The sequence below is a fragment of the Homo sapiens genome, chromosome 15 (genome assembly GCF_000001405.40).
Source record: "Homo sapiens chromosome 15, GRCh38.p14 Primary Assembly".
Lineage (NCBI taxonomy): Eukaryota > Metazoa > Chordata > Mammalia > Primates > Hominidae > Homo > Homo sapiens.
This window is the reverse complement of record NC_000015.10, coordinates 23,286,473-23,356,249: the sequence shown is the minus strand read 5'-3', so window position 1 is coordinate 23,356,249 and position 69,777 is coordinate 23,286,473. Positions and strand designations below refer to the sequence as shown.

Sequence of the window (69,777 nt, the reverse complement as noted above, 5' to 3'; positions counted from 1 at the left end):
AGTCATACATCCTCACACGTCTGTTAGTGTGAAGAAGTGCACCTGTACCTCTCAAACTCTTATATCAATGTGTCCTCATGGCAGAAGGCAGCCTTTCTGTTAAATCTGGGAATTTATCAGAAAGAGGACAACCCAAGCCTCATTTCAGAGAGAAGTCTGGTATACTGTTAGAAACCTATGTGACTGTCATCCCTAAGTACATTAATGTTTTTTCTCTTGATCTCAAGAGAATCAATGGAAACTGATGCTTCAGAAAGATGTCCCATATGTATCCTGTGGCACTCAAAGTACCCCAGGTTTACATAATATGAGGAAGATTCAAGCTGTCAAGTTCAGTTTCCCAAGATCTATTCCACAGAAGATGAGCAAATCTCACTTCACAGACCACTGACTGAAGGGCAGTCTGGTCCCAGAACCATGGAGAATTAGAATGTGAGGTGGAGAACTCACAAAAAATTTGTTAAAATCTCTCTGGAAAGTAGAAGCCTGGGAGAAAACCAAACCAAGTCAAACCCATTCTCCAGTTGCCATCCAGAGGTACTGTCAATGTTTTGAGCTCACAGGGGAAGTGTAGGCTTTTCCCGCTGTCAATGTTTGTGTTAAGGGAGTGAGGCAGCCTGAAACCTCTTGCTCCTAGGTCCCAATCTCCATTCCCCTTCCAGCTGGAAATTTGTGCTGTGACAAGAGGAACCAGAAATGGGGTGGCAATGCTTAGGGGACTGGGTCATAAGATCAAAGGCCAGTCTCGCAGTAATGACAGTTACTGGATGGACCGTGACATCACTACATTCCACTCTTCCTGGTGAGGGGGAGGGACCACATCAGCATGATGTCCGAGTCACCGCTCCATGATAGGGGAGGGAAAAACAGAGCTGGGACCCAGGTCCTTGGAGACGCCAGTGCACACAGCCTAGGGAGGTCCACCTTGAGGCAGCAGGAGGGAAGGGAAGAGTCAGCAGCAGGGAGCCCCAGGATTCACCAGCCTAAAGTCACCCAGGGATGACTGGTGAGGGTGGGGTCTGGGGCTGTGGGACCCAGGTCCTTGGAGATGTGAGCCCAAAAAGCCCTGGGAGGTCAAGCTTGGGGTGGCAGGAGATGAGGGCCCAGTAAAGGAGCGGGGAGCCCCAGGATTCACCTGCCCAAAGTCACCCTGGGGTGATTGGTGAGGGCAGAGACTGGGCTGCTTGCTGAAGGGGTGGGGCTGACTGGCAAAACTTTGGTGGGGGTAGCCCAGAGGCACTGGTGTGGGGGCCCCAGTCCGGTGAACCTCGGGAGTGGTATGGACTCTGGCAGCAGTCTTGTCGTTGGAGAGGATCTATGGCTGGGTTGGGGGTCCGTGACCTGGTGTGTTTTTACCTTTCTCTTGGCTGCTGCCAATTTACTTTGTCGAGTTTCTTCTGCCATCGCAGGGTGGGGAGGGAGGCGGGCTTGGGGCCACATCAGCAAAATCCCACCAAGCACTGATCAACACCTCCAGTCACCTACCAGGTAGCTGTGCGACTGAGCCAGAGGAGGCGTAACCAGGGATGCAGTAGAAGGCAGAATAGGGGCGTGGCCTTAATGCTCCAAGCCCATTGGTTAATGAGAAAGATGAAAGGGAAAGGGGGCGTGGCCAGGCATCATGTGTCCAGAGGGACCTTTGGCTCACAAGGAAAGCTGCCCATGCAACCACTGTCCCCACCCACTCTAAGAGAGGGGAGAGGCCGCCAACTCTGGGAGAGGGGCAGGGCCGGCTTTTGCTTTAAAAGCTTTTAAAAAATATATATGTGTATACTTTATATATATGTGTGTCTGTGTGTGTGTACCTGTGTGTTCCTCCAGAGCTGTCTTCATGATCCAGCTTCTATGCAAGGTCTATGATTTTGGCCTATATTTTTCATAGAGTACAAAAATTACCAGTATTACCTTAACCGAGATACAGATCCTATGAAAATGGAAAATCCATAGCATGCTTGATGATTACTGAAGCAGACTGTATTATCCAACATTCCAATAAGATAAAATAATCACAATGACTTCTCTTTTTTGGAAAAATGTTTCTCTTATTCTCCTACGTTATTGTGAAGACTTTTTTTCTTAAACAAGAAACATGTGTAATATTTGTAAAAACACAAAGCTTTTGGGCCGGGTGCAGTGGCTTATGCGTATAATTCCAGCACTTTAGGAGCCTGAGGCTGGTGGATCATGAGGTCAGGAGATTGAGACCATCCTGACTAAAAAGGTGAAACCACATCTCTACTAAAAATACAAAAAACTAGCCAGGCGTGGTGGTGGGTGCCTGTAGTCCCAGCTACTTGGGAAGCTGAGGCAGGAGAATGGCGTGAACCCAGGAGGTGGAGCTTGCAGTGAGCTCAGATCGTGCCACTGCACTCGAGCCTGGGCTACAGAGCGAGACTCCTTCTCAAAATAAATAAATAAATAAATAAATAAAACTTCTATTTCTTTCACTTTCTAATATAATTTTAATATCTCCTCCTGGGATTTCACTAAGACACATTTTGGACCTCATTCTGATCTTCCTCTCCCCTCCAAGCCCACCAACTTCTGCCCTATCATCTATCCTCATGTCTCTCTGTGTGACATGCTGACTTACTTTTTGGAGAGAATCGCCTAAACAATTAATTCTTTCTTCTCGTGTCTAATCCATCCACTAGTTTCTTATTTCAACAATTACATTTTTATTTCCTTATTTCATTTTATTCTGCGACTGAGTCTCATTCTGTCACACAGGCTGAATTGCAGTGGTACGAACCTGCAGACTCGGCCTCCTGGGCTCAAGTGATCCTCCCACCTCAGCCTCTTGAGTAGCTGGGACTATAGGCAGGTGCCCCATACCCAGCTAATACCATACCCACACAGCAGAGACATAAAAGATTTCCATCCTCAAAGAAGGTTCCATTGAACAGCACTGCTCTAATTCAATAAAAAATACCACTGAGCACAACATAGTAATAGAAAAGATTGAAGAGGCAGTGCTGATACTTAAAAACCTGGTATTTTCAGCCAGGCATGGTGGCTCATGCCTGTAATCCTGGCACTTTGGGAGGCTGAGGTGGGAAGATCGCTTAAGCCCAGGAGTTCTAGACCAGCCTGGGCAACATGGTGAAACCCTGTCTCTACAAAAAATACAAAAAATTAGCTGGGCATGGTGGCATGTGCCTGTAGTCCCAGCTACTTGGGAGGCTGAGGTGGGAGATCACCCGAGCCTGGGAGGTCAAGGCTGCAATGAGGTGAGATGGCACCATCACACTCCAGCCTGGGTGACAGAGTGAGACCCTGTCTCAAAAACAAAAAACAAAAAACAAAACAAAAACACCTGATATTTATTTTTAAGTACACTATTTTCAAACATTCAGAAGTTATTTCATCCTACCTTCATGGTTTCCATTCTATGCCTGGTTTAGAATTGGGATCTGATAAAATAAACGTGTTCAACAGAACCACTTCTCATGGCTGTATAACAGATGATCAATATGTATTTGCTGAGGAAATCATACAATTTTCTTAAATTTTTTTAACAAAAATTGTGCTTTCAAGGGACCAAACTTGAATACTACACCTTCATGTTCTAAGAATCAGGGGACTTATATAAAACCTCAGTTGCCTGATAAGGACTACATCAAAGTGAAAAGCCATGGGAAAGAACTAGAAAGTATACTTTTGACCCTAGTTCTGTAAAGTTTCCTTATGCCACAGGTAATACACATCGCAATTCCTGCCAAATTCTTTCCCTCACTTCTGTTTATGGTCTCGATTCCATAAATAGGAGAAGGGCATGAATTTGCTTTAGTTAGATAGACAGATAGATGGATAGATAGATAGATGGATGGATGGATGGATGGATGGATAGATAGATAGACAGAGATAAAGATAGAGACAAAGATGGAGACAGAGATGGACATAGAGACAGATTTGCAGAAGATAAGTTCTAGGTGAACTAGTGTCAACATTAAAGTGGTATGCCTACATCTAACTATTCTGGAGAGAAAAACATACCTCAAAGAAATTGACTTAAATATATACAGAGAAAAAGTTTAAGCTGAAAGCTACTGCCTTTTTATATGAGACACTTTAGGAAATTACTTGGGGGGCAAGAGAGAAAATGGGTGGACATAGCTCAGAGGTTACACAGTAGCAGATATGTAGGATGAACAAGCCTAGAAATATAATGTACAACGCGAGAAATATAGGTAATAAAATTGTGCTGTATTGGGATTCACGCTAAATGAGATTTTAAGCTCCTCTTGCCACCAAACAAAAAGAAAACGGGTAACTATCTGAGTTGAAGGATACGTTAATTTGCTTCACTGTAGTAATTTTTTTAACCATCTATATGCATCCCACAAAATCATGTTGTATACCTTAAATACACAGAATACAATTTATTTAACATAAAAAACTACTCCAATATTTTCTGCATTTTTAATATGCTCACCCAAAGAAAGCATTAATTTGCATCTTTGATGTTAAACAGATAGCCTAATCAAGTCACTATCAAGATCAAGACTAAAAGTTACAGCTTTTTTCTTTTGATGCCTTTCAGATATATCTATTTATATATAAAAATATATATACACACACACATACATACACACACACATCTATATGTAGTTATGTGTGTGTGTATATATAGTTACAGTTTTGGCCAGGTGCAATGGCTGACACCTGTAATCTCAGCACTTTGGGAGACCAAGGCTGAAGGCTTGCTTGAGGCCAGGAGTTTGAGACCAGCCTGGGCAACGAAGCAAGACCCTATCTCTACAATTTTTTTTTTTAAACAAAATTAGCCAGGGATGATGGCATGCACTTGTAGTCCCAGATACTTGGGAGGCTGAGGCGGAGGATCCCTTGAGCCCAGGAGTTCAAAGCTGCAATGGGCTGTTACTGTGCCACTGGATCCCAGTCTGAGCAACAGAGCAAGACTTTGTCTCAAAAACAAAATTTATAGTTATAGTTTTATGAACCTTGACTGCAACTGAGGGAAAATCCCGTAATTGGCAAAATGAATTCTGCCTGCTTGCAAAACTTCTGACTAATACGGAATGAATAATAGGAAGCCCATATTAGAGGATCCACATCAGTTAAAAAGTTTCCAAATAAGAGTGACTCTGAGTTCTGCAGAGTGAAAAGATTGGGTTCAAACCAAACACTTGCAAGATCTTGAGTAAGATACTTAATCCCTCTGTGACTCACTGTTCTCAAATGTAAGTGAAGATAATTTGTAACTCAAAAAAAATGAAAAAGTTTTCTCTAAGATTGCAAATCCTAAGGATAATTTCATTTTAATATCAGTTATTTAGTCTGGATACACCATAATGCAGACTAATTTTCCCTCTGCTTAAAGACCACACAAAAACATTACCAATAAAATTTACTTGTGTATCAACTTTTACTCCTGAGACTTCATCGTTTGTTTGGTTAAAAAAAAAAAAAAAAAAGCGCACTAGACCGGGCACAGTGGCCCATGTCTGTGATCTCACTTGCGGAGGCCAAGGCAGGTGGATGAGTTTGAGAACAACCTGGGCAACATGGAAAAACCCCGTCTCTACAAAAAAAATATATAAAAATTAGTCAGGTGTGGTGGCACATAACTGTGGTCCCAGCTACTCCAGAGAGTGAGGCGGGAGGATTGCTTGAGCCCACGCAGAGGTTGCAGTGAACCAAGATGGCACCACTGCACTCCAGCCTGGGTGACAGAGCAAGACCCTGTCTCAAAAAAAAAAAAATCACTATAAAATTGAAATTCACAACAAAATGTGCATACTTAACCTTCTTTTTATTTATTTATTTATTTATTTTTAATATTTTGAGACAACATCTTGCTATGTTGCCTAGGCTGGTCTTGAACTCCTGGGTTCAAACCATCCTCCAGTCTTGACTTCCCAAAGTACTGGGACTACAGGTGTGAGCCACCAGCCCCGCCAGCCCTGTTACACTATTCTTGGCCCCTCAAGTGACTGTATGAATTTTAGGATCAGCCTCTCGAGTTCCACAAAAAAATTCTATTGGGATTTGTGTAGGAATTTCTTGAATTTATAGATTAATTTGTTGAGAAGTAGTATGTTTATAGCATTGAGTCCTACGATTCATAATATATATGGCATATATTTCAGTTTAGTCAGTTCTCCCTTTAAGTCCCTGGGTAATTTTTATATTTGTCTTAGTCCCTTCATAGTGCCATAACAAAACACCTGAGACTGGGTAATTTACACAGAGCAGAAGTTTATTTTCTCAGTTCTGGAGGTTGGGAAGAACAAGATCAAGACTCCAGCAGACACAGTGTCTAGTGAGGGCCTGGTCTCTGCTTCCAAGATGGTACGTTGAATGCTGCTTCCTCTGGAGCAGGCAAATGCTATGTTCTCATGAGGCAGAAGGGACAGATTTACCACCACCCACAAGCCCTTTTATAAGGAAGGCACTAATCTCATGCATGAGGGCTCACCCTTATGTCTTAATCACTTCTTAAAGGCCCCACTTCTTAGTACTATCATCTTGGGAATTAAGTTTTAATACATGAATTTTGGGAGACACATTCAGGCTATGGCAATACTCTTCATGAAAGGCCTGTGTATACTTTGCTAGATATATTCTCAGGGTTTTGTTGCTATTGTCAATAGAATCTCTTTTTTTTTTTTTTTTTTGCCACGGAGTCTGGCTCCTTTGCCCAGGCTGGAGTGCAGTGGCGTGATCTCGGCTCACTGCAAGCTCTGCCCCTCCAGGTTTAAGCAGCCTGTTGCCCAGGCTGGAATGCAGTAGCATAGTCATAGTTCAATACAGCCTCAAACTCCTGGGCCCAAATGATTCTCTAAGCTAATATTTTTAATTTTTTAGAGATGGAGTTTCATTCAAGGATCACTAAAGGCCAGTGATCCTCCCGCCTCAGCTTCTGAAATTGCTGGGATTACAGGTGTGATTGAGCCATGGAGCCTGGCCAGACATGGGCTATTGATTCTCGCTGTTACTCTTTTCCCTTTCCTTCTAATCCTTGTATTGGGAAGAAAACAGTATGGAAATTTTATTTCTTCATTTTATTGATACGTAGATCTCTGCTTAGAAGACAATTTTAGTTTTAAATTATAAATGTTTCGTTCATTATTCATAGAAAACTAGATTTGCCATGGGATATTTATAAGTGTTGCACGAATGAAGGGTTTTCTAGTCAAATAAGTTGAAACACATTACGTTAAACAAACTTGGACAGTTTTGTTTCCGGTCATTTTTAGAGTTCTAAATTATGATTCTACTCAAGAGGATATTGTATGCGGTATTTTCAAACCAACTCATCCTGCGTCAGGTTGTGGTTACGCTTTGGGAGAGGAAGCTATAATCTTATACTGAGACTGTAATGAATGTATTAAGGTAATTTTCGTAGCTTTCTCTTTTTGGAGTTACCTGAGAAATTATGACACCCTTTTCCAAACAGGCCAACCTGCTTTGCAAACACGATTTCCATAATTTTAACAATGGTGAGGCCAGGCACGGTGGCTCATACCTGTAATTCCTTCCAGCACTTTGGGAAGCCTAGGCAGGAGGATCACTTAAGCCAGGAGTTCAATACCAGCCTGGGCAACATGGCAAAAACTCATCTCTACAAAAAATACACATATTAGCCAGGCGTGGTGGCACACACCTATAGTCTCAGCTACTCAGAGGTTGAGGTGGGAAAATTGCTTCAGCTCAGGAGCTCGAGGCTGCAGTGAACGGTGATCACGCCACTGCACTCCAGCCTGGGTGACAGAGCAAGACCCTGTCTCAAAAACAAACAAAACAAAACACAAACCAAGGGTGAGAGAGATGTTAGATGTTTTTGTCCTTGTTACAGATGTAAATGCTCAGTTGGAAAGAGGGAAGTATTTAGAGTGAAAAACTTTCGGTGGAACACACACAAAAATAGGAAGATCAGGTATAACTGTTCCAAAAAAAAGAGTATGGCAGTATAGAAGAAAAGGTCTCCATGAAAATGCAGAAGAACAATTTCACAGCTGGTGCTGGCATTTCAGAGACCTTGAGCTGGGAATCAAAAGATGGGAATTTCAGTCTCGGATGTGCCACTCCTTAGAGGTTTAATATCTACTAAACCCGGCGGGCTCCACTTGGTGGTGTTTGCTATTTAAAAAAACAAAAACATGTGGCAATGATCTTCCACGTGATTCTGACTTGAGCCCCACCCGAGTCTGCAGACTTACCCTTCCACTGCTTTGCCCTTCAAGTTTGTGCCCATTAGCAAAGAGAAATTTTCTCTTTGGGATCACTGCTGTGTTGATCTCAGGAATATTTGGCGTTGAATTTAACATATTTTTCATATGTGTGTGCAATAGGGAGGCTGAGAAACTTGTCTTTTTTTTAAGGTGTTCATTTTTGGGGTACAGGTAGCAGCCTGCTCTACAATCCACACAGAAGCTGGAAATAGCCTCTAGAGAATTTCCACGTTTAGAGAAGATAAATTTATACATTTGTATCTAATCAACATTTTTTAGCTAACATAGTAGTCTAATTATACTATGTATAATTATACTATGTATAATTATGGGTACTGAAATGACACCTGGCATATGCTGTATGCTGTGTTATATATACATATATATTTACACATATACATATATATTACACATATACATATATATTTACACATATATATTTACACATATACATATATATTTACACATATACATATATTTACATATTTTACATTTACATTTTACATTTATTTTACATTTTACATTTACATTTGACATTCTACATTTATTTTACATTTACATATTTTACATTTACAAATATTTACATATTTTACATTTATATATACATATATTTACATACATATATTTACGTACATATTTTTACATACATATTTACATGTGTATATATTTACATACATTCACATACATATTTACATATATATTTACATACATACATATTTACATAATATTTACATACACATATTACATACATATATGTACACATATACATATATTTACACATATACATATACTATGTATAATTATGGGTACTGAAATGACACCTGGCATATGCTGTATTTAAAAATGTGAGGTTCAGTGAGAACACATGGACACAGGAAGGGAAACAACACATACTGGGGCCTGTCAGGGCGGGTGGGGGAGGAGCATCAGGAAAAATAGCTAATGCGTGCTGGGCTTAACACTGAGGTGATGAGTTGATAGGTGGACCAAACCACCATGGCACACGTTTCCCTACGTAACACTCCTGCACATGTACCCTAGAACTTAAAACAAAATTTTAAAAATAATAAAAAATAAAAATGTGAAATTCAGCACATAAACTGTTGGTTTTATTATTCATATTTTCTTAATTCAGAAATTATTTTCTGAACTATGGTTTATTAGATAATTTTGACGTAACAATTTTTTAAGAGGAAATTTAAGTTTTACTTTTTAATTGGGGCTCTTGGTTCTTTTTAAGAAAGACAGAGATAAATCATTTATACATTTAATTAGAAGAGACTGGGCTTGAATTTTTAAAAAGTACTAGAAATCATAGCCACTATATATGTTATCTTTGAAATGTTTTAGACACTAATTACCTAAACAAGGAGCAAATAAGTTAAACCTCTTGGATTTTAATAAGAACTAAAATGTACAGTTGTATTTTCTGGTTTTTTAAATTGTTACAGTCTAAATTTATTCTTCCTAATGAAGAAATGTATGTGCCGTCAATATCAGGTTCTTTGTGGGTACTCACAGTTCCCTTTGCCTTTTACGCAGTGAATGTGGGCAACATGCGTGGAACAGAAATGATGTCGTTTTCTTTCTTTTGAATATCACTATGAATCTAATAATTCAAAGATTCCTAACTTTCTGAATGCCATTATTAATTGGATTCACAATGACTTACCAGGTACAGAGTTGTCCCGTGTGTCTTGGGGTGAACTACTGAGAGTGGTATGAGGGAAGCGATTCTCAGCTAGCGCTGAGTGGGGCCACTTCCAAAGAGGTGATGGGGTAAGAAGCACACACAATGTGGCATTTTCACTGCAAAGGGAGGTTTGTGCTGCCTCTCCTCCTGTGGCAGGTCTGCTCGCAGGGGAGGCTCCAAAGTTTGGCTTTGCTGGGTTTGGCATGTGAGAACTGATGAAATATCTGTATGTAGTATCTTTCAAGGATTTATATCAGTTGGATTTCTGTGTAAATTTGCATATCCCTTTGACTGCTTTACCCCATAGAAGCTTTGTATGCTTAACAAAATCTGTAACTTTTCTGTCACTTTCTCATTTAGCATCTGCCTTTCTGGCTTTTTACTTTATCTTTTTATTATTGTTTTTAGTTTAATGAGATTATGGTTAGAGAGAAAGATGGGTGCATGATTCCGCTTCTTTGGAATTTGTTGAGATTTTCCTTATGGCTCAGTACATATGTACTTGGGGGGGTGAATGCTGTCACTTTGGAGAGATATGTTTTTTCTGTACATTAAGTCAAGCTTGTTAATTTTCTAGAGAGATGTAAATCTTCTATGTCTATGCTGATTGTTTTTTGTCTCTTTTATCAGACACTGAGATATGTATTTAAATTGCCCTCTGAGGGTTGCAATTTTGTCATATTTTGCTTTCATGTATTTTGAGTGCTAGTTATTAGATACATTAACATTTTAGATTACCTTCTCCCTTGGTTTATTAGAATTTTTATCATTATATTGTGGCCTTAAAAAATCTCCCATATTGCTTTTTGCCCAAAGCCTATTTTATCTGATAATAATATAGCTTCCAACCCTTCTTTGGGTTAGGTACATATGACAGGTGTATCTTTTTTCAATCTCTCTCAGTCTTTCTGTGACTTTATGTTTTAGATGTCTTTTCATACTGTTTATTTTCTGTTTTTTGTGTTTTTTTGTGTGTTTTTTTTTTTTGATACGGAGTCTTGCTCTGTTGCCCAGGCTGGAGTGTAATGGTGTGATCTCGGCACTGCAACCTCTGCCTCCTGGATTCAAGCGATTCTCCTGCCTCAGCCTCCTGAGTAACTGGGATTACAGATGTTCACCACCACGCCGGCTAATTTTTGTATTAGCAGAGATGGGGTTTCACCATGTTGGTCAGGCTGCTCTCGAACTCCTGACCTTGTGATCCCTCCGCCTGCCTCATCCTCCCAAAGTGCTGGGATTACAGGCATGAGCCACCACGCGTGCCCTAATTCTGTTTTATAGTCATTTTCTCTTAATTATTCAGTCTATTTACATTTATTGTGATTGTTGGCATAGTTTCTTTTATAACTTTCATCGTATTTTGTGCTATTTGTTCCATCTGTTTTTATTTCTTCATGTCTTTTTTGTTTCGTTTTTGCTAATTCCTTTTATATTCATGGTTATTCTGCTCTTGAAATGTATGCTATGTGAATATATTTGTGAGTTGACAATACTTTATTAGCAATTAAATATACTATTTCTCTTTTTTTTTAGAACTTGCTCAAATGTTACATAACCTCAATATCCTTAGTATCTAAATTAAACTGACTTTCTGAACAATCATCATTTTAAGGCAGTTACCACGATCTACTAAAAAATAAAAAAAAATTAGCCGGGAGTGGTGGTGGGCGCCTGTAATCCCAGCTACTCAGGAGGCTGAGGCAGGAGAATCCCTTGACCCTGGGAGGCAGAGGCTGCAGTGAGCCGAGATAGCGCCACTGCACTCCAGCCTGGGCGACAGAGAGACTCCGTCTCAAAAAAATAATAATAATAATAATAATAAAGGAATTTAAAAAAAGACTGGGTTTAACCATGTTGCCCAGGCCGGTCTGGAACTCCTAGGCTCAAGCAATCCCCCACGCTTGGCCAGTCCAAAGTCCTGGAATCAAAAGCGTGAACCACCACGCCAGGCCGATCACGCCTGTCATCCCAGCACTTGGGGAGGCGGAGGTGGGTGGATCACCGGAGGTCAGGAATTTGAGACCAGCCTGGCCAACATGATGAAAACCCGTCTCTACTAAAAATACAAAAAAAAAAATTAGCCGGGTGTGGCGGCAGGCGCCTGTAATCCCAGCTACTCAGGAGGCTGAGGCAGGAGAACCACCAAAACCCGGGATGCAGAATTTGCCGCGAGCGGAGACCCAGCCACTGCACTCCAGCCTGGGCAACAAGAAGGAAACTCCGCCTCAAAAAAAAAAAAAATAATAATAATAAGAGACAGATTTTCACCATGTTGCCCAGGCAGGTCTGGAACTCTTAGGCTCAAGCAATTCCCCACGCTCGGTTGTCCAAAGTCCTGGGATCGAAAGCGTGAGCCACCACGCCAGGCTGATCTATTTCTTTCTGATTAATAAATTGGGCCGGGAGCGGTGGCTCACGCCTGCAGTCCCAGCACCCCGGGAGGCCGTGGCGGGCGGATCACCTGAGGTCGGGAGTTTGAGACCAGCCTGACCAACATGGAGAGACCTGTCTCTACCAGAAAAAAAAAAAAAAAAAAAAAAGAGCCGGGCATGGTGGCTCCCGCCTGCAATCCCAGTCACTCGGAGGCTGAGGCAGGAGAACCACCCAAACCCAGAGGCAGAGGCCGCGGGGAGCCGACACCGCACCACTGCACTCCAGCCCTGCAACAAGAGGGAAACTACGCCTCAAAAAAAAAAAAAGAGAGAGAGAGACCGGTTTTCACCATGTTGCCCAGGCTGGTCTAGAACTCCTAGGATCAAGGGATCCGCCACGCTCGGCCGGTCCAAACTCCTGGGATCAAAAGCGTGAGCCACCACGCCAGGCCGATCCTTCCTGTCATCCCAGCACTTTGGGAGGCCGAGGTGGGTTTACCTGAGGTCCGGAGTTCGAGACCAGCCTGGCCAACATGATGAAAACCCATCTCTACTAAAAATACAAAAAAAAAAAAAAAAAAATTAGATGGGTGTGCTAGCGGGTGCCTGTAATCTCAGCTACTCAGGCGGCTGAGGCAGGAGAATCGCTTGAACCTGGGAGGCAGAGGTTGCAGTGAGCCGAGACAGCGCACCACTGCACTCCAGCCTGGGTGACAAAGTGAGACTCCGTCTCAAAAGTATATATATATAAAAATAAAAAATGAAATAAAAATAAATTGGGTGTGTGCGCTGGCTCACGCCTGCAATTCCAGCATCCCCGGAGGCCGAGGTGGGCGGATAACCTGAGGTCTGGAGTTTGAGATCAGCTTGCCCAGCATGGAGAAACCCCGTCTCTACCAAAAACAAATAAAAAAAAATTAGCAGAGCAATGTTGGTCAGGCCTGCAATCCCAGCCACTCCGGAGACTGAGGCAGGAGAACTACTAAAACCCTGGAGGCAGAAGTCGCTGCGAGCGGAGACCCAGCCACTGCACTCCACCCTGGGCAACAAGAGCGAAACTCCGCCTCAAAAAAAAAAAGAGAGAGAGAGAGAGAGAGAGACCGGGTTTCACCATGTTGCCCAGGCAGGTCTGGAACTCCTAGGCTCAAGGGATACCCCGCGCTGGGCCATCCGAAGTACTGGGATCACAAGCGTGAGCCACCACACCAGGACGATCTATTCCTTTCTGATTAATAAGTTGGGCCGGGAGCGGTGGCTCAAGCCTGCAATCCTAGCACCTCGGGAGGCCTAGGCAGGTGGATCACCTGAGGTCGGGAGTTTGAGACCAGCCTGACCAACAGGGAGAAACCCCATCTGTACCAAAATAAAAATAAAAAAAAAATACAAAATTAGCCGGGCTTGGTGGCTTATGCCTGCAATCCCAGCCACTCTGGAGGCTGATGCAGGACAACGACCGAAACCCGGGAGGCGGAAGTCGCGGCAAGCAGAGACCCAGCCACTGCATTCCAGCCTGGGCAACAAGAGCGAAACTCCGTCTCAAAACAACACAAAACAAAAAGACCAGGTTTCACCATGTTGCCCAGGCCTGTCTGGAACTCCAAGGCACAAGCGATCCACCCTACTTGGCCGTCCAAAGTCCTGGGATCACAAGAGTGAGCCACCACGCCAGGCAGATCAAAGCGTTGAGCTGAATAAAGAGTTATCTTTTAGCATTTTGTGGAGCCCGGGTAGATCTGTGCAGGGGGAAGCATATTACAGAAGCGAGAAACAGAGAGTTATTTAATTGAAGCACGCATTATGTTTTTTTTTTTTTTACGTTTTTAGGAAAAATATGTTTTGTGACTTGCATTTGTTTGTTTAGTGACCTTGCAGTTGCACAGTTAGGGAATTAGGGTTTTGATAATGCCTGGGAAGGGAGCGATAAGGCTCACTAGCCATAGGAAAACAGGTAGTTTTTTTAAAGGACTAAGGCTCTTTCTCATTCTCAGGGGGAATTGGGTTTTTTTTACATACAGCTGAGTTTTTGCTTACACATTTTTTCATTTCTTTTAATTCCTGTTCCAATCCCAGCATCCTTGCGGTGCGGTTTCCCAGCGGCTCTCTTGCCTTGCAGCTTGTGTCGGGAGTTGCAGACAGCCATGGCCCATGGGCCTGGCGCTGACGGACCCTGGAGCGGTGTCTGAGGGAGGTGGGCAAAGCCACTGGCTGGCCCGAGTGCATCCTCACGTAAGTGCACAGATCCCGGGCTCGGGTGCGACTGCGGTCGCACGTGGACACGGGTTGCAGACCCCTGGCAAATTGTGGAGCTGGGGGAAGGTAAGGGGAAATGTAAATCACTTTTCCCCACATTTCAGAGGACCTAGGCTATCAAAATTTTAAAAATTGTTAAAACTTTTACAGTATGGATCTCTCAGTTGAATGTTATTGAAATCAACCTAACCTCAGTTATTCACGCCTATAAGCTCCCCTTGAGGCTTATTACGGCCCCCATCCCCCTACACACAACTGTGTTGGTTTCTCCTTCCGCCTGTGCTCCTAAAGCACTCAGTGTTTACCTGCCATCATACTTTATTGAAAGCACAAACTTGTCACTTGTCTGTCTACCCCACTAAGCTTCTTGAGAATTAGAACTTTCATGTCTCTTCCCAACACAAACGTTTTATGTGTATTTTGTTGAAGAACTTCAAATATGACCTATAAAATTATGACTCATTTATGTTTCAAACTCCAACCTCTCCCTTGAGTTCCTTGCTCACAAGCAACTCCAGACTGAGCTTAGTTGGAATTCAGTAGCGCACAACTGGGATATCCGCACCGTACGGCTTTTAACAATTTTTTAAATTTTGGTCCTCTCAGCATCACAAATTCACCGTGTCCAAAATACAGTAGAATGTTGTTTCTACCCACCTACACTCTGCCATCCGCTGAAGTCCTTTCCCCTTGCTCCACCACTCAAGCCTTGCCTATCGCAGTAAATGGCAGTTCTGTCTCTCCAGTTGCTCGCACATAAAACTAGGCTGCTATTTTGATGTCTTCACTTTTCTCTATTCTGTATCTAATTCCTTAGCAATCCTGTCAGTTCTACCTCCAAACTGTACTCAGCATATTCACTGCTCTAACTCCAGCTTAAATCACCATCATCCTTTGCCTGGAATGCTGCATCAACCTTCTAATCACTCTACTTTCCTCCTCCTCCTTCCTCCCTTTCTTCTTCCTTCGTATAAATCATCATTTCATCCTTCTGCTTAAAATCTTCTCACATTTTCTTATTACACTTAAAACGGCAAACTCTTACCCTTGAGCCCTGCAGAATTTGGCTCCCATCAGTCTCTCCGACTTCACCTTCTGCCTCCTTCACGCTATAGCCATGCTCACTTTTTTATTCCTCAGGCTTACCAAGCTCAATTGCATCTTAGAGAATTTGTTCTTGCTGTTTCTTCTGCCTGGAATACATGTTTCCCAATCTTTATAAGACTATACTTGTCTGTAAGTTTCACCTCAGATGTCACATCTAGGAGAGGTTTTCCTTGACCACTGTAAGCCAAAGCAAATGTTGATCATTGAGTGAATAAGGGAATGAATGAATGGAGTGGTATATAATGTAGCAGAGTAGAAAATTTAAGGCTAATTCTCTATACATCTCCAAGCAAATAGATTTGTAATGCTTTTCCTGCCAACAATCTATACAGCTGATTCACAAATACTTGGTTGACAGGTTTTATATATCACTGTGGCTCATCAGCTTATATATTGTTGGGGCCAGAATCTATACTTACACTTTATTCAAATTTGATTTTACAGAAGAGTTGAGGTTTTTATTTTTCTTTTAATTAAGAGGGCTGTGAAATTATTATCTATAATTCTAAATCTCATTTAATTCCTCCCAATAGGTTTCAAGCTGGATTGGAACCAAAGTTCACTTCTTTAACGAAAGTGCTTTATGACTTTAATAAAACAGTAGAGAATGGTAGAATCCATGGCAGCTCTTTACAAAAACTTGTGATAGAAAGTTTTGATGATGAGCAGACTTTGCAACAACTGGAATTGCAAAATGAAGCAATTTTACAGTGCTTCCAGAATGCGGTTAGTGAAAGAAAGATGAAGATATCAGTCTTCTCCCAGAGAGTGAAGAACAGGAGCATGAAGAGGCTGGTTCAGAAACAGAGGCTGATGGCCAGGAGGACCTAGAAGATTTAGAGGAGGAGGAGGACGTGTCAGATATGGGTGGTGACAATCCTGAAATGGGTGAGAGAGCTAAAAACTCAAGCAAATTCAGGGCCAGGCGCGGTGGCTCACGCCTGTAATCCCAGCACTTTGGGAGGCCGAGGCAGGCGGATCACGAGGTCAGGAGATCGAGACCATCCTGGCTAACAAGGTGAAACCCCATCTCCACTAAACATACAAAAAATTAGCCAGGCGTGGTGGCAGGTGCCTGTAGTCCCAGCTACTCGGGAGGCTGAGGCAGGAGAATGCCATGAACCCGGGAGGTGGAGCTTGCAGTGAGCCTAGATCACGCCACTGCAGTCCAGCTGGGCGGCAGAGTGAGAGACTGCATCTCAAAAACAAAAACAACAATTACTTAACTTTAGGATGCTCCAATAATCAAAATTGATAGTGGCTTGTGAACAGATAGATTACTTGAATAGAATAGAGCCCAGAAATAAACCCAAATGCTTCTGGGGGAGTTTGGTACATTATAAACATGACATTTTAAATCAATGAGGAAAAGAAATCATTTGCAGCTCACCCCACCATACACAGCAGGAATAGGAAGTCATTGGCAGAATAAAAAGATGGTAAGAACAGAACAGAATTGTAGAACAGTACATTTCTTGCTTCCCCACTTTTCAAAGTATTTTTTGCTTTTTCACAAATGTAAGTGTAATTTTATTTTCTAAATGTATACTAATTCTTTTCTTCTCTTTCTTAGATGAATGACAAAAATTACATCTTTAGAAAAAGAGTTGTTAGAAAAAAGCCTTGGCTGCATGTGGGGGAAGTGACAGCACAGAAGAGACCAGAGAAGAGCCTCCTGGAGGAGAGCCTGCACTTTGACCATGCTGTCCGGATGGGTGCAGTGCTCTTTTCTGCAAAGTGTTCACTTCTCTGCTTTTTCTGTGGTCCCATTTCATAGAAAGATTTGGGGTGATGTTTCTTTCCCTCAACTTTTATTTTGAAAACTTGCAAACACAGAAAAGTTGATAAAATCATACAGTGAACATCTGTATGCTATTCAACTGGATTCACTAGTTAATGTTTTGTCACACTTGTTTTCTGTCTTCTGCGTATGGAAGATTGTATATGTGCCCTTTTTCCCCCTGAATCATTTCAAAGTAAGTTGGCAGTATCAGAGCATTTCACTGTTAAGTACTTTCGCAGATATCTTCTAGGAACCAGGACTTCTCCTATATAATCACAATACCATTAATCCACCCCCAAAATTTAACATCAATACACTAATGATACCTACTGTATAGATTATAATCAGCTTCCTTGCAGCAATCTGTTTAGAAGGCTTGCATCCTGTCACTGTCCACTGATTAAATTTTGAACTCTAACTTGAAACCCTGGTCATCTCATTGCCTTCTTGCTTATACCCATTAAGTCAAAAGGAGCTCTCATTTTATTTCAACAGAAAAGAGAATGGAAAAGAGGGGAAGAGTCCCTAGTACCTTGGATAAAGTATGAGCACTTACTACCATATGTATTCTAGTTCTGTAGTTTTCAAACTTCAGGGAGCATCTCAAGGCTTATTAAAGCACAGATAGCTGTCCTTCCCCACTTTCTGATTCAGGAGGTGTGGGGCTGGCCCAGGAATTTGCATGTCTAACAAGTTCCCACGTGTTTCTGATGCTGAGGGTGTAAGGACTACAATGCGTGAATCCGTGGTTTAGTGGATCCACCTAATGAATACATGTTGTATTTCCTTTGGCACCCGTGATTACAGAGGAAACACCTTTCAACTGGAAGGTATCATTAAACAGAGGATAAGAGATCAGGTCAGTAAGAATTAAATTTCACTTAATTGAAATGTCACTCAAATGTTTAGAAATAATATGACAGGCCAGGCACAGTGGCTCATGCCTGTAATCCCAGCACTTTGGGAGGCCAAGGCAGACGGATCACTTGAGGTCAGGAGTTCGAGACCAGCCTGTCCAAGATGGTAAAACTTCCTCTCTACTAAAAATACAAAAATTAGCTGGGCATGGTGGTGCATGCCTATAGTCCCAGGTACTCGGGAGGCTGAGGCAGGGGAATCGCTTGATCTCGGGATATGGAGGTTGCAGTGAGCTGAGATGCGCCACCGCACTCCAGCCTGGGCAACAGAGTGAGACTCCATCTCAACATAAATAAATAAATAAATAAATAAATAAATAAATAAATAAATAAATAAATAAGATAAAAATAAAAATAAAGGGAAGATGGGGCAGCTTTGTGTATTGCATGTCCTGAAAATGGGCTGATTTCTCTCAAGAGGCAGGGATTTAAGCTCTGTAGCCTATGTGGGATACATACAGGAGAAAAAAGAAGAAAAAGAAAAGAAATGTAAATATAAATAAATGAAAATAACACTTTTCCATGATTATAAAGGAAATCACATTGTTTTTGTAATAATTTGGATGACAAAATGTAAAGAAAAATCTTTAATTTTGCCACTCAAAACATTCCGGTTTGTTGCTTTTCACACTTTTTATGCTGTAAACATTTTAAAAAGTAGAATCACAATACATGGTCTTTTGTCACTTACTATATTTTAAGCATGTTTCTATGGAGAAATATACCCTGGCATCATCACTGGATGTATGTTAAGTGAGTCATTGCCACCCCAGAGGTGGATTTCCTTCTATATATATTTTAATGGACTCGAGTCAGGATTTTTGCACTGAATTCATAGAAGTAGAATTTCTAGAGGAAAGTAATATAAAACAGTTTTAGGATTTTTAAAAGAAATGTTCAAATCATCCTACAGGAAAATTGGTTGAGTTTATGCTCCCACCAACAGGGACAGAGCTCCAGGTTCCCCCTTCCATTTGTCATCTTCGCTGGTCTTTAAGCAGAAAATCTCATTGTTTTCATTACCTTTCTTTGATTTCTAGTGCTTTTGAATCTTTTTCATTTGCTCATTGGCCATTTTTATTCTTGTGGGAAGTGCTGGTTTCTCCATTGCCCATTTTCTGCTGCAAATCATTCATTTTTTTTTCTGAGTAATTTTAAAGATTTCTTTATAGGCTAAGGCTACAAACCTTTAATCTGTCATTGAGGTTACAAAGATCTTCTCCCAGTAAGTAATTTGTCACTTCACTTTATTTATTTATTTTTTGCTAGCAAAGCACCAAAGTCAAATTTCACTTAATTTTTATCCTGCTGAATGAACACATTTTAAGTTAGTGATTTTAGTGGAAACAGGAGCAGGACAGAATGTAATAATTAGATCTCGCTCTGTCACCCCAACTGGAGTGCAGTGGCATGATCATAGCTACTGCAGCCTCAAACTTCTGGGCTCAAGTGATTTTCCCACCTCAGCCTCCCAAGTAGCTCTAGGACTACAGGTGTGTGCCGCCAAGCCCAGCTAATTTTTAAATTTTCTTTGTAGAGATATGAATTCGCTATGCTGCCCAGGCTGGTCTTTAACTCCTGACTTACCCCACCTTAGCTTGCCAATATGCTGGGAGTACGGGCGTGAACTACTGCTCCCGGCCAAGAGCTTACTTTGGTTTGCTAGCAAGGTTCTTGGTATCTTTTTATATTTGAGGCTTTCGTGCTAGTGCTGAAGTATTACACTCACCATCTGAGGTTTACAGGACTTTTGTTTTAATATTGAACCGAGGGAACTGTTTAGTTTTGCATCTTTGCAGGTATACAAAATGTGCCTACCAGGACTCTGCTTTATATCCATTGAAAAGCAAGAAGTAATACAGTAAAAGTTTGCCTGGCTACAGGCTTTGGAAGAATGGAGTATTCTGGTTTAATTCTATTAACTTGGAAGGATGAAGGTGGAAAAAATTCAAAACTTTAATTTCCTGTTGAATGCAATTTGAAAATATAGCCAATGAGTCCACTTTTCTTCTCTAGTAAGTTTGGACATTCAGATCTACTTGGTCTTTTATCATAGAACTCCTAGTGCGCCTGAGTCTTACGTTGTGAAAATCCTTTTCTAAAACTTTAGATGTAAGAGGATAGAAATGATATTGGATGAGATCAGGCTGGATGAGAACTGATACCTGTAGATATATTTTTTAGATGAAATCTCTGATTGCCACACGTTTTCTTATTGAACTCATAAAAATAAAACACACTGGCTGGAGGGTGGAAGTAGGAAGGAGATTTATGTCTTTTAATTGCATGTCATTGTTTCATATTGAGACAGAACATATAGTATCCCTGGCTTTGGACCTACAGAAGGAAACACATTTTTCTACCTGCTGTATGGCAGAGGTTCCTGAGCACCTGGAGGGATTATTGCAGCACGGATTGCTGGGCCCTACTGCAGAGTTTCTGATTCATTCGTGTCTAGGGTGGGGCCTGAGAATTTACATTTATAAGAAGTTCCCAGGTGCTCCTGGTCCGGAGACTACATGTTTGAGAGCCACCCTTACATACTAACTGTAAATTGTAGAACTCTAGAAAAAAGCGTAGTTTGGACTGGGAGAAGAAGCACACAGGTAATGGAGCAAATCATGAAAAAGTCAACCCTTGATCCCAGGTAACAAGCAATACACAGTGACATAACACAATTCTTGGTTTTCATGATTGCAAGTCATAGCCAAGTATCGAGTGAGAAATTCAGTTTCATTTTCAGGGCTTAGAGGCCAGGTGATTCTAGAAAAATCGGATTTAGTGATTAACTCATGAGAGTAGGAGTTATTTATGTCCTTTTTCTCTCCCCCATCACTTAGCATTTAGCCTTACTTTAGAAGGGTCCTGTATTTGCTTTAACCTTGTAAAGAACTTTGAGTGCTTATTAAATGGAAAGCCTTGTGTGTGTGTGTGTGTGTGTGTGTGTGTGTGTGTGTGTCTGTGCGTGTGTGTGTGTGTGTGTGTGTATTTAGAGACAGAGTCACATTCTGTAGCAGCCCAGGCTGAAGTGCAGTGGCATGATTTTGGCTCACTGCAACCTCTGCCTCACAGGTTCAAGGGATTCTCCTGCCTCAGCCTCCCAAGTAGCTAGGATTACAGGCACCTGCCACCATGCCCAGCTACTTTTGTATTTTTAGTAGAGACAGGATTTCATCATGTTGGCCAGGCTGGTCTTGAACTCCTGAATTCGGGTGATCCACCCGCCCCAGCCTCCCAAAGTGCTGGGATTACAGGCATGAGCCATCACGCCTGGCTCAAAGCTTTGTATTTTTAAAGATATTAGACATGTTTCTTGTTTGTTTGTTTTTTTAAAAAAAACTAAACGCTAATGTAGGAGAATAAGAGAAAGTTTTTCCAAAAAAGAGAAAACATTGTGATTATCTTATTGGAATGTTGGATAATAAAGTCTGCTTTATCAATCATCAAGCACACTATAAAATTTCCATTTTAATAGGACTTGTACCTCAATTGAGGTAATAAAGTTTTAAAGTTTTTAAAGTGAAAGCCAGCCCCGCCCCTCTCCTGGAGTGGGCGGGGACAGCGGTTGCATAGGCAGCTTTCCTTGTGACAACACAGGTCCTTGATGACACGCTGCTGTCTGGCCACACCTCCTTTTCCTTTCATCTTTCTCATTGACCAATGGGCTTCAAGCATGAAGGCCACACCCCTATTCTGCATTCTAGTGCAGCCCTGGTTACGCCTCCTCTGGCTCAGTCACACAGCGACGTAGAGGTGACTGGAGGTATATACTTGTCCTCACCTGGATCATGCTGATGTGGCCCCAACCCCACCTCCCTACCCATCCCCACCTCCCTACCCATCCCCACCTCCCTACCCATCCTATGATGTCCAAAGAAACCAGACAGAGCAAATTGGCCGAGGCCAAGGAACAGGTAAACGCACCAACACCCCAACCCAACCCGAGGCCCCCTCTGACAGCCGAACTGCTGCCAGAGTCTGTGCCACTCCTGAGGGACACCAGGCTGGGCCCCCCACCCCAGTGCCTCTGGGCTCCCCACACCAAAATCTTGTCAGCCAGCCCAACCCCCTCATAAGTCCTGCCCCTGCTCTGCCCGGCACACCAGGGTGACTTTGAGCAGGTGACTCCTGGGGCTTCCAACTCCATACTCCGCCCTTACCTCCTGCTACCCCAAACCCGACCTCCCTGGGCTCCTTGAGCTCACATCTCCAAGGACCTGGGTGCCCCAGAACCTGCCCTCACCAGTTGCCACAGGGTGACTTTGGGGATGTGACTCCTGGAGCTCCTTGCTCCTTAATTGGCCCTCACCTCCTGCCGCCCCAAGCCTGACCTCCCGGGGCTCTTTGGGGTCACGTCTCCAAGGACCTGGCTCCCAATTTTGTGACCCCCTCCCCAGTCTCAAAGCGGCAACTTGGGCATTGCACTCATGTGTCCCCCCCAACCACTCCACCGAGGAGTAGAATGTAGTGATGTCACAGTCCCGCTACAAACTGTCATTACTACCACAAGACCGGCCTTTGGTCTTAGGACCCAGTCCCCTAAGTGTTCTTGCCCACTTCTGTTTCCTCTGGTTGCAGCACAGGTTTCCAGCTGGAAGGGGAATGGGGACTGTGGGACCTAGAAGAGAGAGGTTTCAGGCTGCCTGACTTCCTTACCACAGACCTTGACAGTGTGAAAAGCCTACACCTCCCCCATGAGCTCGACACGTTGACAGTGTCTCTGGGTGGCAATGGGAGAACGGGTTTGGTTTGGTTTTCTCCCAGGCTTCTACTCTCCAGAGAGATTTTAACATTTTTTCTCAGTTCTGCACCTCAGATTTGAATTCTCCATTGTTCTGGGACCAGAGTGCCCCTCAGTCACTGGTTCTGGAGTGAGATCTGCTTATCTTCTGTGGAACAGATCTTGGGAAACTGAACTTAGCTTGAGTCTTCCTCATCTCATCTCAACCTGGGGTACTTTGAGTGCCACAGGATAAATATGGGGCATCTTTCTGAAGCATCAGTTTCCCTTGATTCTATTGAGAGGCAAAACATTAATGTACTTAGGGATGAAAGTCACGTAGATTTATAAGCGTATACAAGACTTCTCTCTGAAATGAGGCTTGGGTTGTCCTCTTTCTGTTAAATTCCCAGATTTAGCAGAAAGGCTGCCTTCTGCCATGAGGAGACATTGATGTAAAGGTTTGAGAGGTACTGGTGTACTTTTTAACACTAACAGACGTGTGAGGGTGAATAACCCTAAACCACATAGTGCACAGTTCCTGCCTACTTAATATTTGCTTTTCTACCTCTGCCTCTGGTTTTGGTCCCTGGCAGCTGCTGATTTAGGGCAAAATCCCAGAGCTCAGAGTCAGAAGACTGAGTTTAAGTTCCATTACTGCCTTTTTTTTCAGCCATGGTATCAATCTCTCTCAGTCACTAAGTGATTGTGACAACATTTCCTACAGTTGGTGGCATTAAATCAGATGGTCTATAAGGGTATTTAGTATAAACTGTAAAGCAGGATGTGACTGTAGGAGCTTGTAGTTCTCATGAGTATCACTGCTCTTCCTTTCCACAGTTGACAGACCATCATCCCCAGACCAACCCTAGTGTTGGTACAGCAGCAAGCGACACCAAAAAGAAGAAAATAAATAATGGCACTAACCCTGAGACAACCACTTCTGGTGGTTGCCACTCGCCTGAGGATGTGAGTCTTGGCTGGCCGGGCTCCTGGGGACAGAGGGCCCAAGGGGTGGTGGAGGGTAATTGTTAAGATTGTGGAAGAACTGCCAGGTACTGGCTAAGAATTCTGGGTTTGAATCCTACCCCTCCATCTGCTAGGGACATGATTTAGCGCAAATTGCTTGAGCTCTTTGGGCCTCTCTTTTCACATCCGTAAAATACGAGTGGTATTGTTTTCCTTACGTTTGTGAAGTTTAAATGAGATTTGTCATTGTGTTTTTATGTTAATCCCTCGTCCAGGACCTGCTGTAAACTCTCCTTCTTGGGCTTGCGTTTCCTGAGGTAGAGTTAGAGAGTATCAGAGGTTTCTGTTAGCTCTGAGAGCCCGAGAGTTAAAGGCCCACTAGAATGGAAACCTCGGGGCCAAGGGCTCCTGTCTGCCTTTTCTGACCTCTATTCCCGCTGTGAAGAACCGTCCCTGGCCCGTATGTGCTCAACGTTTGCTGAGTGAATGCACCTTTCTAAATCACAAGCTGGCGGAAGGGTGGGCTTTTCTCGCACTCCACCTCTGAAGGTTTCTGTTACTGTCTTTTCAAGAGAATCTAGTTTCAGACTTTGAGTTCTGTGGCTGTGGGCAAAAACCAAAAAGACCCAAATCCTTCTTCTTTGGGAGTTGAGGAGAGGTGACCAGTTCATGTTCCCATTGGGTCTGAGAACTGTGCCTTTTAAATCCATTCCTGGCCCCTGCCTATCGCTTCCTGGCCTGGGGAATAGAGTCAAGGGGGCCACCCTCAGTCACCTTCCTTTGACTCTCCCCACAGAAACAATAGAACCGAGCTCAGCTGGAAGAAGTAGTGTGATTTCTTTGCTCACGACATGACCGCTGGGTTTGGGGGCACTCAGATGTAGAGGCCCCAGGCTCATCTCACCCACTCCCAGCCTGGGGAAGAAGGCTCACCCCCAAGATTCCACCCCATCCCCACAGGGTCCCTGATAAACTGGTCCCATGGGTGGGCCTGTTCTGGGGCAGTGGTGCCATTCTGGGGGCATGTCTCTTGCTGTGGATCTCTGCCTCCCCCTAGTAAGAGCTCTGTTTTCCTCTTTCTATAGGAACAGAAGGCAAGCCACCAACATCAGGAAGCCCTAAGGAGGGAGCTAGAGGTGAGTGGAGGGTGTGAAGTTCCCTCCTGCCCTCTGGAGAATGTTTCTTTGCTTCTCTTTCAGCATTTGCTTGTCTTTTCTCCCAAAGGCCCAGGTTCATACCATACGAATCCTTACATGTCAGAAAACTGAGCTTCAGATGGCACTCTACTACAGCCAGCATGCTGTCAAGCAGTTGGAAGGTGGGAATCTGGCACCCCATCATCCTTCAACCTGGCACTTTGACAGGCCTTTAGGGGGAGTCCTTTGGGCCACATCTGAATGTCTCTCATTCCAGGAGAGGCCAGGGATCTGATCAGCCGCCTGCATGATTCATGGAAGTTTGCAGGAGAGTTAGAGCAGGCTCTCTCTGCTGTCGCTACACAGAAGAAGAAGGCGGATAGGGTGAGTCCAAACACGGCCCCGTCCCTTGGGAGCCCAGCTTCGCAGATGGAGGAGTGAGCCTAAAGGTCCCTTCTGTAGGATGGAGTGTCCTGCCCAGAAGGCAGCATGGCCATTTCTTGCTGCTTTTGTGTGTGGTTGTTAGAGGCAGACTGGGGCTGAGTCGGCTGTTGTGGGTGAGTTGGGGAGCACTGTGAGGAGCGAGCACTGGACATAGAGCTCAGAGGCCAAGTGCCCGCCCTGCCCATACTTGGCTGTGGCCTTGGCCAAGTCCTAAGTGGCGGTTAGGGTACTTGTACCATAAAGGTACAGAAGAGTATCTTGAGTATGTTATTATTTGTGTGGAGAGAGGGGGCAGGTGTATATGTGTGTGTGTGTACGTATTATGGTAACATACATAAAACACGTTTGTAAGGATTCATTAAAAAACTCAGGATAGAGGCACAGTGTTGGGGGGAGATATTTCCCTTCTGGACTTTCTGAGTTTTGGACTATGCGAACGTATCATCCTTTCAAAAATTCAACAAAGGATTAATTTCCTCCTTCTTAACTGTGCCCCTACCTCCAGCGGAAGAATGGGCTTAGAGAATCAGATATAGCTGGGTGTTGAAATCCCAGCTCCAAGTGATCTTAGGCAGCACTTAACCTTTAATACCGCATGTTTTTCATCTACACAATAGAGGTAATAATGGTAACCATCTCCTATGGAGGTTGTGAGGATTAAATGGGATTGTTAGCATAGTGCCTGGTGAAGCACTCAAGAAAGGTTCGAACAATGGTAGTACTAACAGTAATAACAATAACAATATTATCTGATCGCTCTGGGCCCCTGTTAGCCAGCTCTAAATTCAATCTCTTTCCCTGTCCCTTCCACATCCACTGAGTTCTTTGAAAAACAAATGAGGGCCAGGTGCTCTCGCTCACGCCTGTAATGCCAGCACTTTGGGAGGCTGAGGTGGGCGGATCACCTGCGGTCAGGAGTTCAAGACTAGACTGACCAACACGAAGAAACCCCGTCTCTACTAAAAATACAAAATTAGCCCGGTGTGGTGGCACATGCCTGTAATCCCAACTACTCGGGAAGCTGAGGCAGGAGAATTGCTTGAACCCAGGAGGTGTAGGTTGTGGTGAGCTGAGATTGTGCCATTGCACTCCAGTGAGGGCAACAAGAATGAAACTCTGCCAAAAAAAAAAAAAAAAAGAAAGAAAGAAAGAAAGAAAAACAAATGAGACCATGGGCTTGGAAATGCCTTGAGAACACGTCAGGTGTGATTGAGAGTGAGGAAGTGTTACTGTGGAGTAGTCACTGTAGCAGTTGTTCCTGGTCGTCCAGCTACTGCTGTGCCTGCTCTATCCTGACTTAACCTTTCTCTATTTGCAGTACATTGAGGAGTTAACAAAGGAGAGGGACGCCCTGAGTCTGGAACTGTACAGGAACACGTAGGATGGGGGAAGGTGGAATGGGAGGTCTGGGGGCCCTTAGCATGGGTGGTGTGCTGGGAGGTGGGGGGTCCAGGTGAGTGTGGGGAGTGGCTCATACATGTTTTCATGTGTGCACACGGAAGCTCTAGTGCTGGCTGTGCCACTGACTCATGGGGTAGCCTCAGGCAACTCATGTCTTCTCTCTGGCCTGCCACCTGGGACTTTTAATTCCTGGGGTCCCTTCCAGCGCCACGGTTCTGTGGTTGTGGGGCGAGGGTAGGGGGTCAATCACCAAAGTGGTCTTTTATGTTCTTCATTCATTCCTTTCTCTACTGCCTCTGGCCATAGCATAACTGATGAGGAGCTGAAGGAGAAAAATGCCAAACTACAAGAAAAACTTCAACTTGTAGAATCTGAAAAGTCTGAGATCCAGCTCAACGTAAAGGAGCTAAAAAGGAAACTGGAGAGGGCCAAGCTCCTGCTGCCACAGGTGAGCAGCTGCAGCCCCGGGGGTTGTGGGAGACCCATCCAGCTGGGACCATGGTCTAGGGATCATGCAGGGTATGGGGAGGCTCCAGCCAAGAGCTGGAAAATTTGGGTCCTTGTTCTGGTCCCGCCATAGAATCCTCTAGAGTGTACTAAAAATGTACAAATTGGGGCCCTGCCTGGGGAATCAGAATCTCAAGAGTTAGGGCTTAAAAATATTTTTTTAAAGGATCATGGATGAAAACCATTATTTTATAGATTACATTTATTTATTTATTTATTTATTTATTTATTTATTTGAGAAGTAGTCTCACTCTGTCACCCAGGCCAGAGTGCAGTGGCGCAATCTCGGCTCACTGCAAGCTCCACCCCCCGGCTTCACGCCATTCTCCTGCCTCAGCCTCCCAAGTAGCTGGGACTACAGGTGCCCACCACCACACCCGGCTAATTTTTTTGTATTTTTAGTAGAGACGGGGTTTCACTGTGTTAACCAGGATGGTCTCGATCTCCTGACCTCGTGATCCGCCCACCTCGGCCTCCCAAAGTGCTGGGATTACAGGCGTGAGCCACCGCTCCCAGCCTATAGATTACATTTATGTGGCTAGCTCATGATTCTGCTTCCTTCTGAGGTTCAAAAAAACACTTTCACTATTCCAGCAGCAGCTGCAGGCGGAGGCTGACCACCTGGGTAAGGAGCTGCAGAGTGTGTCAGCAAAGCTCCAAGCCCAGGTGGAAGAGAACGAGTTGTGGAACCGCCTGAACCAGCAACAGGAGGAGAAGATGTGGAGGCAGGAGGAGAAGATACAGGAGTGGGAGGAGAAGATACAGGAGCAGGAGGAGAAGATACGGGAGCAGGAGGAGAAGATACGGGAGCAGGAGGAGAAGATGCGGAGGCAGGAGGAGATGATGTGGGAGAAGGAGGAGAAGATGCGGAGGCAGGAGGAGATGATGTGGGAGAAGGAGGAGAAGATGCGGAGGCTGGAGGAGATGATGTGGGAGAAGGAGGAGAAGATACGGGAGCTGGAAGAGAAGATGCACGAGCAGGAGAAGATACGGGAGCAGGAAGAGAAGAGGCAGGAGGAGGAGAAGATACGCGAGCAGGAGAAGAGGCAGGAGCAGGAGGCGAAGATGTGGAGGCAGGAGGAGAAGATACGGGAGCAGGAAGAGAAGATACGGGAGCAGGAGAAAAAGATGTGGAGGCAGGAGGAGAAGATTCACGAGCAGGAGAAGATACGGGAGGAGGAGAAGAGGCAGGAGCAGGAGGAGATGTGGAGGCAGGAGGAGAAGATAAGGGAGCAGGAGGAGATATGGAGGCAAAAGGAGAAGATGCACGAGCAGGAGAAGATACGGAAGCAGGAGGAGAAGGTGTGGAGGCAGGAGGAGAAGATGCACGACCAGGAGGAGAAGATACGGGAGCAGGAGGAGAAGATGTGGAGGCAGGAGGAGAAGATAAGGGAGCAGGAGGAGAAGATACGGGAGCAGGAGGAGAAGATACGGGAGCAGGAGGAGAAGATACGAGAGCAGGAGGAGATGATGCAGGAACAGGAAGAGAAGATGGGGGAGCAGGAAGAGAAGATGCAAGAACAGGAGAAGATGCGGAGGCAGGAGGAGAAGATAAGGGAGCAGGAGGAGAAGATACGGGAGCAGAAGGAGAAGATACGAGAGCAGGAGGAGAAGATATGGGAGCAGGAGGAGAAGATACGAGAGCAGGAGGAGATGATGCAGGAACAGGAAGAGAAGATGTGGGAGCAGGAGGAGAAGATGTGTGAGCAGGAAGAGAAGATGCAAGAACAGGAGGAGAAGATGCGGAGGCAGGAGGAGAAGATGTGGGAGCAGGAAGTGAGGCTGCGGCAGCAGGAGGAGAAGATGCAGGAACACCAGGTGAGGCTGCAGGAGCTGGAGGAGAGGCTGGGGAAGCTGGGGCAGAAGGCCGAGCTCTTGGGGGGAGCAGGCGGAGGTGTGTGCAAACCCTGGAGATCATACAGAATGACCTCACCACAACTTAGCAGATGGTGGTTGGCTCCCTCTGCTTTTCCACCAGTCTGTGGCCTACAGTTTAAATGGTGGGAAGAAGGGTGTGAGATTTGAGGCTGGGGAGGGAGGCATGGGCCTCTAGGCAAGGGAGGCAGTCATTTAGGCCTGGAGGAAGGGGCCAGGGCCAGGGGCCTGGGTAGGCGACAGAGCCCCGCAGTGCCCTCACTACCCTGTTTATGGGCCCAGAATCTGGAAGCCAGCCACTACCTACCCTGACGCCTATCCTGCAGGTGGAGCTGAAGAGCCAAGAGGCTGAGTCTGCAGCAGCAGCGAGACCATTACCTGGGTCACCTGCAGCAGTACGTGGCCGCCTATCAGCAGCTGGCCTCTGAGAAGGAGGCACTGCCCAGCTGCAGCAGCAGGAAGCTCAGGGCGAAGCGGTGGCCGAGATGGCCCACCAATAGTTGCAGGAGACCCGGTTGAGGGAGTTGATGAGGGCGGGGCCCCAAGGGGGATGATCTGGCAACCTCCGTGCCTTCTCACTCTCTTTCCTGGCCCCTTAGGAGCACCTGGAAGCTGCCATCTAATGAGCACATGACAAGAAGGCAAAGACAATAAACATGTAAAAGCCGGCAGCAAGGCCTGGAGAAGAGTAAGCCGCCATGTGACTGTTTAGAATATAGTCTGAGCACAAACCTGAAAAAAAAATTTTATTTATTTTAAATTGTGGCAAAATACTGGCCAGGCATGGTAGCTCACGCCTGTAATCCTAGCAATTTGGGAGGCCGAGGTAAATGGATGACCTGAGGTCAAGAGTTCAAGACCAGCCTGGCCAATACAAAAATTAGCCGGGCATGGTGGCGCATGCCTGTAATCCCAGCTACTTGGGAGGCTGAGGCAGGAGAATCGCTTGAACCTGGGAGGCAGAGGTTGCAGTGAGCTGAGATCGTGCCACTGCACTCAAGCCTGGGTGACAGAGCGAAACTCCGTCTCAAAAAAAAAAGTTTCTTCCTTACATGTATGTTTCTATTAGTTTTCTTCTTGGTCTTTCTCATTTAGTCTTGTGTTGTCTTTTGACATTCATAGTAAACTTTTATCTGCCTCCAGAGAGTATTGACTTTGAGTTTATGGCACACAATTGGAGTAAGGGCAGATCGCCTTCATCTACTTTGGGACTAAGCTGGTTCAAAGCAGGTTTTAGGTTTTCTGATGGCTGGTCTATGTTTTATTCATTTGGACTCCCAGGGGTGGCCCTTCCAGGGTCCCCACCAAGGTCCCATCTCCTTCCTGGGACCCAAATTCTCATTAGGTCATTTCAGCCCTGTGAGAGTGCCAAACATTCAGCTAGGCTCTCCAGCCTCTTAACTACCACTTCATACTCAGTTTCTTAGCCTCTTAGCCCTCTACTGTTGACCAATCACCAAATGTGGGAAAGCACTACAGACTGTCAGGATCACCTCCTAGGCCTGGTCACTCAAGTCCTGACTGAGGTCTCCAATTACCTTCCAACAATTGTTTTTGATTGGGGGCGGGGCACATTTTTATCCAGTTTTTCTAACTGCTCTTGTGGGGAGGCGAATCTGTAACAAGCTCCTCTGCCTTTACTGAAAGTTGAAAACCTTCATCTGTCCTTTTTTTGTTGTTGTTGAGATGGAGTCTTGCGCTGTTGCCCAGGCTCTAGTGCAATGGCACGATCTCTGCTCACTGTAACCTCTGCCTCCTGGGTTCAAGCAATTCTCCTGCCTCAGCTTCCCGAGTAGCGTGTGCCACCATGCCTGGCTAATTTTTTTTTATACCTTTAATAGAGGCAGGATGTCACCATGTTTTCCAGGCTGGTCTCGAGCTCCTGACTCAGGTGATCTACCTGCCTCAGCCTCCCAAAGTGCTGGGATTACAAGTATGAGCCACTGCATCCGGCCCATCTGTCTTTTAAAACATGTTTTTAATTGGAGGTATAATTTCTATTAGTGAAATGCACAGGTCTGGTTTACATTTTGATGAGTTTTAACTCATTTAACATTACTATGGAACCCACCTCCTTTGAAGATACAGAGTATTTCTATCATCCAGAAAGTTCTCCTGTGCTTTCATGCTGTCCCGCACTCCCCCAGCAGCTGATGAACATGCTGAGGACATTGGTACTGGATTCTGGCCGCCCCAAAAGAGCCGCTTTGACCAGGCTTACCCAGCACTAAATCCCTGCCTGCTCTCTCAAAATTTCCATCTTTAAACTGGTTGTACCTATAACCCTCCCTCATCAAGTCAATAGATAAACAAACCCTGAAAAATAAACAACTCTTCCTGGCCCAGCAGCCCACAGCCTAATATTTACTGTATTCCCAGGCTTTCAGAAATGTAACTCGCCTGCCGGTTCACCCTCACTAGGGCGGCAGCTGCACGGGAGCAGCTGGGCTCACCCATTAAGCAAGAAGCCAATAGCTGGACAGTGACACTCAGACCCCAGCCTGGGCGAGCCTGGCTGAAAGCCCCCTTCTTTCCATCCGACTGTGGAGAAAGGGGGCGGAGCACACACAACTCTACTGCCCTCCACATCCTTCACCTGTGCTTCCTCCTGGGAGAGGGAGCCGCTCCTTAATTTGGCCAAAGCCTTCTTGAGGGCTGTAGGTTTCACAGGCTGGGTGTGTGGGGGCCACCGTGCTAGAGACAGAGGCTGGTGTGTCAGAAGGCAGCCACCTGGCCAGAGGGGGGTCAACCCCCTTGGTGACCTCCTTCCCCCGGCTGGACACAGTGCCCTGCACTCTCTACATGTGACTGTTCCCCTCAGAGCTGCTTCCAGGGGAGGGGTTCTAATCCTGTGGGTGGGGACATTGTGTTACTTTACAGTGGGCCATGGCTCCCTCTGACATCTCCAACTCAGAGGCAGTAGAGAGAAGATGAGAAATTCCCTGCCCCTCCTCCCTCAGCACCCCCACCTCTGCACACGTCCACATGTGGAGACCCTGACAATGGGCCCTGGGAGTGCCGCCATCTGTGCCTGCTTTCCATGCCTGCAGCAGCCATGCCCACTCTCCAGACCCTCACCCGCCTGGGTCAGTAGACGCTTCACTGCCTGTGGTCCTGCGCCTACACCTGGGCCTCTGTACCCGTCAGTTCCCCCAGTCTGGTTCTTATTCCCTGCAAAGAGTAGGGAGCCTGTAAGGTCACCTGTTGAGCAAGCTGGGGGAGAAAAGTAGGGTGGGGATGGGAGGATCAGGATGAGAAGCTCATGGTCGTGCTGGAGACTCAGCTGAGCAGAGTCTCTGCAGGCCCATTGGCTGCCTAGCCAGTGGTGATCTCGCTCCCACCCTCATTTCTTCTTTGTTAACAAAACCATGACCTCATTAAATACTGGACACCTATAAACCTCATGGACCCTCCTCCAGCCTCCCCACCGTGTACCGGTGAGTCTAAGTCAACTCTAGTCATTTCATTCCTCTGGACATTGACTGCTTAGGGCTTGGGCATGAGCTGCCTCTTCACCTGAGCCTGAGCCACAGGTACCCTCTGCACCTACCACGCTGATGCACTGGGCCAGGGAGAGCGCCGTCTGGATGGAGATGAGCTGTGAGGAGCTGGTGGCTGGGCGGATCAGGTTGTTGTAACAGGTTTTGTTCAGAAGGTCGTCCATCAGTTTCTGCTCGGCATGGGCCATGCGGCAGTCCCCTGGGTAAACACACAGACATGCTGGGCCCTTGTGCAGCTGTCTCCCACTGCAGCTGACAGCTATGAAGCAGGAGCTGAGAGGGCCAGGGAGCACAGACACCCTGAGAGCTGGCTGAAGCAGTGAAGGTGCTGGCCGGCCTGGCTTTCCCTGGGGACTTCAAATGACATTCACGACAGAGCTCAGCTACCTCCTCCCCATGCCATACCTCTTCCTCCTCCTCCTCCCTCCGTCAATGAACAGCATCCCACGCTCTACACATCTGATACAAAACTGGGTGTCTCTTCCTGACTCCTCCCTTGGTTCACCCAAGTGGCCACCAAGTCCTGTCTGTCCTCCCATCTCCACGGCTACAGCCATGTCCCTGCCTCCCCCGCCCTGCCCACCTTCTGTTCTCTCCACCTGCACTCTGCCCCTGCCATCCATGTGCCATACAGTGGCAGACTGATCTTTCTACAGCAAACTGGACTAGGGCCCTTCCCTACCCACAGCTCTCAGAGCTGGAGGTGGAGTTGAAGCTCATGTTTTGGCTTGGCATTCAGAGCTCTTTCCCCCTCAGCACTGGCTTATCCAGAGTGCTCACAGTGCAGGGCAGGAGCCTCGTGACTCAAATGTGGGTTTGGTGCAGAACTGGGTCTGAGGTGGTGCTTTCCCTGTGAAGAGACAGGGCCGACATGGGGGAATTTTCTGGGTTCAAAGTTAGACCTAGAGAGTGCAAAGTTTCTCTGAGGCACCAAATGGAGGGGTCCAGCTATCAGCTGGCTCCTGGTCTGGAGCTTCAAGGAGAGGTCTCAGCTCAGAGCCACATTCAATAGCCAGCTTACATGTGGCCTCCTGAAGGGAGCCCCTGGAGCTTCCACAGCCTCCGTTCTGCCCCTCTGCATACCCCAGATCTCCTGCTAAGTGGCGTTTGGGTCTTCATGTCATCTCCCTCCCATGTCTGGGAGTAAAGGTGAGGTGCAGGGACTTGCGCTTGTGTACTCTGGTGTCTTAAGGGAGACTGTGTCAAGTAGAGTGGAGGCGGCTTGGAAAGAGGGAGACTCAGAGGAGAGTGAAGGACACATGACCAGGCGAGCCTGGGAGCAGGAAAAGAGAGTGAGCAGAGGCAACTGCTGGGTCAGGGGAGCGGATGGGAGGATCAGGGAATGCGGGGGGGCTGGAGAGGTAGGGGTGGGGACGTTGGCGAGGGGCTGCCTGGCTCGCCAGGCTCAGGAGTCAGTTACATCCTCCCACAAGGGCCAGCTCACCTGGTCGCCCCAAAGACCTCCCTCTGTGGGTGGGACCAGAGGGCCAAGAGCACGGATAACCCAATTGAGCAGGACTGAGGCGGACTCAGGTGGGTGCTGGGCCGGACTCCTGGCTGTGGGGAGCAGCCGCCACCCTGCCTATTGCATCCACTTTCCAACTCGCTGCCTATCTGAGCAGATGCGATATTGGGCACCTTGTGAAACATGCTCCTGGTGCACCTGCTGCCTGCTGCCCCTCCTGCAGAGTGCCCGGGCTCTCCAGAGGGGATTCCTATGGAGGCTTGGCCTAGATTCTGAGTCCTGCCTCTCATACCTGGGGCTGCTACCCCAGAGGCCAGCTGCTTGAGTACCCCGGAAGCCAGTCTGTAGCCCCAGGCTACAGCTGGGTCCATCCCACAGCCCTTCTCTAATGTACCTATTTGGACTGGCTGCTCATTTCATAGAGAGGGGTGTGTCTTGCCCCAGACCATCTGGCATGTCTAAGGCAGCTGTGGGGTCAGAATCTGCAGCTCCCAGCCCTCAGCCCAGCAATAGTAGGAAAGGCTGGACCCCACATCTCTGAAGTCCCACTGGGTTGGTGCGAGCGGGCTCCCGAGTACAGGGCTGCTCTGCAGGCTGTGGGGCTCATGCGCCAGCTCTGAGCCCACCTGATGTGCTCACGTTGCTCACCTTTGGGCCTGTCCGGCCTCTCAGGCATTCGGCTGACCCTGAGGGCCTCTCCCTCATCTTGACCACCAGCTACGGGCTCTGATTTAGAGGTTCCCAGAACCTTAGACCATTTGGCCGGCCCCCCATTTCTCACCTGAGGAAACTGAGACCAGAGAGGGATAGCAACTTTCTCAAGGACCCCCAGCAATTCAGAGGCAGAACCAGGTCTAGGAGCCTCTTCTCGATAGAGGTTCCCCCTGTCCCCTGAGCCTTCGTTAGTGCCTCATTAACTTCCCTGTAAGGAAACTGCCCCGCTGAGGCTGGAAATGGTGCTGTCCAGAGTGGTGTGTGCCAGTGACTGTGCTTGTGTTTGTACTTGTGAGTGTGTATGGGGGTGGGGATGAGGGGTGGGAATAAACGGCAGGGATGCTGGGGGCTGGATGCACTCCACCTCACCCCAAAAAGGGGCGCAGGAGAGCCCAGCCAAGCACAGCACATGCTTCGACTTTCCAATCTGCTGAATGCCTGTGAGGCCGGCTGGGCCCAGAAGACAAGGGACAGGCCTTTCCCCATAGATGGCAGGGGGGGCCCAGGATGGGTGGAAGCTTCTGCCGCAGCTTTGGGGGTCACAACCCAGCCCATGGGCTGACACTTAAGCAGAAAAGCCACCTCTAGGGGTCAGTCATAATCTAGTGATTCTGATGAGGAGGGCCCCACCAACCTCTGTCCAGGGTCTTGTCTGGGAAAAACTGCTCCCTGGCAGAAAGAGGCTAATAATTTGAGAGGAAGCCATAGCTGAAACCCTAAGCTGTGTGAGTGCGTGTCCAGTTTGAGAAAGCATATCCGACTTAAACATTTGTATTGAAAAAATGGAAACATATTCCCCTTGTTTTGGAATACAAACTGCAGAAAGCAGCAGTTAACAGAATCTTATCGGAAAGGTCAGATTCTGCATCTGGAAAGGCACAGTGATTTTCAACTGCGGTGTGTGTCCTTAACTGAGGAAGGGAAGGTGAGATTTATGTTTAGTAAAAGGCAGCTATGAATTTACCTTTTATAAAGAGCTTGCTATATACTATTAGTGCTTTTCAGTCATGTCAGAATCAGCCAGATGCCTGTGGAAATGCAAATTCCCAGGCTTCATTCCCAGAGATTCTGGTCCTGTGAGCCTAGGGTGGGGCCCAGAAATCTCTATGGGGTGGTGCAGCCTGCCCCAGGACCACACCAAGAAACACTGCAACTGGCCCACACACATCCCAGTCCACAAATATGTAGGCAGGCATCTTATCTCCACGGAACAGATAGGGAAACTGAGGTCAGAGTGGGGAAAGAAACGTCATGGGGCCACCCAGCAAGTAGTAGCAGAGCCACGATACACCCACTGCCTGCAGACACCATCTCTGATGACAGCTCCACCTCCCCACAGGAATCTTGCCTACCCCCACCCCTACCTCCTGCTGCCCCTATGGTGGGTCTCTGTCCAAGGAAGATGTATCCTAGGTCCTCTAGGCTGACTGCGGCTCAGAGGAAACCTTGGCCCAGAGTGTAGGAGCTAGAGGGGTCCTTGGAATTCACGTGGGGAATTTGAGGCCCAAAGAAGGCAGTCCTCACATTTGAACTCTGTCTGGAGAAGGGCTAGGTCTTCTTCCTGAGTGGTAGTTTTGACTTCACCAGCCTGGCCCTCAGTCAAGCTGGCTGTCCAGGCCCGCCACACCTCGGGGTGGGTGACCAGAGGCGGTGGTGCCATAAAAACACGTTTCCTGGGAGATCCACCCCCAAAGCTCCAAACATTCCAGGGCTGGTGATTTGGGCAAGCCCCCTTCCCTCTCAGCCCAGTTTCCCCATCTCTGCAACAGCCGTGCTGGTGGAGACTTCTGATACTGAGCTGCAGATTTTCTCCTGGGTGCCTACACAGCCCAGGTTGCCGGCTCCTCTGTGCCCACTCTTCAAGAAAGTCAGCTCTTAGGTAAGGAAGGTGCCTTGGCCCTATCAGGAGCAGGAGCCGGTGCACCCCCAGCTTCCCAGGCCAGTGGGGATGACCCAGGCTGCCTACAAAGCTGCTGCCCAGCCCAGAGACACCCGCCTGGGAGGGTGGCCCTGGCCCTTGCAGCGGCTCTGAGAAGAGTCGGCCCCCACTCCAAAACTGGCAGAGCCACCCATGCCTTCCCTCAGCCCAAAGAGGCTTTTAGGAACATGAATCGTCTCAAGTTCAAACCCATGGGGTTGCTGAAAGACAAGACAGTGCAGGGTGAGCTGGTGCGAGGGAGCGCTGCTCGGTGCAGACTTTGCAGGGAGGGCACTTAGGAAAAAGGACTGGAGTCTGGGAGGGTTAACTAGCTTAGGGTTAAAGGGAGGGGATGGAGCTGGAGTGAGCTGGCCTCGTCCTCCCCCTTGGGCCTTCCAGCCTGGGCTCAGGTGATTCAAGGGAGCAAGCACCTCCCTCTCCCAGCCAGGGAGTTCTCGCCACATTCTGCAATCAGTACCATTCCCCTGGGGGCTGGGTGACAGCCCCCACCTCTGGACCTGGCTGGAACTGCTGTCTCAATTCTAGATCCAAAAGAATCTCTGGCAGCTTCTCCATCTCCCTCTCAGTCCAGCCTCACCTCTTCGCCCGTGGAGGAGCTCCAACAGCAAATCTGGCAACTGGAGGAACAAGGCAGGAAGGGCAGGGTCTGAGGAAGGAACCACCTTCAAAAGGCAGCTCTGCCACCTTCTCTCCAGGACTCTCAGGCTTGCTTTCCTATTGCTCCCTCGACATCCTTTTGCTATAATCTGGCATGTTGACGTATAGTCTTTAAAAGCAACAATGCTGTTGACGTGGAGCAGACTTCCCATTTGGGATGGTTTGGAGAAGTTAGGTTTGAGGGCATCCTCTCTTCTGCAAACTGCAGCAGTAATAGATGAGATATACAAAGTAAATAAAGGCTGGGTGCGGTGGTCGTGCCTGTAATCCCAGCACTCTGGGAGGCTGAGGCAGGAGGATCACTTGAAGCCAGGAGTTCGAGACCAGCCTGGCCAATATGGCGACACCCTGTCTCTACTAAAAATGTAAAAATTAGCTGGGCATAGTGGTGCACACCTGTAGTCCCAGCTACTCAGGAGGCTGAGGCAGGAGAATCACTTGAACCCGGGAGGCAGAGGCTGCAGTGAAATGAGATCCCGCCACTGCATTCCAGCCTGGGCGACAGAGTGAGACTCCATCTCAAAAAATAAAAATAAAAAATAAAGTAAATAAAAAAGACATGCCCAGGCTGAAAAATAAGTTAATTATCTCCATGAACGAAAAGCAGACAAGAAATGCAAAGTGGTTGGAGGCTGAAGAGCCTGGACCCTCCTGGGCTTTGGGAACCAAAGATGGTGGCAAGTCCTTTGGGATAAAGAGGGACAAAATGACTCCTAGCTAGAAGCTGGGAGCTTGGGTGTACCCCAGTACTTGAAAGGATGCTAGCTGGGCGCGGTGGCTAATGCCTGTAATACCAGCACTTTGGGAGGCCGAGGGAAAGTAACTCTTATGTCAGTGTGAAGCAAATCAGACAGGACAGGGGAACATGGAGGGGAGGAGAGCCAAACCAGGGCCTGGTTCCAGACCCACCACACCCGCCCCGTTGAGCCAGGAGCACAGGTGGCTCTCTGCACAACATCAAGAGCGAGGACATGCTTTCAGCTCCACTTTAACTCAGGTTCCTAATGTGACAGCAGGCTTGTCAATCCCACTTGCCCCCGTGTCTCACACCAGAAAACTACCAGCAGTGTGAGTAAGGACAGAAGCAGGAGACAGAGGAGCCAGGGTTGGGGAATCCCATAGCAACCCACAGGCCCTCATCACACACGGCAAGGATGCGCCTTCACTGGGCTCACCACCACCACTCGACATCACCTTCACTACATGATACCCTGCCTGGATAACACCACTGTAACACAAGAAACAGGTCTAGAATCTAGCATGTATGCTACACCTGAAGGAGCAAGAGACGGTAATACAATACAATGAAATTTTTAGTTTATTTAATATAAAATTTAGAGCCATAATCAAAATGTGTAATTCTGATGGGATTCACTACTTATAAAAACTTCGCAGCGCTCTATTTTCAAATGTAAATGGTATTCTGTGGCTCCTCGCCAGCATGTAAATAACGATCTACTCTGAAATACATTTCACGGCTTATTTTTGGCAAGCAGCGATTTCTCCAACCCACGTTTTCCAAGGGAAAAAAGGACATGAAATGTCTCCAAAAGTCTCTTACGATCTTTAGATAAACTACTGTTCAACAACTGCATCTGCCAAGTCAACACATCAAGAATCCTTCACTCACAAACACTTAAGGTGAGAAAACAGTGTCTACCCATGCAGGAGAGGGACACATGATCCATGCTGATGAAGACAGCCTGGATATCGGCTACTGGAAAGCTGCGAATGCATTTTTCTTTTTCTACTTTCCAAAAGTTTTGTGAGGTGATACTTATTTCTATGTTTGTGTCTATTCTTTTTATTTTGTATTTTTTAGTAGGTACATCCTTACTATAAATCTGCTGTAGAACCAATGTCCCATACAGGACCCCACGTGCCACAGGAACCAAAAAGTCACACGCAGCGAAGACGAAGACACAGGAGACAACCTGTGTGGACAGCACAGAGCCACCTGCCCAGGACACCAATGGAGCCACAGGTGCAATTCAAAATGTTCTTAGTCGTATTAATAAACATGGCCAGGTGCGGTGGCTCACGCCTGTAATCCCAACACTTTGGGAGGCTGAGGTGGGCAGATTACCTGAGGTTGGGAGTTCAAGACCATCCTGGCCAACATGGTGAAACCCCATCTCTACTAAAAATACAAAAATCAGCCAGGTATGGTGGCATGCTTCTGTTAGTCCCAGCCACTCAGGAGGTTGAGGCAGGAGAATCATTTGAACCCAGGAGGCAGAGGCTGCAGTGAGCTGAGATCGTGCTACTGCACTCCAGTCCAGGCAACAGAGTGAGGATCCATCTCCGGGTGGGGAAAAAAAATTGTTCTTAGTCACATTAACAAAAGTAAAAAAAAAAAAAAAAAAAAACACCAAGAAGAAAAACAACAACACATAAAATTAATTGTAATAATGGCTGGTTGCAGTGGCTCATGCCTGTAATCCCAGCACTCTGGGAAGCCAAAGCGGGCAGATTACTTGAGGTCAGGAGTCCGAGACCAGCCTGGCCAACATGGTGAAACTCTGTCTCTACAAAAATACAAAAATCAGCCAGGCGTGGTGGTAGTGCCAGCTGCTCGGGAGTCTGTAGTCCTGTAGTCCCAGCTGCTCAGGAGGCTGAGGCAGGAGAATCACTTGAACACAAGAGGCGGAGGTTGCAGTGAGCCAAGATTGCACCACTGCACTCCAGTCTGGTCAACAGAGTAAGATTCCATCTTAAAAAATAAAAATAATTTTAATAATGTATCATAGTTATTCCAACAGATCAAAAATATGACCATTTCAACATGAAATCAATCTAAGAAAAATTATTGAGATATTTTACATAGGTTATTTCATATTAAGTCCTCAAAAACCATCTGAGTAGCTTACATATGTAACACATTTCAATTTGGACCGTGAAATTTGCATTGAAAACATCTGATCTCCATTTAGACTCATAAAATACACAGTTGACAAAGTAGACTCCCAAGGCCAAGTGATTCTAAACATACTTAAGTGCTTTCTAATAACGGAATCAAATTTTCAAACCTGCATTTTAATGAATAAAAATTAAACAGATAAAATATTCAGTGTCTCAGCTATGACGGACAGACTTCAAGTGCTGATCAGCAAACGGTGTTGAGTGTAGCCAGATGGGCCAGCGCAGGCTACACAGCTGCAGCTCAAACAGCACAGCTGCAGGTCAAACAGGCCAGTCTCTCTGCGCACGGGAACAGTCTGGGCAAGCAGGAGACGGGGAAAACGGGCACTGCCCTCGTGAGAACAAAGGACCCACAACAGGAACCCTGCACTCACCCCCTGCCAAAGACCAACAGCCCCACGAAGCAGCCACTTCAGAAAAGGGAGAGGCATTCAAGAACTTAGAAAAGCACCTCTGGAAAATGCTCACTTTAAAACTTTGCATGTAACTGTACATTTTAATTACAAGGTTTTTAACATCCATTTTCTCATGTATTCTTAATTAACTCTGTGAAAGTAAACACAGCTTTTATTCTTACTCCCATAGTTACTGTGTTGGAAGTCCACCTATATGAACAAACTGTTGTAACTGAAATTTTCTGAGAACAAATCCCAAGCTCTTTCCATCGACACAAACTATATTGTTTAGTTCTCTTTATTTCCATTTGTTAAAGACCAGAATGTGTGAAATATGCATTATCAGATTAGAAAAACAAAACAAACATCAGAAAAAGGTTTTGCAAAATAGCATTTACTAAAATCTATGACAGAAACTAGCTCTAAAACTTCCTGTTTCAAAATTTCACTGTGTGTGCACTAAGTTAGTTTTTCTGGCTGTGGACAGCAGGCCCACCCCATGCCGCGGGCCCACCCCATGCCGCAGGCCCACCCCACGCCGCGGGCCCACCCCACGCCACAGGCCCACCCCACGCCACAGACCCACCATGGCCCCATGAACAGGCCAGCTGAGAGCTGCAGCCACTGCCCAGGGCTCCCTGGTCTGTACTCGGCTGCCTGACCCAAGCTGCCAGGGCTCTGCTTTCTCTATGTGTAGAAACAAAAACCAGGAGCATCAGTTGACGAAAAGCAGATTTTTATTGAACAGAGGTATAAATGTGTTTCATTTTCTAATAAATCTCTTTCACAAATCACCTTGCTGTTTCGCTCTTCTTGAATGATCATTTTTAGACAACACTGTCTGACTGTTTTGGCTTCTGCCAAGGTTAGCGTCTGTTCACAGGCTGAGTCTGACTTCTTCCTCCCACCTCCTCCTAGTCTGGCCTTCCAAAATAATGCTCACCATTCTATCACATTGACTTCAGTTTTGAAAAGAAAAGTTATCTTACAAAGTAGTATGTATAACTCTGTAATATATAAAGTGAGGCAATGATAGAACCAGTTTTAAAAATAACCTTCCATGATGATTTTCATTTGCATCCACCTGCTTATTAGTAAGAATCTTTTTACATGTTTACTGCACGCCCCAATTTCTCTTCAGTGAAAAACTTTTGAGTATCATCACACCCTCCAACTTCTCCTCTCACCTATATTGAAAAGGGTCTGCTCTTTATCCTAACATCTATACTAGGTAATTTTCAGAATATTCCTTCAATCATCAAACAAATTTTTGAGATCCTTGCGCTAGATTTCACTATCTTAATATGAAAACCAATAATCACCTATTAAAATACAATACAGGCCAGGCACAGTGGCTAACACCTGTAATCCCAACATTTTGAGAGGCCAAGGCAGGTGGGTCACCTGACGTCAGGAATTTGAGACCAGCCTGACCAATATGGTAAAACCCCATCTCTACTAAAAATACAAAAATCAGCCAGGTGTGGTTGCAGACGCCTGTAGTCCCAGCTACTCGGGAGGCTGAGGCAGGAGAATAGCTTGAACCCAGGAGGCGGGGGTTGCAGTGAGCCAAGATCGTGACACTGCACTCCAGCCTGGACGATAGAGCAAGACTCCATCTCAAAAAAAAAAAAAACAAAAAAAAAACACCATTAATAAGTAAATAAATAGGCCAGGCGTGGTGGCTAATGCCTGTAATCCCAACATTTTGGGAGGCCAAAGTGGATGGACCACCTGAGGTCGGGAGTTCAAGACCGGCCTGACCAACATGAAGAAACCCTGTCTCTAACAAAACTACAAAATTAGTGGGGCATGGTGGCGCATGCCTGTAATCCCAGCTGCTCGAGAGGCTGAGGCAGAGGAATTACTTGAACCTGGGAGGCGGAGGTTGCAGTGAGTCAAGATCGCACCACTGCACTCCGGCCTGGGCAACAAGAGCGAAACTCTGTCTCAAAAAACAAAAAAGTAAATAAATAAAACACAATACAATACAGCTAATATGATTTACCTAAGAAGCTGTTGTATGAGCTGAACCAGAGGCAAACACTGTTTGCCAGAAGACTCACAGATCCCCGTATTAATAAGGCCTTTATCCAATGGAGTCCTCCTTCTATGAAATGTTGAGGCATTTGCTTCCTGTTCATAAATTTCTTTTTCCTTCCGTGCTTCTTTTTTTGTATCCTGTAATTGATAAACAGAAATTGTTTACAAGTGATCTCATTACCAGGTGTGAAGGCACACAGGCTGGCTGAGCCCTGACCCCAGTGCCAAGCTATCCCAGCCTCTGTGGCTGCCACACCCATCCACCCACAGGCCCCCACCTGCCCTGTTGGAAACCCCAACTCATTTGTGCAGTTTCAAACAGTGTCTTCTTTTTACAGATCCAAGGTCTAGGCTGCCTCTGCTGATGCTCTCCAGCCTCCTTCTGTGAAGTCCCTAAAATCCTTAACCCTGCTAATGGCTCACACAAAACCCAATGTGATCGGCTCCACACACGCAGCATCCAGCTGCTCTGTAAGGACAAGAAGGAGCTAGAATTCTCACACACAAAAGTCCTGGTTCAAATGCAAATGGCAAAGCCACTTTGGGAAACTATGAACACACACTAACCCCAGGACCTAACAAATTCCACTCCAAGTGTTTATCCAAAGGGAGAACATATGTTCACTGAAGTACTTGTTCACAGCACAATTGTGGCAGCTCTACACGGCCAAAAACCAGAAAGCCTGGGCGCGGTGGCTCACGCTTGTAATCCCAACACTTTGGGAGGCCAAGGTGGGGGGATCACTGGAGCCCAGGAGTTGAAGACCAGCCTTGCAACACAGTGAAACCTTGTCTCTACAAAAAAATCAAAAAACTAGCCGGACATGGTGACATGTATGTGGTCCCTGCAACACAGGAGGCTGAGGTGGGAGGATCATTTGAGCCTAGGAGTACAAGGCTGCAGTGAGCCAACATCAGGTCACTGTATACAGCCTGGGTGACAGAGCAAGACCCTGTCTCAAAAAAAAAAAAAAAAAAAAAAAAAGAAAACAAAAACCAAAAACAATTACATGTCCTTCAATAGGAAAATGAACTAACAAACAGTACTACACCTATAAAATGGAAAACTTCCCAATAATAAAAACGAAGTCGCAATACACACAACAGTGAGCGAATCTGAAAATCATTCTCCAAGGCAAAGCAGGAAAGAGTGCATACTATACAGTTATATTGCTGCGACACTCAGAGCAGGAAAAATGAATCTAATCTCAGGGCAGGGGAGTATCCTGGCTGCAAGTGCCAAGGAGCACAGGGATCTTTCCGGGTGACGGGAATGGTCTACATGAGGAACAGGTTACCTGTTAACTTCACTGAAACAGACAACATGCAGTATTTTATCACAATTAAATCATCTCAGTAATTTTTAAAATTAGCACAAAAAAGAATTTTAATTTAAAAAAATACTTGGATATAAGTTTAGTGTTTTACTGTTTTCAGTTATTCTTCACATGTGTGAGTGTGGTATTTCCGATCTCAGCCCACCACCAGGTCACGTGTGCCTCCAAGGCCATACCTGGATCTCTGCAGTAATGGCTGCGTGTAAGGCTGACTCCAACCCTCCAGCAGCCATCAAGCTGCCCACCAGAAGATCAATCACCAATCGATGACCTGGACTTATGCTCACTTCATTGCCTGAAACTGAAATAGAAAGTGTGTGCCAATTTGAGTGAAACGCCATCCCCTCCCAGCACCCTGACCCATGGCCTCTCCTGTTCCTTCCCCGAGCCCACCTCCGCAGGGCAGGAGAGCAGAGTGCCCGGGCCTGCTTCTCAGCGGTGGGCAACAGCATGGACCAGCCGCTCTGCAGCATGGCCTGGGAGGCCGACTGCTCGGTGCTCAGCACGTCTGCGCTGCTTGCCAGGGTCACCACCGTCTGCTTCAGGCTGTTCAGGAAGACGTCCACACCTATTAAGGGGGGGGCTGGTACTAAACACAGTGACAGCTCAGGTGACATGCCCTGCACAGAGCCCAGTACAAAGGAAGGGCCAACAAAGCAAGCCACTATTTTCGTTGTTCTTTTCTGGTATTGATTTAAAAGTGCATGTTTCAAGCTTGGTTCTGTGCTGACAAGGAAGTCGGCGCGCACTGATCTGAGTCTTCTCCACAAACAAGTGGCCTCCCACACCTGTCTCATCTGACTCGCTGCTGTTACCACCAAACACACAGACACCAGAGAAAAACACTGCCATGCACAAGCACGCTGGTCTTGCGTAAAAAATAACTAGACTCGAGTGCCACCTAAACACAAAGTTCCATCATGACACTCACGTGCATGTCGCCCTCGGAGTGGGGTGCATCCTTCCTGCAAATGATGCTCTGGAACCTTTGCAGCAAGGGCAAAAGCGGGGCGCTGGTGCCCTGGGCGGAACGCTCATTGTCAGTCTCCTGTGCCCCGCTGTCCCACAGCTGAAGCAACAACAGGATGGCAGACAACATTTGGCTAAAGAAGAAAACATATTTATTCCTAGTAAAAACAGATTAACTTTTTTTTTTTTCATGGTTGATCAAAAATAAAAGCAAACAGCTAGATAGAAGTGAAGAAATACTTGGGATATGAAAGGAAACGAAAGTAAAGCCGTGGTAGTTAAATCACTGAATTGACACTGAGATTTTAGCACAAGACATCGCCTTCTGCTGATAGGAAAGACCAGTTAAGAAGCTCAAAGAGCACATTTACATGAAGATCTAGGGTCTTAAATTCATGGAATAAAAATAATTAAATGAGGAAAACTGAAAGAAAAAAAAAGAAGAACAGTTCCCAGGCTAGAAAACTGAGCATAAAACAGGAAGTGAAGAAAAGGAAAAGAGAGAGCCCTGGGACATGGTTCTCTGTAGAGCACCACACCTGCTGCAGTCACACGATTCAGTGAAACGCACACAATGCAACAGGTATTTGGATACAGAGGCGCTTCCCCAAAGCATTCCCGGTCTGCACCAGCCCTCACCTCAGCATGCCTCTCTGCACAGCCAGCTCCAGCAGGATGGCCAGGGCCAAGTGCTGGTCCTGTAGGGGGATGATTCTGGCCCTTTAGTGCCTGGTATTCCGTGAACATCCCTGAAATGAAAACAGTGGATGCAGGAACGAAGCGACCTCCAGAAAGACAGCATGCTTACAATCACAGTAACACATTTGCTACATGCTCCCTCCCAAGGAAGGATGTATCTTTAATATTTAGAATCAAGCTTCTGAGACTTGCTACTCAAATTTATTCACAGATTTTTAAAGTATACAATTAATTTACAGAAATGTATTTTATTTAAAGTATTCATTCAGATACTATATTACAGTAGATGACATACTCCAAGTGTGTGAAGCATAAAATAATTTATCTCATTATCCAAAACATGAGTAGGAGAATATCTAGCTATCTTTTCCAGTTTCAATGACGTGTAAGACTATACCAGTATCAACCTTCTCCCACAGAATTAGAGAACCAATTTCTAAAACCACTTGAGGATCTGGAGGCAAAATGTCTACACTAATTTCTATCTCTGATCAAAGATTACCTGGTTGCTTACTCCATACCCAGCTCTCCAGAATTGACTTGGCCCCATATACAGGTGCAGGAGTTTCATCTTTTTTCTCTCTGTCATCCAGATCTTCTTTCTTTGTTCCACTTGGTTCAACACTATCATCTGCAGAATTAAAATTTTTTTAATCTGTAACCGCTTTTCAGAATGCCATACCATCTGTCAGTCTCTGCAAATGTCCCTCCCCGAAAAGTTACAACACACATCATTAACTGAACGTTTGACAACTTAAAAATAAAATACATCAATCGTACCTGTAACAGATCCAGTATAATTTTCATAAAGCAATATATCGGCCGGGAGTGGTGGCTTACGCCTGTAATCCCAAGCACTCTAAGAGGCCGAGGTGGGTGGATCACGAGGTCAGAAGATGGAGACCATCTTGGCTAACATGGTAAAACCCCGTCTCTACTAAAAATACAAAAATTCACCAGGTATGATGGTGGACGTCTATAGTTCCAGCTACTCAGGAGGCTGAGGCAGGACAATGGCATGAACCCAGGAGGCAGAGCTTGCAGTGAGCCAAGATGGCACCACTGCACTCCAGCCTGGGCAACAGAGCAAGACTCCATCTGAAAAAAAAAAAAGAAAAGAAAAGAAAACAAACCAATATATCAAATTATTTAAAGCATGTCTTCCAAAATGATATTTCATTAGCTTCCTAGTAGATTTCACAACAGAGAAACTTAGTCTTTGATATTTACCTACTTCAGTTTCACACCAATTGCTTTTATCCAGTGAGTCCCAATGCATGTGCACCCATGGGAAAAGGGAGGGTGTAGAACAGGAGTATGATTCAAAAATCTTTTAACTCTTTACAAGGCCCTACTCCACTGCCAACTGGGAAGCAGTGCTATGCAGGGGCACTGTGACTGATAGCATAATTCAAGAGCACTGGGACACAAAGGAAAAGCTGAGAAAAATGACTTTAGGCCACTGACAATGTCAAGTTTCAGTCAAAAACAACTGTCATAAAACTCCTTACACAGTAAGCGAAGAGAAGAGAGAACCTTAACCTTGAAGTGTAAACACACTCCATCACAGAAGGCTGTGACTAAATGTCTAAACAACATAATTAGAAAAATGTATCTCAATCGGTGAAAGACATGATATCCCATCCAGATTACAAATAATGAGTATCTAAAAATCTCTAAGGAAACAGTTCCTCTGTTTACAACACTTCTGACATCAAACGTATGGACTTTTGCACCAAGCAGTTCTCCAGTTCTTTGTGACACCCAGCTATGTGTCCCACAATGCAATTCGATTCTGAAACTAACTACCTAGAATTAGCACAGACCCCACAGGTTAATAACAGGAGAGAAAAGGTGAATGCTGAAAAAAATATCCAAAGAACTAATGGCTGAAAACTTCCTAGGTTCAGCAAATGACATAAACCCAGGCAGATTAAAGAATCTGTGCAAAGCCCACACAAGATAAATCCAAAAGAAGCCATGACAAGGCACATCATAATCAACTGCTAAACACTAAGGACAAAACCCTTCAAAAAGTGCCACAGAGTGTAGATATATAAGAATGTCTTGTGTGGCCTGAAATGAAGACTAAATATTATGTGCTGCCTTGACGTCGGTAAAATCAAGAAGGCCTCAAATAGCCTAACCACAAGGTCTCCTCCAAGCTCTGCTCCCACAGATCAGGTCCCAAAGCCAAACAGCCTCCTTATGGCGGAGAGCTGACTCCAGTCTGCTCATCCCTGCCGGCCCAGAGTTATTCAAACAAGCCAATCACATCTTCCCATGGAAGCAAGGTCATCTCACCCTCCTGTTACTACAAATTTTGCCTTCCACAGCCCCTCGTGGTTCACTCTGTTCCCAAGTGCAGCCCCCGTGTGGCATGCGGTGTCCCCCACCCCAGGGCTGTGAGCATGCATGACTAATAAACTGCTATTTCATCTGTCCAGTGTCGGTGTCCTACGTTCAGCCATCCCATATCCCTAGGGCAGGAATCTTCTAGGGTTATAAACAGAACTTTAATCAACCTCTCCTTGGTTATTTTACTGGTTCCATGATACAGCTTTTTCTGTGCAAAAGATCTGAACAGAAACTTCACAGAGGATACAAGAGTGGCAAAGAAGAACACGATACTCAGCATTCTTAGCCATTACGGAAGTGCAAATTAAAACCACAATGAGATCCCACTAGACTTGTTAGAATGGCTCAACTAAAAAACACTGATAACACCAAGTGCTAACAAAGACACAGAGCAACAGAAACGTGACAGATTGCCAGTGGGAATGCAAACTAAAACAGCCACTTCGGAAAACAGTTCAGCACATGACCCAACTTTCACACTACTAGGTCTTTATCCTAGGGAAATGGAAACTATATTCACACAAAATCTGTACAGAAATGCTCACAGCAGGATTACAATTGGGAAAGAAAAATGGAAACAACCACAAGGTCCTACAATAGCAGAATGGATAAACACCATGTGGTACATCCAAATGATGAAATACCATTCAGCAATAAAAAGAACTATTAATACACAGAACAACAACAAATCTCAAACATATAACTAGGAATAAATGAAGATGGTTTCAAAACGTTACTTAAAATATGGTTCCACTCACATGACATTCTCAAAAAGAATACCCTATACTGATGGAGAACAGATCAGTGGTTGCCAGGGTATGAGACCAGGGAACAGGTGATAAAAAGGAGCAGCACAAGGGAGCTTTTGGGGTGATGACACGTCTCCGTCCTGATGATGATGAGGGTTACATGAATCTATAGAGATCAAAATTTACTCAACTAGATACCACAATAAAATAAATTTCATATAAGTTTTTTAATAAAAAAAAATGTTGGCTGGGTGCTGTGGCTCACACCTGTAATCCCAGCACTTTGGGAGGCCGAGGCGAACAGATCGCAAGGTCAGGATTTCGAGACCAGCCTGGCCAACAAGGTGAAACCCCGTCTCTACTAAAAATGCAAAAATTAGCCAGGTTTGGTGGCACGTGCCTGTAATCCCAGCTACTTGGGAGCCTGAGGCAGGAGAATCGCTTAAACCTGGAAGGCGGAGGTTGAAGTGAGCCGAGATTACGCCACTGCACTCCAGCCTGGACCGCCAAGTGAAACGTCATCACAAAAAAACCAAAAACAAAAACACAAAAAAACAAAGAAAATATCTAGGTCCAGGTTAGGGAAGACAGCTGGAATACAGTCTGGTGGAATCATGTCAGAGCAGGGAGCTGGGTCTGGAGGGCTGGAGTAGGGTGTGGCCCCACTCTAGGAAGGAACTAGGAAACACATCCTGGGTAAAGCAACAGCAGAGTCTCGTTCTGCAACAGGTGAGCATTTATCCTGATCTGAGAAACTACATGCAAATTTAGTATGTCTCACTTAGCCTCTTATTTTCCTTAACAACATGGAAAATGAGAGAACAAACAATTCAGAAGGTTAAGACATGAAACACATTGAATTCAGAAATCATACACAGAAAGGTAGGAAATAAATGGGGGATAAAAGCAGCTAATGAAAAGTGAAAATGGGCCAAGTGCAGTGGCTCACACCTGCAATCCCAGCACGCTGGGAGGCCGAGGCGGGCGGATCACTTGAGGTCAGGAGTTTCAGACCAACTTGGCCAGCATGGTGAAACTCCAACTCTACTAAAAATACAAAAATTGGCCCGGCGTGGTGGCAGGCACCTGTAATCCCAACAGCTCGAGAGGCTGAGGCAGGAGAATTGCTTGAACCAGGGAGGCAGAGGTTGCAGTGAGCCAAGATCATGCCACTGTACTCCAGCCTGGGCAACAGAGCAAGACCCTGTCTCAGAAAATAAAACAAAATATTCATAGCCTTAATAATAGAAAATAAAAACATTTACTGAATGCCAGAAAATCTCCCTAAAAACCCCAATCAGTTGGGATCTACATAAAGAACAATTATGCTCTGCTTTCTAACCACGATTTTTAAAAGAACAAAGGACAAATATATTCATCAAATATGGGCCGGGCGGGGAGGCTCAAGCCTGTAATCCCAACACTTTGGGACGCTGTGGCGGGCGGATCGTGAGGTCAGGAGTTCAAGACCAGCCTGGCCAATATGATGAAACTCCATCTCTACCAAAAATACAAAAATTAGCTGGGCATGGTGAAGGGTGCTTGTAATCCTAGCTACTCAGGAGGCTAAGGCAGAGAACTGCTTGAACTAGGGAGGCAGAGAACTGCTTGAACCAGGGAGGCGGAGGTTGCAGTGAGCCAAGATCATGCCACTGCACTCCAGCCTGAGCGACAGAGCAAGACACCCTCTCGAGAGGAAAAAGAAGCAAACAACAAATTCATCAAAGGTAATAAATAAAACATATACTTTGGATTTTTCCATGTACTTAGCTTTTCTTAGAGCATCTTTTAGAATTATTGTTTCACAAAAAACACTTCGGGAAACGTTTTAATTTATTAACAAATACTGGAGGGCTAGAAAGAAGAGGTTAAAACTTTTTAAAATATACAGAATGAATCACAGATACGTGAAAGAAAAAAGAAAAAAAGGTTGCTGACTCCTGCCATGGAAGGCACTATCATATGGACACTCTTAGCCTCAGCATCCGGAGGTCCAGAAAGCGAAAATTTCAAGTCAGAGAGAATTCTATATATACCATTTATTTGGAACCTTCAGCCCTTAAGATCCCAACATCATGACTTCAGTTTCAACACAATTATCCTTAGACCTTGTACTGGCTACAAACACAAAACAAATAGCTCGACTGAACTAACTCACCTCTCCAGAAACACAAACACAAGACCTCATAAAGTCAGTGAGTTTCTACAGGCCATAATTACTGCAACTTACTTCTCCAATTTTCCCCTCCACAGTTAACTCAACAGCTCAAAAACGATCAGTAACAAACAACAGTCACCATGATATGGTTAGGAGTGTGGCAGATTTCTTAACCAGTAATAATAAATAGGAAAAAAATTTTGCCTACTAATAGATCTCAAGTTTCGTGCACTTACAAGAAACTAATTAAAAGGCAGCCGCGCACGATCTACAAAAACAGCCATAAAGACTGTTACATTTTAAGTTACAGGAAATAAACCTGCTCCTCTAATTCAGCAAGATACAACTGACTTCCCCTTACATACCCTAAAAAAAAGCTTTACACGAGAAATTTAAACATGGAAGCAGAAACACACCAAGAAAAAGACATGTCAAACCCCACCTGTATATCTGTTTTCAACCATTTGGAGTCGAGGCGAGCCCGGGCAGCCAAACACAAAGATTCAGAGGGCATCTTTTCTCCAGCTTCCTCCCAGGTCTCAGGCCTGCAAGTAAACACATACGTTGAAGACCTAACGCTTTTTAATAGTTTACAAAGACACTCCCGAAAGGTTCAATGCAGAAAGGAAAAAAGAGAGAGAGAACAGAAAGGGGGGAGAGAAGAGCTGGTGGAGGGGAGAGAAGGGGAGAGAGGGAAACAGGGAAGAGATGGAGGGAGAGGGAGGTGGGGAAGGGAAAGCCTCCTTCCAAGGTAGGCAGGGTGTGCCGAGTTTCTGCACCACGCTGACGAGACCTTGAGAATGGACGGTCACAGGAAGCCAAGTCACAATGTCATCCCCCTGCCCTCAAATCCAAGAAGTACACACATAACAGGGAGCCCATCGTTTTAACGACAAATGACAGCAGCATGAATCTGCCGCTTTACCCCACAGCAGGGCGCGTGCGTGAAACAAATTACTCAAAAGGATCGCCTGCAGAAAAACCCACAGCCACCACCACTTAAGAGATGGAGAGAGGCCCGAGGCTGCCCCGCGGGTGGTCCGCGCAGGCCCCGGTGCGGCCGCGCCCACGCCCGCCTCCCGGGCTCGGCCGCCCGCCAGCCCCACGCCCGTACCGCCCCCGCCACCGGCCGCCCAGGTGCCCCAGGCCAGGACCTGACGCGCAGGGCCGGGCCGCCTCGCCCCGCCGGCGTGCGGACGCAGCCTCCCAAGAGCCGCTGGCTCAGCCGGCGCCCGCGATCCCGGCGCCTCTCGCGGCCCGAGGGGCGGGCCGACGCGGGACTGCCGCCCCCCGCGTACGGCCAATCGCAACGAGGCTGCTCCGTGGGCGCAGCCAATGGGGAAGAGGAGCCCTTCGCCGCTCCTCCCGACTCTCCCGCTTCCAGCAATCCCGCTTATCTTCCTACTTGGAGCGCCCTGGCTGCGGCCAAGGCCAACAGCGGGCGCCGGAAGGCGGGATTTCCGCCGCACGCACGCACTCCCGCACTCCCACGGGAGACTGCTTGGCCCGGAGCGCTCTTGATCACGCCGCGGCGGGTGGTGGCGCTCACACTAACTATAGCTATCCAGGGCGCGGGTCGAGTGGCGAGACCAGCTCCCCTGGGTATGAGAACGCATCTTTGTGCGGTCGGCTGGCTGGGGCCTGAAGAGCTTCCTCCTGTGTGTTCAACTGAACGCAGCAAAAGTCTTGGGCAGATTCCATGGAGCAGCTGTGGAAGCACTGTGCAGGGAATCGAAGAAGGAAACACCTCCAGCGACCACAAAACAAAATTGAAGAACTATAAAACAATATAGGCCGGGCATGGTGGCTCACGTATGTAATTCTCAGCGCTTTGGGAGGCCGAAGCGGGAGGATCCCTCGAAGCCAGGAGTTGGAGGATCCCATGTTGCCAGACTGGGCAACATAGCAAGACCCCATCTCTAAAAAATAAAAATAAAAAAATTTAACAATTAGCCAGGTGTGGTGGCACACACCTGTGATCCCAGCTGCTCGGGAGGCTGAGACAGGAGAATCGCCTGAGCCTGGGAGATCAATGCTACAGTGAGCTGAGATCGTGCCACTGCACTCCAGCCTGGGCGACAGAGTGAGATCCTGCCTCTAAGAAAGAAAAATAACGGCCGGGCGTGGTGGCTCACGCCTGTAATCCCAGCACTTTGGGAGGCCAGAGCAGGTGGATCATTTGAGGTCAGGAGTTCAAAACCAGCCTGGCCAACATGATGAGACCCCTTCTCTACTGAAAATACAAAGATTAGCCAGGTGTGGTGGCACGTGACTGTAATCCCAGCTACTCGGGAGGCCGAGGCAGGAGAATCGCTTGAACCCGGGAGGCGGAGGTTGCAGTGAGCCGACATTGCACCACTGCACTCCAGCCTGGGGGTCAGAGGCTGCACCACTGCAGCCTTGACTTACCGGGTTCAGGTGGTTCTCCACCTCAGCCTTGCCACTAGCTGGGACTGCAGGCACATGGAACCACACCTGGCTAATTTTTGTAGTTTTTGTAGACGGGATTTTGCCATGTTGCCCAGGCTGGTCTCGAACTCCTGGGCTCAAGTGATCCGCCCGCCTCAGTCTCCCAAAATGCTGGGATTACAGGTGTGAGTCACTGCACTCGGCTAATAGTAATGAACTTTGAACAGAAGGAAAGTTGTTATTATTTTCTTGGTTATGTTCTATTTATATTTTCTAATTTTTCTAAACATGTAAAGATAAAATTCTAAAAACTCAGTAAGACCTCAGAACAAAAAAATTAGAGTATAAATATTTATTTTAGTTAACTTGTACAAATTTGGTTTCTGGAAAAAGAATGGAATAGATTTTCTGAGAAAAAAAATCCACCACTTTGGCCGGGCGCAGTGGTTTACGCGTGTAATGCCTGCACTTTGGGAGGCTGAGGCGGTGGATCACCTGAGGTGAGGAGTTCAAGACCAGCCTGACCGACATGAAGAAACCCCTGTCTCTACTAAAAATACAAAAATTAGTCAGGCCTGGTGGCACGCACCTGTAATCCCAGCTACTCAGGAGGCTGAGGCTGGAGAATCGCTTGAACCCAGGAGGCAGAGGTTGCAGTGAGCTGAGATCGCACCATAGCGCTCCAGCCTGGGTGACAAAAGGAAAACTCTGTCTCAGAAAGAAAGAAAGAAAAGCAGACTGGCTGAAAGGATTGAAGAACAAAATATGATCCACCAATGTGCTATCTACAAGATAAACATTTTAAATACAGAAACAGATTGAAAGTAAAGGGATACAAAGATACAATTAAAATAGTAACCAAAAAAGAGCTGAAGGGGCTGTACTAATATCAAATGTAATACACTTTAAATTAAAGCAGGGCTGGGCATGGTAGCTCAGGCCTGCAATCCCAGCACTTTGGGAGGTGGAGGCAGAGAGATACTTGAGCCCAGAAGTTCGAGATCAGCCTGAGCAACATGGCATAATCCAATCTCTACAAAAAATACAAAAATTAGGCGGGCATGGTGGTACCCACCTGTGGTCCCAGCTATTTGGGAGGCTGAGGTGGGAGGATCATGTGAGCTGGGGAAGTTGAGGCCACAGTGAGCTAAGATCGGGCCCCTGCACTCCACCCTGGGCAACAGAGCGAGACCCTGTCTGAAAATAAAAAAAAATAAAAAACGGGGTTGAGAGACAAAAAAGGACATCCTTTTTTTTATTATTATATTTTGAGATGGAGTTTCGCTCGTTGCCCAGGCTGGAGTGCAATCGTGTGATCTTGGCTCACTGCAACCTCCGCCTCCCAGGTTCAAGTGATTGTCGTGCCTCAGGCTCCCGAGTACCTGGCATTACATGTGCCTGCCATCACGCCCAGCTAATTTTTGTATTTTGGTACAGACAGGGTTTCACCATGTTGGCCAGGGTGGTCTCCAACTACTGACCTCAGGTGATCCACCTGCCTTGGCCTCCCAAAATGCTGGGACTACAGACATGAGCCACCGTGCCAGCCGAAACCTTCATTTTAAAAAAGGCTGGGTCAGGCATCATGCCTCATGCCTGTAATCCCAGCACTTTGAGAGGGCAACGCAGGCGGATCACCTGACGTCAGGAGTTCGAGACCAGACCAACATGGTGAAACCCCGTCTCTACCAAAAATATAAAAATTAGGCGGGTGTGGTGGCACACACCTGTAATCCCAGCTACTCAGGAGGCTGAGGCAGGAGAATTGCTTGAATCTGGGAGGTGGAGGTTGCAGTGAGCTGAGATTGTGCTACCACACTGCAGCCAGGGTGACAGAGTGAGACGCCATCTCAAAAAATAAATAAAGGCTGGGTGCCAGATGTGGTGCATAGGCCTAGTTTGTTGACTCCTGTACTTAACATATAAAACTCTAAAGAACAGTGGGAAGGAGCTTCCCTCTAGAGGCACAGGAGCGGCCAAGTTGGTCCCTGAGCAGTGACTTTATAATAACATGTTACACTGTGTTTTTTGTTTTTGTTTGGTTTTTTGTTTGTTTGAGACGGAGTTTCGCTCTTGTTGCCCAGGCTGGAGTACAATGGCGTGATCTCAGCTCAAAACAACCTCTACCTCCCAGATTCAAGCTATTCTCCTGCCTCAGCCTCCAAAGTAGCTGGGATTTCAGTCATGCAACACCATGCCCGGCTAATTTTGTACTTTTAGTAGGGATGGGGTTTCTCCATGTTGGTCAGGCTGGTCTCGAACTCCTGACCTCAAGTGATCTGCCCGCCTCGGCCTCCCAAAATGCTGGGATTACAGGCGTGAGCCACCACACCCGGCCTATATTTTTTTTCTTTTTTTTTAGACACAGTCTGACTCTATTGCCCAGGCTGGAGTGCAGTAGCACGATCTTGGTTCACTGTAACTTCTGCCTCCCTGGTTCAAGCGATTCTCCTGCCTCAGCCTCCCAAGTAGCTGGGATTACAGGCATGCACCACCACATCCGACTAATTTTTGTATTTTTAGTAGAGATGGGGTTTCACCATGTTGGCCAGGCTGGTCTCAAACTCCTCACCTCAAGTAATCCGCCCGCCTCGGCCTCCCAAAGTGCTGGGATTACAAGGCGTGACCCACCGGGCCTGGCCCTGTGTGTTGTTTTATGTATGTTTCTATATGTGTTATATTTCACAATAAACTAAATATTAAAACAAAGAATAACTGATAGCTATGCACAAAGGTATTTAAATTTCACCCTCACAAATAATTTTTTTTTTTTTGAGACAGGATCTCTGTTACCCAGGCTGGAGTGCAGTGGCACCACCTTGGTTCACTGCAGACTTGACCTCCCAGGCCCAAGCGATCCTTCTACCTCAGCCTCCTGAGTAGCTGGGACTACAGGCACACTCCACCACACCCACCTAATTTTTGTATTTTTGGTAAAGATGGGGTTTCACCATGTTGGCCAGGCTGGTCTCGAACTTCTGGGATCAAGGAATCCTCCAACCTTGGCTTTCCAAAGTGCTGGTATTACAGGCGTGAGCCACTGTACCCGGCCAAGAATAGTTTCTTCTCCTTACCTAGGTAGAGACCTCTGCAGAAATGCTGGGAGATCTTTGGAGAGGGGAGATTTTTTAAATAAAAAATTTAATACTTGGAGGGGCGTGGTGGCTTACCCCTGTAATCCCAGCACTTTGGGAGGCCAAGGCGGACAGATCAGGAAGTCAGGAGATTGAGACCACCCTGGCTAACACGGTGAAACCCCATCTCTACTAAAAAAAATACAAAAAATTAGCTGGGCATCGTGGCGGGCGCCTGTAGTCCCAGCTACTCGGGAGGCTGAGTCAGGAGACTGGCGTGAACCTGGGAGGCGGAGCTTGCAGTGAGCCGACATCGGGCCACTGCACTCCAGCCTGGGCGACACAGCAAGACTTCGTCTCAAAAAAAAAAAAAAAAATTAATACTTTGGGATGCCAAGGCAGGTGGATCACGAGGTCAGGAGTTCAAGAACTGCCTGGCCAAGATGGTGAAACCCCGTCTCTACTAAAAATACAAAAATTTGCCGGGCTTGGTGGCAGGTGCCTGTAATCCCAGCTATTCAGGAGGCTGAGGCAGGAGAATTGCTTGAACCTGGGTGGCAGAGGTTGCAGTGAGCCAAGATAGCACCACTGCACTCCAGCCTGGGCAATAAGAGTCAGACTCTGTCTAAAAAAAAAAAAAAATTGATCTAGTTCAAAACCTCACTTTGAATCCACCCACATTGCTCTAAAATACTTTCATCTTTCCTGTGGCTAAAACCTTAAAGCCTTGCCAGTAACTCCCATTGCACTTAAGGAAATCCAATCTCCCTTGTTGTGGCCCCTGAACAGGCTGCTGCTGGCCCACCACGGTGCCTCTAGTTTGTGTAAAATGCATATGTTAATTTACAATAAATCATATGAGGCTTTTTTAGCTCTAAAAGGCTATTATTCACTAGTTGCTGTGTGAATCAGTATTTCTGGGTGCAGTTAGAAATTATTAGAGTTGATGCCCAAGACTCATCTCCATCAGCACGGGGGAGGCATCTGCTCGTTTTATGGTCAGTGACTCTGGGCCTCCTGCTGGGCTTAGTCCTGAGGTGGGTCTGACTCAGGTCAGGGCTGTGCACCCCGGCCCTCCTCCTCAACGTGCATGAGTGCTCTTTAGGATGGAGCTGAACACTGGCTTCTCAAAACCACTTGGCCCCATCACAGGCCCTGAGAACTGATTGGGTCACTCTGGTGGGCTCCCCAGCCCTAGCCAAGAAGGGTTTCTCTAGGGAGCCTGGCCCCCCACTTATGAGATCTGGAGCCCCAAAGATCCTGACCAGGGGCCTGCCTCCTCCAGGGAGGGGCCACTCGCCCCCACCAAGCTCCCTTCACAGAGACCCATCCAACAGAGCTGAGGAAAACCATGCCTCATAAATGAATAAATACATAAATAAGGATGCCGGGGACCTGTGGATTTTGTAATTCCTGAAAGAAGGCAGAGTGGCTGGCTCACAGCAAGCGCAGTAGGAGATACTGCTCCCCGGCCAGGCTGTTCTCTGTCTCTTTGGAGGGAGCCCTAGGGTACAAGAAAAGCCAGAGGAGACCAGCTGGCCCAGAAGGTGCCTCTCCACCCCTTCCCCAGAGTTTCTGGGAAACAAAGCCCACCCGAGGGACACATGCCTTCTTGGGAGTTGTACCAGGCCTCCTTCCTCATCCGGCCATGCAGTGGTTTTCAGTGCCCGAAACAGATGAATAAAATAGGCCCTTTACTGGATGTTCTTCAGGAACATGCGCACTTCTTTGGATCTTACCATCGTTTTATCTCTATTTAAAGTTAAATGCTGTGTTATACAGAGTATTGGTAAAGATGTAGAGCTACAAGAACTGTCAAGCTGGCAGTAGCATAAAATTGTATAAGCACATTGGAAACCTGTTTGGCAGCTTCCACTAAAGCTATATCTATGCCTACCTTCAGAAATTCCATCCTAAGCATGTACACAAGAGAAACGAGTGCATATGTCCACAAAAAGACTTATATAAGAATGTTCACTGCCATTTTTATTCATAAGAGCCCCAAATGAAAACAACCTAAATGTCCATCAACAGGAGAGTGAATAAATGGTGATACAGTCACATCATGGAATACTACACAGCCAAAAAAGAAAAATGAAGTGGTAGGAACACTCAACGACATGGGTGAATAGAGGGAGCCAGGTATGAGAGACAGTGCACAGTACCAGCCCACCTAGATGAAGCGCAGGAAGGCAGAACTGACGATGATTGAAGTCAGAAGAGTAGTTTCCTTTGTGGGAAAGTGTAGGTCAGGAAGGAGCCTTCTGGGGTACTACAAATCTGCCGTATTTTGGCTGGGTGCAACAGCTCACACCAGCACTTCGGGAGGCATAGGCAAGAGGGTCACTTGAGCCCAGGAGTTAGAGACCAGCTTGGGCAACACAGCGAGATCCCATCTCTACAAAAAAATTAAAAATTAGCGTGGCATGCTGGTGTGCACCTGTAGTCTCAGCTACTCAGGAGGCTGAGGCAGGAGGATTGCTTGAGCTTAAGAGTTTGAGGTTGCAGTGAGCTCCCAAAGTGCTGGGATTACAGGTGTGAGACACTATACCAGCCTGATTTTTAAATACTGACCAAGCCTTGTGTTACTGGGATAGGCATCACTTGGCCACAATTTACTACTCTCTTTCTTTTTTTTTTTTTTTTTTTGAGACAGAATCTCACTCTGTCACCCAGGCTGGAGTGCATTGGTGCAATCTCAGCTCTCTGCAACCTCTGCCTCCTGGGTTCAAGCAATTCTCCTGCCTCAGCTTCCTGAGTAGCTGGGATTAGAGGTGTGCACCACCACACCTGGCTAATTTTGTTTGTTTGTTGTTTGTTTTTAGTAGAGATGGGGTTTCACCATGTTGGCCAGCCTGGTCTCCAACTCCTGACCTCAAGTGATCCACCCTCCTTGGCATCCCAATATTCCTATGATTACAGGCGTGAGCCACTGCGCCCGGCCCTATTCTGTTTCTATATTGCTAAATTTGACTTGCTAACACGTTTTTGAGGATTTTTCTGTTGATGCTCATCAGGGATGTTGGTTTGCAGTTTTCTTTCTTTGTATTACACTATCTCGTCTGGCTTTCTGTCAGGGGAAAGCTGACCTTATACAAAGTATTGGCATGTGTTCCCTCCTTTTCCATTTTCTCTAAGGGATTGTGTAGAATTAGTGTTATTTCTTCTTTAAATGTTTTTGAATCCATCTGAACCTGGAGATTTCTTTCTAAAAGATTTTACGCCGGGCGCGGTGGCTCGTGCCTATAATCCCAGCATGTTGGGAGGCCGAGGCAGGTGGATCACCTGAGGTCAGGAGTTTGAGACCAGCCTGGCTAACATGGTGAAACCCCGTTTCTACTAAAAATACAAAAAATTAGTCAAGCTTGGTGGCGTGCGCCTGTAATCCCAGCTACTCAGGAGGCTAAGGCAGGAGAATCACTTGAACCTGGGAGGCAGAGATTGCAGAGAGCTGAGATTGCACCAATGCACTCCAGCCTGGGTGACAGAGTGAGACTCCGGCTCAAAAAAAAAAAAAAAAATTTTTACAAATTCAATTTATTTAACAGATACAGAACTATTCAGGTAACCTGTTTGTTTCTAGGAGGATTTTCCTGGTTTGTGGCACTCGGACATTGCTTTATTTCATCTAAGTTGTCTGATTTTTAAGTGTCAAGTTTTCCTTAGTGTTCTCTTGCTAACCGTCTGAAGTCTGTGGGGCCTGCAGTGATGTCCCTTCATTCATTCCTGATACTGATAATTTGTATCTTTTCTGTTTTTTTGTCAGTTTTCCTAGAGTTTTTCAATTTTGTTGATCTTTTCAAAGAATGATCTTTAAGTTTCATTAATTTTTCCCTTCTTTTTTTGCTTTCAATCTCATTAGTTTCTGCTTTTATCTTGGCATTTGTTCCTTTGGCTTGTTTTGCGTTCACTTTGCTCTTTTTCTGGTTTCTTAAGGTGGAAACTTAGATTGCTGATTTAGACCTATCTTTTTTGTAATATATAATGATTTGATGCTATAAATTTTCCTCTAAGCAGTGCTTTAATTAAACCCACAAATTTTGGTGCATTTTCATTTATGTTCAAAATATTTTCTCATTTCTTTGGAGAATTGTTCTTTGACCCATGGATGATGATGATGATGATGATTATTATTATTATTATTATTTTTCTTCAATACGGAGTTTCACTGTTGTTGCCCAGGCTGGAGTGCAATGACATGATCTCGGCTCACTGCAACCTCTGTCTCCTGGGTTCAAGCGATTCTCCTGCCTCAGCCTCCTGATTAGCTGGGACTACGGGCACCCGCCACCATGCCCGGCTAATTGTTTTGTATTTTCAGTAGAGATGGGGTTTCTCCATGTTGGCCAGGCTGATCTTCAACTCCTGGCCTCAGGTGATCCCCCCAACTTGGCCTCCCACAGTGTTGGGATTACACGCGTGAGCCAGTGCGCCCGGCCTGACCCATGGATTATTAAGTATGTGGTTTTATTTTGAAGTGTTTGCAGATTGTTTTGTTAATGATTTCTAGTTTAATACCATTGTGATTGGAGAACAAACTGCATATGATTTCATTTCTTTTAAATTTGTTAAGATTTATGTGTCAGGTTATGTTCTCAGTGAACATTCTGTATGTGCTTAAAAAGTATATGTATGGTCTGTATATGTATGGTCTGTATATACATATATGTATACATATATGTGTAAAAAGTATATGTATGGTCTGTATGTGCTTAAAAAGTATATGTATGGTCCAGCACTTTGGGAGGCCGAGGCAGGCAGATCACAAGGTCAGGAGATCGAGACCATCCTGGCTAACAGGGTGAAACTCCGTCTCTACTAAAAATACAAAAAAAATTACCCGGGCATGATGGCGGGCGCCTGTAGTCCCAGCTACTTGGGAGGCTGAGGCAGGAGACTGGCTTGAGCCTGGGAAGCAGAGCTTGCAGTGAACTGAGATCATGCGACTGCACTCCAGCCTGGGCGACAGAGCTAGACTCCATCTCAAAAAAATAAAATTTAAAAAAAGTATATGTAAAGTATATGTATGGCCGGGCACGGTGGCTCACGCCTGTAATCCCAGCACTTTGGGAGGCCAAGGCAGGTGGATCACGAGGTCAGGAGATCAAGACCATCCTGGCTGACATGGTGAAACCCCATCTCTACTAAAAATAAAAATTAAAAAAATAATAATAATTAGCCAGGCGTGGTGGTGAGCACCTGTAGTCCCAGCTACTCAGGAGGCTGAGGTAGGAGAATGGCGTGAACCCAGGAGGCAGAGCTTGCAGTGGGCTGAGATCGTGCCACTGCACTCTAGCCTGGGCGACAGAGCGAGACTCTGTCTCAAAAAAAAAAAAGTATATGTATTTTGCTGTTGTTGGGTGAAGTGTTCCATAAATTAGATCCAGTTTATTGAAGGTGTTCTACAGTTCTCCTAGATTTTTGCCGATTACTTGTTCTCTCACTATGAAAGATATTGTGTGTGTTATATGTGTCTAACAATTCATTGTCTAGTTAGAGTTGCTATTATACCACTTCAAGTGGATGGAGAGCCTCCCTGCCATCCATTAATGTGCATTAATCATTTTGAGAGTGAAAAGATTTTTTAAAATGTTTTTACTCTTTTAGGTATGGCCAAGTGAGATGGGGCTAGTGAAATGGGTGGGAGAATTGGAAGCTGATAGTGTGTGAGCTAGACACCCATGAATGCTTTTCCACTGGGCAGTTAGAGGGATGATAGGTAATAATATAAGGCAGCTCCATCACACAAGCTGGTGACTCCTGTGCGACAGACCAAGAGCTGCATTTGGAGATTCATTTCCGATTGTTGCGTTTCCTCTTAGAGCATTGCTTGGTCATCGTGTTCTGAGTGGTCCATTGGCCTCCATGTCCCTTTTGGGGTGGATATTTGCTCAGTGACTTTTGAGCAGCTGGATCTCCTGCTTCGGCAGGTGAGTGAGGGGATGGATGGCTCCGCGGACTGGCCCCCGCCCCAGGAGAAAGAGTGCGTGGCCGTGGCAACGCTGAATCTTCCCCGACTTCAGGTATTCGTGATTTCCCTTCCTCTTGCTCCTTTTATAAGTGTCTTAGCGATTTGTAAGAAGGTTTATGTATTTTGAAGGACATAGGTTTTAGCCTGTTGGGGGAAGTATTTTAAAGTAAGATTGTAATGCACTAATAATGGACGCAAGGCTTAAAAAACTTGATCTGTTTATTTTATGTTTGTCCTGGAAGTCAGCCTCGGCATGCAGGAAGAGTGTATATGGATTGTGTTATTTTTGCTATAATCATTAGTTTGTTGGTATTCTTACTGTTTTACTGTTGTTGCGTGTGGAGAAATGACTGGGTGAGATCACAGGTGATGGAGAGAGACAGCGCTCAGCTGAGAGACCAGTGCTGGCCTGTCTCTCCTCTGTCCTGTGAAAACCCTGCTCCAGGAGGGTCCAGTCTTTTGGTTTCCCTGGGCCACACTGGAAGAAGAATTGTCTTGGGCTACACATAAAATACACTTATGATAGCTGATGAGCTTAAAAAAAGAATCCCAAAAATATCTCATGATGTTTTAAGAAATTTTACTTTGGGCCACATTCAAAGCTGCCCTGGGCCACATGCTGCCCTCGGGCCGTGGGTTGAACAAGCTTGATCTACTCAGTAAGCTCGGCTCCCAAAGCAATACCTTCCTTTCCTCACCATGAAGGCTGTGGTTAGGGTCAAAATAAAAGCTACAAAAGCCTTCCTCCCTAGCAAAACTAAAGCTGAAGTGTTTGATCATCATCTTTTGTCTTTGTAATAAAACCCTCTAACTTAATGACAAGAACCACGGTTTTCTCGACATAGTAATTTTTCCCTTTTATTACAGTGGTTTCTTGTAACAACCCGTCATGTCCCTCTTCCAGCCCCTCCCCTTTTTGCCCTGCTTCTAGAATGTACAGAACTGAGTGTAGTGTTTAGTTGCAGTAATGAACTGAGCAGAGGTCTGGAGCATGCTTCTCCTCTAGTCCTCTGTAGCACTCATTTATCACCATATCTGTGGCATCCTGGCGTTTGCGTGGTTGCGCCCCAGGTGTTTGCTGCCCCTCCTGGTTTGCGGTGATGTGTCTGTTCTGGTCAGTGCTGTGGGGCGTGGCCTTGCGTATGTCTTAGGCTGTCGAGGTGTCCCAGCGTATGGTTTTGCATTTGCCTCTCCGGGGTCCTGAAGGTTCTGTAGGTTTCACAGACTCCAGGTGAGTTTCGGTGGTCATTTCCTGACCTGTGATATCTATACCTAGATGAGTGGTGTGCTTTTGATTTCACTTCTACTCACAGGGCAAGGCCGGGTCTCTGATTTCTCATGGGGCCTCTTGCTACCCAGAGCCTGGGACGGGCAGTGTGTTGCCCCCTGGCTGCGGTTGGCTGGCAGGCAGGTGATCCTGAGTGGCTCCCAGCCTTCTGCAGGAAGCTCGGGTTCAGTGGGTCCTTGTGTGCATTCCCGTGTGGGAGGTTGTGCTGAAGCCTGGCGGCTTGGCTCTGCTTTCAGAGCCCGGAACCTCTTGACTCCTGCTGTGTGTGCCCACGTGAATTTTGGTTTTGCACTTGAGGAGTTTCCCTGTGTACTCTCAGCTCCGCAGTCTAATTTTTAGCAGCTCTTTTTTTTTTTTTAGACAGGGTGTCACTTTGTCACCCAGGCTGGAATGCAGTGGTACAGTCTTGGCCTGCCAGGTTCAAGTGATTCTCCTGCCTCAGCCTCCCAAGTAGCTGGGACTACAGGTGTGTACCATCACACCCGGCTGATTTTTTTATAGAGATGGGGTTTCATCATGTTGGCCAGGCTGATCTTGAACTCCTGATCTCAAGTGAGCTTTCCCGTCGGCCTCCCAAAGTGCTGGGATGACAGGCATGAGCCACCGCCTGTGGCAGCTTTTGTGGTTACATTGTAGCCATTATTTCTGTGTTTGGTGCAGATTGTTGGGGCGGGGTGGAGGTTGCTGTTGCTAGTTGTTTAGCTCTTCTGCTCATCTTGAGCTTTTCCATATATGTGTTCATAGTGGGGTTAAAAAAAATTCCTCTAGAAAATACTTCAACTATTGTGGGTAAGAGTTTTTTTAGTCCAGTTTTTAAAAATACGTAAACTGAGAAGTTATTTTGTCTATTTAGATAATACTTCAAATTGACTTTTATTCAGTGTTTAATAAGACTTTGAAATTCACTCATTTTTAGGGGTTCTAAGTGAAAATTGTTTTTCTCCTTTCAGTTGCATGCTGCCATTAGTCACCAGGTTGACCTGGAATTCCTTGGTTTAGGTCTGGGCAGCGTCTTCCTGAACAGCCTGAAGCAGAAGGTGGTGACCCTGGCAAGCAGCGCAGACGTGCTGAGCACCGTGCAGTCGGCCTCCCAGGCCATGCTGCAGAGCGGCTGGTCCATGCTGTTGCCCACCGCTGAGAAGCAGGCCCGGGCACTCTGCTCTCCTGTCCTGCGGAGGTGGGCTCGGGGAAGGAACAGGAGAGGGCATGGGTCAGGGTGCTGGGAGGGGATGGCGTTTCACTCAAATTGGCACACACTTTCTATTTCAGTTTCAGGCAATGAAGTGAGCATAAGTCCAGGTCATCGATTGGTGATTGATCTTCTGGTGGGCAGCTTGATGGCTGATGGAGGGTTGGAGTCAGCCTTACACGCAGCCATTACTGCAGAGATCCAGGTATGGCCTTGGAGGCACACGTGACCTGGTGGTGGGCTGAGATCGGAAATACCACACTCACACATGTGAAGAATAACTGAAAACAGTAAAACACTAAACTTATATCCAAGTATTTTTTTAAATTAAAATTCTTTTATGTGCTAATTTTAAAAATTATTGAGATGATTTGTGATAAAATACTGCATGTTGTCTGTTTCAGTGAAGTTAACAGGTAACCTGTTCCTCATGTAGACCATTCCCGTCACCCGGAAAGATCGCTGTGCTCCTTGGCACTTGCAGCCAGGATACTCCCCTGCCCTGAGATTAGATTCATTTTTCCTGCTCTGAGTGTCGCAGCAATATAACTGTATAGTATGCACTCTTTCCTGCTTTGCCTTGGAGAATGATTTTCAGATTCGCTCACTGTTGTGTGTATTGCGACTTCGTTTTTATTATTGGGAAGTTTTCCATTTTATAGGTGTAGTACTGTTTGTTAGTTCATTCTCCTATTGAAGGACATGTAATTGTTTTTGGTTTTTGTTTTCTTTTTTTTTTTTTTTTTGAGACAGGGTCTTGCTCTGTCACCCAGGCTGTATACAGTGACCTGATGTTGGCTCACTGCAGCCTTGTACTCCTAGGCTCAAATGATCCTCCCACCTCAGCCTCCTGTGTTGCAGGGACCACATACATGTCACCATGCCCGGCTAGTTTTTTGATTTTTTTGTAGAGACAAGGTTTCACTGTGTTGCAAGGCTGGTCTTCAACTCCTGGGCTCCAGTGATCCCCCCACCTTGGCCTCCCAAAGTGTTGGGATTACAAGCGTGAGCCACCGCGCCCAGGCTTTCTGGTTTTTGGCCGTGTAGAGCTGCCACAATTGTGCTGTGAACAAGTACTTTAGTGAACATATGTTCTCCCTTTGGATAAACACTTGGAGTGGAATTTGTTAGGTCCTGGGGTTAGTGTGTGTTCATAGTTTCCCAAAGTGGCTTTGCCATTTGCATTTGAACCAGGACTTGTGTGTGAGAATTCTAGCTCCTTCTTGTCCTTACAGAGCAGCTGGATGCTGCGTGTGTGGAGCCGATCACATTGGGTTTTGTGTGAGCCATTAGCAGGGTTAAGGATTTTAGGGACTTCACAGAAGGAGGCTGGAGAGCATCAGCAGAGGCAGCCTAGACCTTGGATCTGTAAAAAGAAGACACTGTTTGAAACTGCACAAATGAGTTGGGGTTTCCAACAGGGCAGGTGGGGGCCTGTGGGTGGATGGGTGTGGCAGCCACAGAGGCTGGGATAGCTTGGCACTGGGGTCAGGGCTCAGCCAGCCTGTGTGCCTTCACACCTGGTAATGAGATCACTTGTAAACAATTTCTGTTTATCAATTACAGGATACAAAAAAAGAAGCACGGAAGGAAAAAGAAATTTATGAACAGGAAGCAAATGCCTCAACATTTCATAGAAGGAGGACTCCATTGGATAAAGGCCTTATTAATACGGGGATCTGTGAGTCTTCTGGCAAACAGTGTTTGCCTCTGGTTCAGCTCATACAACAGCTTCTTAGGTAAATCATATTAGCTGTATTGTATTGTGTTTTATTTATTTACTTTTTTGTTTTTTGAGACAGAGTTTCGCTCTTGTTGCCCAGGCCGGAGTGCAGTGGTGCGATCTTGACTCACTGCAACCTCCGCCTCCCAGGTTCAAGTAATTCCTCTGCCTCAGCCTCTCGAGCAGCTGGGATTACAGGCATGCGCCACCATGCCCCACTAATTTTGTAGTTTTGTTAGAGACAGGGTTTCTTCATGTTGGTCAGGCCGGTCTTGAACTCCCGACCTCAGGTGGTCCATCCACTTTGGCCTCCCAAAATGTTGGGATTACAGGCATTAGCCACCACGCCTGGCCTATTTATTTACTTATTAATGGTGTTTTTTTTTTGTTTTTTTTTTTTTTGAGATGGAGTCTTGCTCTATCGTCCAGGCTGGAGTGCAGTGTCACGATCTTGGCTCACTGCAACCCCCGCCTCCTGGGTTCAAGCTATTCTCCTGCCTCAGCCTCCCGAGTAGCTGGGACTACAGGCGTCTGCAACCACACCTGGCTGATTTTTGTATTTTTAGTAGAGATGGGGTTTTACCATATTGGTCAGGCTGGTCTCAAATTCCTGACGTCAGGTGACCCACCTGCCTTGGCCTCTCAAAATGTTGGGATTACAGGTGTTAGCCACTGTGCCTGGCCTGTATTGTATTTTAATAGGTGATTATTGGTTTTCATATTAAGATAGTGAAATCTAGCGCAAGGATCTCAAAAATTTGTTTGATGATTGAAGGAATATTCTGAAAATTACCTAGTATAGATGTTAGGATAAAGAGCAGACCCTTTTCAATATAGGTGAGAGGAGAAGTTGGAGGGTGTGATGATACTCAAAAGTTTTTCACTGAAGAGAAATTGGGGCGTGCAGTAAACATGTAAAAAGATTCTTACTAATAAGCAGGTGGATGCAAATGAAAATCATCATGGAAGGTTATTTTTAAAACTGGTTCTATCATTGCCTCACTTTATATATTACAGAGTTATACATACTACTTTGTAAGATAACTTTTCTTTTCAAAACTGAAGTCAATGTGATAGAATGGTGAGCATTATTTTGGAAGGCCAGACTAGGAGGAGGTGGGAGGAAGAAGTCAGACTCAGCCTGTGAACAGACGCTAACCTTGGCAGAAGCCAAAACAGTCAGACAGTGTTGTCTAAAAATGATCATTCAAGAAGAGCGAAACAGCAAGGTGATTTGTGAAAGAGATTTATTAGAAAATGAAACACATTTATACCTCTGTTCAATAAAAATCTGCTTTTCGTCAACTGATGCTCCTGGTTTTTGTTTCTACACATAGAGAAAGCAGAGCCCTGGCAGCTTGGGTCAGGCAGCCGAGTACAGACCAGGGAGCCCTGGGCAGTGGCTGCAGCTCTCAGCTGGCCTGTTCATGGGGCCATGGTGGGTCTGTGGCGTGGGGTGGGCCTGTGGCGTGGGGTGGGCCCGCGGCGTGGGGTGGGCCTGCGGCATGGGGTGGGCCCGCGGCATGGGGTGGGCCTGCTGTCCACAGCCAGAAAAACTAACTTAGTGCACACACAGTGAAATTTTGAAACAGGAAGTTTTAGAGCTAGTTTCTGTCATAGATTTTAGTAAATGCTATTTTGCAAAACCTTTTTCTGATGTTTGTTTTGTTTTTCTAATCTGATAATGCATATTTCACACATTCTGGTCTTTAACAAATGGAAATAAAGAGAACTAAACAATATAGTTTGTGTCGATGGAAAGAGCTTGGGATTTGTTCTCAGAAAATTTCAGTTACAACAGTTTGTTCATATAGGTGGACTTCCAACACAGTAACTATGGGAGTAAGAATAAAAGCTGTGTTTACTTTCACAGAGTTAATTAAGAATACATGAGAAAATGGATGTTAAAAACCTTGTAATTAAAATGTACAGTTACATGCAAAGTTTTAAAGTGAGCATTTTCCAGAGGTGCTTTTCTAAGTTCTTGAATGCCTCTCCCTTTTCTGAAGTGGCTGCTTCGTGGGGCTGTTGGTCTTTGGCAGGGGGTGAGTGCAGGGTTCCTGTTGTGGGTCCTTTGTTCTCACGAGGGCAGTGCCCGTTTTCCCCGTCTCCTGCTTGCCCAGACTGTTCCCGTGCGCAGAGAGACTGGCCTGTTTGACCTGCAGCTGTGCTGTTTGAGCTGCAGCTGTGTAGCCTGCGCTGGCCCATCTGGCTACACTCAACACCGTTTGCTGATCAGCACTTGAAGTCTGTCCGTCATAGCTGAGACACTGAATATTTTATCTGTTTAATTTTTATTCATTAAAATGCAGGTTTGAAAATTTGATTCTGTTATTAGAAAGCACTTAAGTATGTTTAGAATCACTTGGCCTTGGGAGTCTACTTTGTCAACTGTGTATTTTATGAGTCTAAATGGAGATCAGATGTTTTCAATGCAAATTTCACGGTCCAAATTGAAATGTGTTACATATGTAAGCTACTCAGATGGTTTTTGAGGACTTAATATGAAATAACCTATGTAAAATATCTCAATAATTTTTCTTAGATTGATTTCATGTTGAAATGGTCATATTTTTGATCTGTTGGAATAACTATGATACATTATTAAAATTATTTTTATTTTTTAAGATGGAATCTTACTCTGTTGACCAGACTGGAGTGCAGTGGTGCAATCTTGGCTCACTGCAACCTCCGCCTCTTGTGTTCAAGTGATTCTCCTGCCTCAGCCTCCTGAGCAGCTGGGACTACAGGACTACAGACTCCCGAGCAGCTGGCACTACCACCACGCCTGGCTGATTTTTGTATTTTTGTAGAGACAGAGTTTCACCATGTTGGCCAGGCTGGTC

The 69,777-nt window shown here is 46.0% G+C and overlaps 2 protein-coding genes, 1 long non-coding RNA gene, 1 other non-coding gene and 2 pseudogenes across 36 annotated transcripts in view, besides 2 other annotated features; 3 read left to right on the top strand and 3 right to left on the bottom strand.

Moving 5' to 3' along the window:
* GOLGA8S (golgin A8 family member S) overlaps window positions 1–1,502 on the bottom strand; it is a 13,742-nt gene extending 12,240 nt beyond the window's left edge. For both annotated transcript variants that reach the window (NM_001355465.2, NM_001395373.1), the window contains exon 1: window positions 1,357–1,502. Coding sequence is in view for 1 of the 2 variants with exons in the window: in NM_001395373.1 (NP_001382302.1) it covers window positions 1,357–1,440 (84 nt within the window). In the remaining variant the exon portion in view is untranslated. The remainder of the gene's footprint in view (window positions 1–1,356) is intronic.
* Window positions 1,503–14,369: 12,867 nt separating this feature from the next.
* Window positions 14,370–17,337, top strand: LOC105376698 (uncharacterized). The gene is made up of 3 exons (XR_931974.3): window positions 14,370–14,489; window positions 16,154–16,508; window positions 17,194–17,337. It is a non-coding gene; the product is annotated as an uncharacterized LOC105376698 (long non-coding RNA).
* A 4,716-nt stretch (window positions 17,338–22,053) lies between these two features.
* On the top strand, window positions 22,054–31,715 carry GOLGA6L26 (golgin A6 family like 26). 2 transcript variants are annotated; one of them, XM_017022778.2, is made up of 10 exons: window positions 22,054–22,234; window positions 23,881–24,009; window positions 25,095–25,145; window positions 25,234–25,327; window positions 25,423–25,529; window positions 26,908–26,966; window positions 27,297–27,438; window positions 28,092–29,315; window positions 29,699–29,767; window positions 29,972–31,715. In XM_017022778.2, exons 1-10 carry the CDS (start codon window positions 22,109–22,111, stop codon window positions 29,993–29,995), a joined length of 2,025 nt encoding a protein of 674 aa, XP_016878267.1. In that variant the 5' UTR covers window positions 22,054–22,108; the 3' UTR covers window positions 29,996–31,715. The 2 variants fall into 2 exon arrangements, with proteins under 2 accessions (XP_016878267.1, NP_001369375.2); NM_001382446.2 differs by lacking the exon at window positions 29,699–29,767.
* Window positions 31,716–33,889: 2,174 nt separating this feature from the next.
* LOC100996611 (WAS/WASL-interacting protein family member 3-like) lies at window positions 33,890–35,042 on the bottom strand (annotated as a pseudogene).
* Window positions 35,043–41,683: 6,641 nt separating this feature from the next.
* Window positions 41,684–52,495, bottom strand: LOC102723564 (E3 ubiquitin-protein ligase HERC2-like). Of its 29 annotated transcripts, none has more exons than XR_007064518.1 (9): window positions 52,432–52,495; window positions 51,720–51,822; window positions 46,793–47,110; window positions 46,515–46,643; window positions 45,953–46,098; window positions 45,276–45,447; window positions 44,738–44,912; window positions 44,521–44,645; window positions 41,684–43,145 (listed from the first exon to the last, which is right to left on the bottom strand). It is a non-coding gene; the product is annotated as an E3 ubiquitin-protein ligase HERC2-like (transcript). The 29 variants fall into 29 exon arrangements; XR_007064515.1 differs by having other exon boundaries at window positions 44,738–44,890; XR_007064525.1 differs by having other exon boundaries at window positions 45,276–45,413.
* Window positions 52,334–52,553: a silencer, noted in NCBI's record as "silent region_6262". NCBI's record gives its function as "represses an Ori minimal core promoter by ATAC-STARR-seq in GM12878 lymphoblastoid cells {active_cell/tissue: GM12878}" and the evidence as "EXISTENCE:reporter gene assay evidence [ECO:0000049][PMID:35858748]".
* Window positions 52,740–68,236, top strand: LOC102723534 (HECT and RLD domain containing E3 ubiquitin protein ligase 2 pseudogene; annotated as a pseudogene). 2 transcript variants are annotated; one of them, NR_160688.1, is made up of 5 exons: window positions 52,740–53,089; window positions 62,583–62,783; window positions 65,019–65,196; window positions 65,289–65,413; window positions 66,775–68,236. The product of NR_160688.1 is annotated as an HECT and RLD domain containing E3 ubiquitin protein ligase 2 pseudogene, transcript variant 2 (transcript). The 2 variants fall into 2 exon arrangements; NR_160687.1 differs by having other exon boundaries at window positions 64,970–65,196.
* Window positions 63,994–64,494: an enhancer, noted in NCBI's record as "H3K4me1 hESC enhancer chr15:20722905-20723404 (GRCh37/hg19 assembly coordinates)". NCBI's record gives its function as "activates a minimal SCP1, AML or CMV promoter by ChIP-STARR-seq in naive H9 embryonic stem cells {active_cell/tissue: H9 hESC(naive)}" and the evidence as "EXISTENCE:reporter gene assay evidence [ECO:0000049][PMID:30033119]".
* Window positions 68,237–69,777: the final 1,541 nt, after the last annotated feature.

Coding starts and splice junctions, on each gene's coding strand:
- GOLGA6L26 (XM_017022778.2), top strand. CDS start 22,109: ATGCTGATGTGGCCCCAACCCCACCTCCCTACCCATCCCCACCTCCCT. Junction 25,146..25,233: donor CCCTAAGGAGGGAGCTAGAG/GTGAGTGGAGGG, acceptor TTTCTCCCAAAG/GCCCAGGTTCATACCATACG. Junction 29,768..29,971: donor TACCTGGGTCACCTGCAGCA/GTACGTGGCCGC, acceptor CTGGCCCCTTAG/GAGCACCTGGAAGCTGCCAT.